Genomic DNA, 63,380 nt, shown 5'->3' with positions numbered 1-63,380 from the left:
TTATCTGGTCCATCTTTGACAACATTCTCCACTTCCTGGATCTCTCTGTCTCCATCTCAGGAGACAAGCTTTCCACTAACATGTATTACAAACCCACTAACTCCCAGAACTACCTCGACTACACTTCCTCACACCCTGTCTCTTGCAAGGATTCTATCCCCCTTCTCAATTTCTCCGTCTCTACCGCACGTTCCCAAGATGAGGCCTTCCAGTCCTGATCTTCCGAAATGTCTGCCTTCTTCCACAGACGTGGCTTTCCCTTCACCCACCATCAACTCAGCCCTCACCCGCATCTCCTCCATTTCCTGCTCATCTGCCCTGGCCCCCCTCTGTCCCCAACATAGAATCCCCCCTCACATACCACCGTACCAGCCTCCGCATCCAACACATTATCCTCCGGAATTTCTGGCAAATACAATAGGATACCTTTACCAGACACATCTTTTTCTCTCTCTCTGCCTTCTGTAGGGACCGCACCCTCCGTGACTCCCTCAAGCACTCCTCCCTCCCCACCAATCCCCCATGGCTGCAGGAGGTGCCACACTTGCACCCACACCTTCTCCCTCGTCATGGTCCAGGGCCACAAACAGGCCTTTCAAGTGAGGCAAGACCTTACTTGTGTATCCGCAGGGCTGATTTACTGCCACCGGTGCTCCCTTTGTGGCTGTCTCTATGCGGGAGAGACCAGGCGCAGATTGGGAGATTGCTTCCCTGAGCACCTTCGCACTGCAGTGACAGACCTCCCAGTTCTGTATCACACTCCCACACTCGCATATCTGTCCATGGCCTTGTGCACTATCCCACCCTGACCACCTGCAAAGTGGAGGAGCAACTTTTCTGCATTAACATCGACTTTTCTGGTTTCTGCCAACCTGCTGTCCTCTTCCCCCTACCCTCTTCCAGTTCTCCCTCCCTCCCTTCACCCAGCCATCCCTCCTCTATCGCTAGTGTCCCCTCCCTCCTTTCTCCATTTGCCTTTGCAACCACGCCTCCCACCCCACCACTCTTTTGTTTGGACGCCTCCCAGCAATTTTTCCATACCTTGATGAAGGGCCCAAGCTCGAAACGTCGGTTATTTATTTTTACCGTTGCTATTTAAAGGGCACTGCTTGACCTGATTGTGTTTTTCCAATCAATTAATCTTGATGCAGAGCTTTCTCTTTCTGCCCTCTCCTCTTTAAACTTGCCTTTTAAACCTTCCTCTGGCTAAGCCTTTAACCTCTGCCTTAATGGGTCCTCGCATTTTGCTTGGATCACGTTTTGTTTGGGTGAGACCTTTTCACTAGGCATTAATGTAACTGCAAGTTGATCCAGTCTGCGAATGGTTGGAGATTCCCTTCGCCACCAGGCGGAGCTGCTGCACTGCTACCATTGATGGGATCTGTCACCCAACCATGTCTCTAATCCTTCATTGGAAAGGTAATTGAATGCATGATATGTAATCCACAGGGTGGGTTGGAGAGACTTTGTGGTATCCATTCACAGATCCCTGGTGTTAGGACGGCTACGTGTTGCTGAGGTGGATACCTGAATTTAAGAGCTGTGTGTAGTCATTGCTAGAACTGTATAAAACATGTGACAGACTCAATGGGCTGAATAGCCTTGTTTCTCCTCCAATGTCAAATGGAGTTAGTCCCTGCTCAAGTTCATTGTCACATTATACCTGATACAGTGAGGTTTTTCCTTTTGAGGCCAGTCAACTCGTAATTTGCACGCAGTGGTGCAAGATAGAAGAGCGAGAGCACACGACTGTGTGGTGTGTGTGTTAAGGGGGCACGCGAGGGCAGCTCAGGAACATGGCTGTGCACTTTATTCAAAGAGTCACACGAAAGACTGCAGATGCTGTAATCTGGGGCAAATCGCTGTCTGCTGGGAAACCCAGCTGTGTCCGTTGGAGATTGAAAAAAGAAATTTCCGGCCGGAAGGGTTCTTGATGTGAGGTTTCTGAACTGAATAGCAAATGTTCTTTTTTTCCTCCCCACTGATGCTGCTCTCCCTCCAGCTGTGTGTTTTAAAATCTCTTTCAGGAACCTGGTGACTGTAGAGAAGAAATTGTCTACAGGAAGACTGAGTAACTCAGGGATGTGATCATTACTGAGAAGGTCCCCCATTTAGAAGCCAAATAGTCTGATTACATCCGAGATTGTCTGATCTCGGGATCTCAGCAGGCTCAGGCCTGTCAGTCTTGGAGGAGAGACCATCTAGGTTTCTGTGAGGAGCGCTGGACAAAGTGGCGACAAATGTTAAAAGAATTTCATGTATGTTACATTCTAAATGGAGTATTACGTGGCAATAATGGCATCTACTGCCCAGCCACAATTGTACTCTCCTGGAGTCACTGCAGCTCTGGCCAAGGTGCTTCTGGGAAGGTAATTCTGGTGTTAAACCCAGTGACAATGTAGGTCAGTGTGGTGTGCAGTGGTGGTATTCCCATCCATCTGTCCCAATGTCCAGGGCAGGTAATATCACAGGTTTGGGAAATAGCATTGAAGTAGCCTTGCATTTTGCAAGGATGTTGTCAGGTGTGGGTTGGTCGAGAAATTAGAATGCATGAAATTGTTAGTGTGGCAGATAGTTCTTATTCAAAATGCTGTGTAGGATTAGGGGTGCACAGTAATTTGGCAGATTGTTTAGATCTAGGACTAGTTGCTTGAAAGCAGATCTATATCTAGACTGGCCATTCTCAACAGGGTCCCTATGCTCCTCCCCCAATCCCATTCAGGGCTGTGGCTCATTTAAATGGTGGAATTTGTTGCCACACACACCTGTGGCGGCCAAATGAAGGAGATTGTTCGATGTCATTATCGGGGATATGGGGAAAGGGCCAGAATTTGAAACTCGTTGTGAGAACGGTTCAGCTCAGGATGGAGTTGCGGTGCGGACTTGATGGGTCAAATGGTCTGCTTCTGTTCCTTGATCTTGTGAAGTATGGCTCTTTTCACCTCGTGTAGATTAAAAAAAAATATTTTCATGGCTGGCAGAAGTTTGAAAGAAACCAAAACTTGACTGCTTCACAGGGAATGGGGCCCGTAAACTTAGGGTTGAGAATGCTCTAAACATTGGCAAAATAGCTCCATGATCAATTGAAGGATTGCCCAAGAGCTGCATAGAGAGACCACTGGTCTCTGGTCAACCCTTGGGCCAATAAGTATACTGTCTGGTGACCTTTGTGCAGACTAATAATGCACCCAAAGTTGCCCTCATTATCTGTGAGAAGCTTTGGACTAGGCTATATCCAAGTTTCACGTCGACATGTTCAGGACGATGAACGAAAGCAGTGAAGACACTAACAATAAACAAATGATTTTTTTTATTTCCCAGAACATACTTTAAAGAAAAACATTTAATTATGACATAACTGGTGGTTCTGAACATTCACAAGTCATGCCAGTTTGATCACAGATCAGATCCAGAAATACTAAAGGGCAGGCAAGGAAGATCCAGGCATAACTTCTGTCCATGGAAGTGGAAAATATTCCTATACGTAAGAGACTGACAGGTCAGTTGTGAAGGTGGATGGTGAGGTGAACACTGGCTGGCATTTGAGGCTTGTGATGAGTGATAACACCACCCTCCCCCCATGACTGCTGGCCCATCCTTTGCACCACTGAGCCTGCAAAAGAAACTCGAGGAGGTGAAACTAAAAATCTGCAGGTGCAGTGGTTGTAGTGAAAACACACAGACGCTGGAGGAGCTCAGCCGGCCTCGCGGTGTCCATAGGAGGTAAAGATATATTACTGACATTTTGGGCCTGAAGGAGGGCTCATCTTCACCTTCTGTGAGACTAGCCGAGTTCCTCCAGCATTTCTGAGTGCTTTTACTAAAAGAAACTCTATACAAGCCTATTAAACAAAAACCTTCAAAACTAATGAGAAACTTTCATTTTAATGCCCGCATGGTTTTTCGCTGGGGGTTTTGTTCTTTTGCGATCACTGATTAATGCTTGGATAATTCGTGGATGTTGATAACCAAGTCTTGTAGCACCATGGCAAGTTAAAAGGCTCACTGTTGGATGAATTGCAGCTTTGTACAATGTGTGCAGTTGAGGAACACCAGTGGTTAACAGTTAGCCCTGAGGCAGGAAACGGGATGCTTCTGCAATCAGTATTTGTGGCAAGTTCTGTAGAGTGTGGGGAGGGCAAGCTCGCAATATCTCAGCCACTCAACGCGATTCAAAGCAGAAAGCTTCTAGTTTTTTTTGTCGAAAGGAGAAATGAGACCAAGATCACAAAGTGGTGCTGAAAGCCAATTTCTGTTCCTAATCTCCATTTGTTTCCAGACACCCACACTCCATTTACAACACTGCATCATTATCTCGGAATAATTGGAGTCACCGGGCTTGATTTCTCCTCCACCTTCCCCGAACAGTGCGGCAACTGTAACTATTTACACCATCAATAACAAATCACCGCTGTGCCACTCGTGGGCTGGAATTTCCTCCGTAAAAGTCTTTGGGAATCCAGATGTTTATTTTGTTCTCCCCTAACTCTTTTCTACTTCGTCCTCACTTTCCCACCTCTGTTGAAGAAACAGTGGCTCAAACTATTAACCTTATTTCTCCCTCCAGCGATGCAGTCTGACCCTCTGGGCCTTGGCAACATTTAAATTTGCTTTTAGTCAAAAGACTGCTATCTCATGTTAAAAGTTTTGACATTTTTTTTACTGCCTTGCTTAAAAAAGCAAGCTGTTACTATTTTTGAGAGGTGGGAGAGGTAATAGAAAATACCTGCTGGAAGCCTTTCCCCACAAATCATCAGTTTTGAGTGTTAACTCTTACCCTACAGTATTATGTTTCTAAGATTGCCAGTCGCTGCAGTATTTTAGTCTGAGGTAGTGAGGTAAATCTTGGATCACTAAATGCGGGCAGCAAGAACTCTGGAGATAATTTTGCAGGAGGTAAGGTGCGTGGAGTAGCAAAAGGATGTGTCGGTCGATTAAAGCAGGAGGAGGGCCATGGCTCATGGTGGTCACATGGTTTCCTCTCTACTACACTGGTAGTAGGAGAAATCTCAGCTGCTGTGGCAGTTGTGAGATCAAGACAGAGGGAGGTCCTCAGGAGACCTGGTTCAAGTTGATCAGTAACTCAGCTCCCTGGAGGGGGTGAGGGTCTGGTAGTGGAGCATCAACTCCATGGTCAGAAGGAACCAGGGGTGGGGCCTTGGACGCCTCTGTCCCAAGCAGGTGCATAGTCAGTACTGTGGAGAGAGAGAGAGAGAGAGAGAGAACAAAGTTAAATCCCTTTACATCTTCAGCTCAGTAGGCTGCATTTTGCCTCGTTGTCAGAGCATTCATGTGAAGATTGCTCGGGGAATCTGAGGTCACTGGAACACATCTGCTGTTGAATATAATCAACTGGATCGGAGGTCAATCCACAGGACCGTAAGAGTGAGAGAGGATCACCTCCCCCCTCCCCTCCCCCCCCAATTGAGGTGATCTAGCATGATCATTTTCTGAAGAGGACGCGCAAAATCATTGAGAACCTCTTCCACGTCGCAGACAGGACCTTTCAGCGGCTCCCGTTGGGAAAGAGATCCAGGAGGATCAGAGCCAGCACCGCCAGGCTGAGGAACCGCTGCTTCCCACGACAGTGAAAATGCTCACACTAGACTTTCATATTCACAAAACAATATTTATATGTATGAATACGTGTCCTGCATGTTCTTCTCTTTGTGCCTTATGTCTGCATGTTTTGCTCCAAGGACTGGAAAATGCTGTTTCGTTAGGGTTGTACTGATGTCTTCTTTCTTTGGCTTGGCTTCGCGGACGAAGATTTATGGAGGGGGTAAATGTCCACGTCAGCTGCAGGCTCGTTTGTGGCTGACAAGTCCGATGCGGGACAGGCAGACACGGTTGCAGCGGAAAATTGGATGGTTGGGGTTGGGTTTTTCCTCCTTTGCCTTTTGCCAGTGAGGTGGGCTCTGCGGTCTTCTTCAAAGGAGGTTGCTGCCCGCCGAACTGTGAGGCGCCAAGATGCACGGTTGGAGGCGAGATCAGCCCACTGGCGGTGGTCAATGGGGCAGACACCAAGAGATTTCTTTAGGCAGTCCTTGTACCTTTTCTTTGGTGCACCTCTGTCACGGTGGCCAGTGGAGATGTGATCAGATGATAAATAACTTGAACTAACCCATCCCCCAATTAACAGATCATCAGTCATGTTGATGGGCATTGGCTGACAAAGTCTCCAGCACCTTTGAGTTGCAGCTTACGAAGAGAGCATTGTCCTTCATGGTAATGCTTGACGAACCAGATGGTTCAGTACTGGAACCAGAGACCACAGGACAGCTGTGGTGCTTTGTTCCCTGTCTTGGGTCAATTCTACTCCCTCCCACTAAAGGCTGGCTCACTGTAATCATTTCAACAACTTGCCTCTGGAGTCTGAACAGATCCCTCTTCTGCAAATCAATGATCACAAAACCACTCAAACATCGTGTTTTCTCTGGAAAGCTGCACTCCACCCGAATCCAGAGAGAATAAAGTCAAACCGCGTCCTTTATGTAGCAACGGTAAAGATACATAACCGATGTTTCGGTCTTGAGCCCTTCCTCAAAGTATTAAAAAATGCCAGCAGGCATCCATACAAAAAGGAGGGGGAGAGGGATGGCTGGGTGGTTGGAAGAACTGAAAAGACAAGGAAGGGGAGGAGGGAAAAGTAAAGGCGAGCAGGTTCTGTGGAAAGCAATAGTCACTGTTAATGCCATCTGGCTGGAAAGTGCCCAGATGGAAAATAAAGTGTTGTTCCCTCTGCCCACACCTTAATAGGTTCCGCGCATACCGCGATACTGAACTCTTCTTCCATCATCTCCGCCCCAGTCCCCTCCAACCCAAGACCCTTCTTCCTGGATACCTCATCCTGGCCAGCTGCCTACTCGACCTTTTTAATTCCAATTGCTGCCAAGACATCAACCAACTCAACTTTACTACTCCCTCCACCGTCTCTGCAACATCCCAACCTCAATATCAAACCTGCAGACGAGGGTGGTGCAGTTGTAGTCTACCTTGCCGAGGCCAGTCAACAGCTCTCAGACACCAGTTCATATCTTCCCCTCCTATAGGACCCCACCACTACACATCAAGCCATTGTCTCCAACATCAACCTCATCCCCTCTAGAGCTACCAACCTCATTCTCTCCAACACCTGCACTGCAAGTTTCTACCTTCTACCAAAGATACACAAACCCAACCATCCAGACAGACCCATTGTTTCTGCCTGCTCCAGCCCCATCGAATTAGCTTCATCTTACCTTGACTATCTTTTCTCTCTGGTCCAATCCTTCCCCACCTATATCCGCGACACCTCATATAACCTCAATGACTTCAGATTCCCCGAGCAATCTTCACAATGGATGTCCAATCCCTTTATTACCTCTAACCCCCACCTAGAAGGTCTGAAAGCATTTTGCTTTTTCCAGGACCAGTCATCCTCTACCACCACCCTCCTCCACCTGGCAGAACTTGTCCTCACTCTAAATAACGTCTCCTTTAACTCATCCCATTTCCTCCAAATCAAAGGAGTAGCCGTGGGTACCTGCTACACCTGCCTCTTTGAGGGCTTTGTGGAGTAATCCATGTTGCAATCCTGCACAGGCAAGACCCCTCAACTCTTCCTCCGATATATCGACAACTACATTGGGGCTGTCTCATGCACCCATGATGAGCTTGTCACCTTCATCCACTTTGCGGCCAACTTCCACCCGATCTCAAACTCACCTGGTCCATCTCTGACAACACTCTTCCCTTCCTGGATCTCTGCCTCCTTCTCGGGAGACAAGCTTTCCACTGACATGTACTATAAACCCTCCAACTCCCACAACTACTTGGGCTACACCTCCTCACACCCTGTACCCCTGAAAGGATTCCATCCCCTTCTCTCAATTTCTCAGTTTCCGCTGCATCTGCTCCCAAGATTAGGTCTTCCAGTCCAGATTTTCCAAAATTTCTGCCTTTTTCCACAAACATGGCTTCCGCTCCACCACTATCAACAGCCCTCACCCACAACTCCCCCATTTCCCGCTCATCTGCCCTGGCCCCCTCTGCCCCCAGCCGCAACAAACATAGAATCCCCCTCATCCTCACCTACCACCCAACACATCCACTGCATCCAACACATCATCTGCTGGAATTTCTGGCACTTGCTACAGGATCCCACCACCAGACACATTTCCTTCTCCTCCCCTCTCGGCCTTCCACGGGGACCTCTTCCTCAATTCTCTTGTGCACCCATCCCTCCCCACCCATTGCACCACCAGCACCTTCCCTTGCGCACAGAACTTGCAACACTTCCACCCACACATCCCTCCTCACCAGTCTGGGACTGGTGACACCTCACTTGTACATCCAGAAGACTTGGTTATTGCATCCGGTGCACCCTTTGTGGCATTCTCTACATCAGAGACTGGTTGCAGATTGGGATATCGTTTTGCTCAGTACCATCTCTCTGTTCACACCCACAACGACCTCCCAGTGGCCAACCATATCAATCCCAAGTCACACTCTTGTGCTAATGTCTGTCCTTGGCCTTGTGTACTATCCCAGATTGGAGGAACAACACCTTATTTTCTGTCTGGGCACCCTCCAGCCAGATGGCATTAACATTTACTCCTTTCCACAAAACCTGATCACCTTTTCTTTCCCTCCTCCCCTTCTAGCTTTCCAGTTCTTCCACCCCTCATCGCTGCTGCCCCCCCCCCCCCCCCCCACCCCACTCTTGTTCGGCTGCCTGCCAGCATTTTCTCATACTTTGATGAGGGGCTCACGCCCAAATCGTCGGTTCTGTATCTTTACCTTTGCTACATAAAGGACGCTGTTGGACCCGCTGAGCTTCTCCTGCATTTTACTTCGACCATGGTGTCTACAGATTTTTGTAATAAGAACTAAAGAATGATCTTACTTATTGGAGGAGTTGGAGTGAAAGCAGTGGCCAAAACACCGGTTCCAATATCCTTCAGTCGCTTTGCAGCGACACCGAGAATATCTGCAACTTCAAAACTATCCAACTCCTGTGGAGCAAAAAGTTTAAATTCAAAATGAAAGTTATTGTATTTATCCAGCCCACGCACACAAGCTGACTATAATTCAGTAAACCAGATCCCCAAACAGCTCAGCACCCAACTACTGCCAACCCATCCATGTACAGATATGTCCACCGAAGCTTATTGGAGCCAAACACCTAGCTGAATAATAGAAGATGCTGGAGGAACTCAGTGATCAACCAGCATCCGTGGAAGGCCAAATGATGGTCATTTCAGGCCAAAAATCCATGCATCAGCACTGGGTCAGAAGGCAGAAGTCAACGTACAATGAAATCCTGGCTGATCCGATGGTGGGCTCATCTCCACCCACCTGCCTTTCCCCCCAGATCCCTTACTATGTTAAAAAAATCTATCCAACCTTGTCTTAAATATATTTATTGAGGTTGTCTCCATCCACCGCTTCAATGGGCAGCGAATTCCATAGATTCACTGCCCTCTGGGTAAAGCAGTTCCTCGTCATCTCCGTCCTAAATCTACTAACTTGAATCTTGAGATATGTTTCCTAGTTCTAGTCTGCCCCCATCCATGGAAATAGCTCATCTATCTTCGTCTTTCATAATTTTATGTTTCTCATTTTCTAAATTCCAGCACGTACAGTCCCAGACGACTCAATCTCTCCTCGAAGGCTAACCCCTTCATCTCTGGAATCAACCCCTCTGCACCACCTCCAAAACCCGTACTTCCTTCCTCAAGTAAGGAAACCAGAACTGTGCAGGCAGGGGATGGGGAAAGATGGTGGGTGGTGCAAGGAGGAAATGGGAATAAGTCAGGAGGTGATAGGAGGAAGAGACAACAGGAAAGGTTTCAACAGGTCTGTGACCCAGCTAGATCTGAAATAGGGTGGCAGGCCTGAGACAGGCAAGTCAGGCATTGCAGACACTGCCTGACATGCTGAGTCTTTACCGCATTCTCCCATTTTGTTTCAGACTTCCAGCATTTGCAGTTTTTTTTAAAATTAATTCTCTGATCAACTAGCTGGGACCTGAACTGGCCAATGGACTAGACATCTGATAAACCATCCTACCACTACTATTCACCCAGACTGGTGACCAGGGACAGTGACCAGGAGCTGCTCTGAGAGAATTCCGCCCATACCAATGTGTTCCCGTGCTTCTGGCTGTGTTTGCGCTTCAGGTTACGAAGATTCAATGTCTGAAGCTGCTGCTGGTCTCCCTCGAAAGCCTTCTCACCAAGCGACCTGCAGGAGTGCAGAAACAGTGGACGAAGTTACTTGCTGGGTAGTACAGCGATTTAAACCTGTGTCCCAAGAACATGCCCAGTTATTTTCTGAAGAGCTAAGTAGATTCCATCAACGTCGAATCCATAGTCTCCTACATGGGGAGGTGACCTGGGGCTGCATCATATCACTTCCACCCTTTAACCTCTTGCTTAGGCATCTGTGATGTGCAATGGAGTACAGTTCAAGGCGTACTGACCCTCTGAGGTAGAGTGGTTTCTGTAATGACCCTTCTTCAGACCCCCACAGCCTATTTAGCCTCTCATCATAGTCATAACACTCAAATTCCTGGGTGTAAACATCTCTGAGGATCTGTCCTAGAGCCTTTATTTCAATGCGACCATGAAGAAAGCTGCCAACAGTGATACTTTGTGAGGAGATTCGGTATGTCACCAAAGACTCAAACTTCTACAAATGTACCGTGGAGACCACTCTGATTGGTTGCATCATTTGCATGGAGAGGACCAGACAAATCTCTGGAGGCCTGTTAACTTGGCCTGCAACATCACAGGCACCAATCTTCACTCCATCGAAGACATCTACAAGAGGTGGTGTCTTAAGAAAGCAGCCTCTATCCTCAAGGCCATGCCCTCTTCACTCTACCATTGGGGAGAAAGTGAAGACGAGCCCTCAGCGACATAAAGACTGCTTCTTCCCCTCCGCCTGAATGATCAATGAACCACAGATACTATCTAACTTTTGCTTTTTTCTTTTGCACTATTTTTATTTATTTTGAAACGTGGTTTAATAGACGTTTGCACCGTGACGCTGCTGCAAAACAACACATTTTGTGACATGTTCATGACAATAAATTCTGAACTTGAACATCTTTTCCTCACCATTTAGATTCTCTCCACTTGCTTATAACTTTTGGACGAAACGGATGCAGGGTTAATTTTGAAACACAAACCAGTACCTGTCTTTGGATGGTGGGCATTGGCTGGTTTCACTCTCAGTGGCTCCAGTAGCCAATCGGTCAGTGGGTTCCAGCATCGCTTCAGCCTTTGATGCAGCTGCCTCCTGACCAGTGCTGGGAGAAACACAAACTTCAGGTGATCCCCCGGGGTCCTGCGACTGGAATATCTCTCGCAGAACTTTCTCCACCTTTTCAGTGAAAGCTGGTCCTCCAAACACAAGTGGGTGGTTCCTGGGGCTTTCTGCCTCCACCGCATTCTGTTTGACACCACTGCTGGAGGATGGCGAGACAACGGGGTCTCCCAAAAGATGAGAGACGTCGGCCTGGCCCTCAGCGGCCTGGGTTGCGAGGGGGCTGCCGAGAGCGGCAGGTTGCGTGGTCTTGGAGTCTGTCAGCATTCTCCCCAGTCCCCGCACGTCACTCCACTTGTTGATTCGCTTGGTTGGCTCTGTGTCTGGGTGTTTGTGCCCCTCCACTCCTTGAGGTAAGGAGTCAAAGCTGCTCAGCTGAAAGTCTTCCTCCATGGAGATGTACGGTGCTAACATCTCCAAGTCCAGTTTCTGGGGCTCCTGCAAACAGCAGAACATTCTCACTTATCAGAAATAGCAGCCCCAATCACACCTGGTAATTAAGAGCACACCCCCCCCCCCCCCCACCATTGTCCACAAATTCTGACCCACTATTGACCTCCACAACACATCCTTGCCTATGCCAATTCCAAATTATTTTCGGCTGGCCAGCCTTTTTGTTACTCCGTAAACGACATCAAAACTACCCCATGCACTCTTCACCCCTCAGTTCACCAGTCTGAGCTAGACTATTAGTGAAGAATGCATCACCGGCATCAAGGTCTGGACCAGCCTGTGCTGGACTCTGGTTAAGGGAAAACCAAAGGTGTACAATCCAGTGGGGAGAATCAGGTGGAGAGGGTGAGCAAATTTCAGTTCCTAGGAGTCGCTCGGAGGATCTTTCCTGGACCCAACACACTAATGGCATCATGAAGAAAGCACGTTGGTGCCTCTACTTGCTCAGGAATTTCCAGAGATTTAGTATGTCATCGGAAATCCTGGCAAATGTGGTTCCGCTGTACAAGAAAGGTGGAAAACTATAGACCTAAAAGTCTGACGTTGGTAGTTGGGAAGATATTAGAGTCAATCATCAAGGATGATTTATGAAATACCTGGAAATACTTGGGCAGGATAGGTCCTAGTCAGCATATTTTTTAAAAAAGGATAGATCCTGCCTGACCAACCTATTAGAGTTTTTTTTTAAGAAATCTCAGGTAGGACAGACAAAGGGGAGGCTGTGGATGTTATGTTACGAGCCCAAAGGACCCCAAAACCCAGCAATAAACATTCACCAAGACAAGTAGTTACTTAAAAATTAAACATGAAAACAGAATCAAACTTTAACTTAACTCTATTTACTTAACTAACCCAACTTAACCCCCTTCTAATTCTAAGCTCATGTGTATGTAATGTGCGTGTAAATTCAAGAAAAGTTCTTTGGTTCACAGTTCAATCTCACTTCTCATTCTTCCAAGTTCACTGGTTGCAGGCAATTCTTATACTGTGCACAGAATGCAACATGTATAAAGTTCACCAGGCTTTGGTGCTCGAAAGGTAAATGTTTACCGCTCAGGAAAGTTCTTTGTAGTTTTGCAGAGAGAGATGTGTTGTTCCAGAATTTCCACAATTGAGGTAGCACCATTAGTCGCCTCAATGTCTTGCTGGTGAAACTTGCCCCATCAGGATTCTCCAGATGATAACCTCTTTCTTTCAGGCAATCAGAGAGTTCCTTCATGTTCCTATTATTCCAAGAGAAACATCAGACAGATAGCACTTCCAGCCATTCGCCACTCTGGAGCTTTTGGTTCATTTTCAACAAGCTTCTCCTGCTTGTTTCAGCTGTGACTGTTGTCGCTCTCTCTCGCTTGCAAAAACCCCCTCCTTCTCCAGCAAACAATAGGAGTTAGTCTTCTGCTCGCATCTGTTGTTTTTAGGTAAACAAGAACCCAGGAGTGACCTTTGAATGAGCATTTTCAGAAAGGTCAGAAGTCTTGTAAAAATGTTCAACACAGACCCCCTGACTCCTTGAAGACAATGGTCTATTCATTTCAGTGACATAATTTCAATTAGCACCTACTTGTGAAATGTGCATAGCAATCTCCATAGTTTCTGTAAAGTCAGTGAATATGAATTCAGTATTTCAAATGTTTTAAAGTGTGTATGTATGTATGTAACCTCTATTACCAATTTATCTCCCAAATACATCTACAAATATTAGATATATCAGTTATATATTTGGATTTTCAAAAGGCTTTTGATAAGGTGCCACATGTTAGGCTAATTAAGATGAGAGCCCATGGAATTACAGGGTCACTATTAGAATGGATAGAAAATTGGCTGATAGGCAGAAAGCAAAGGGTTGAAATTAAGGGATCCCATTCAGGAAGGCTGCCTGTAACAAGTGGTGTTCCGTAGGGGTCAGTCTTGGGACCACTGCTGTTTACAATTTATATTAACAATTTGGATTGTGGAATAAATGGTTTTGTAGCCAAATTTGCAGATGACACCAAGATAGGTGGCAGAGCAGGAAGGGTTGAAGAAACTGTAAAATTGCAGTGATATGGACAGATTGGGCAAAAATATGGCAGGTGAAGTACAATGTTGAGAAGTGTTCAGTTCTACATTTTGGCAGTGGAAATAAACAGGCAGAATACTATTTGGATGGGGAGAAAATTCAATCCTCGGAGGTGCAGAGACCTGGGCTTCCTTGTGCAGAGAAATCTAAATGTTAATGCCCAGGTGGGATTGGTAATGAAGAAGGCGAATGCTATGCTTGCGTTCATTTCAAGAGGAATAGTGTATAAGAATAGAGAGGTGATAATGGGACTCTATGGGGGACTGGTGTACAGTTTTGGGCCCCCTATCTTAGAAAGGATGTGATGTTGTTGGAGAGGGTGCAGAGGAGATTTACTAGGATAATTCCCAGAATGCAAGGGCAGCTCTTGGGTTGTATTCATTGGAGTAAAGGAGAATGAGGGGGGGGGGATCTCAGAGACATTTCAAATCTTGAAAGGGTTTGACAGAGTGAATGTGGAAAAGATGTTTCCCTTGATGGGTGAATAGAAGAGGTCAGTCTTAAAATAAATCTTTGTCCGCGAAGCCAAGCCAAAGAAGAAGAATTAGAAGTTATCCAATTAAAACAGGGAAGAGGAAGAACTTCTTTAGTCAAGAGGGTCGTGGATCTGTGGAACTCACTGTCGCACAAAGCAGTGGAGGCCAGATCACTGGGAGTATTTAAACAGAAATGGATAAGTATCTCATTAGTCAGGGTATCAAGGGATATGGGGAAAGGCTGGAAACTGAACAGTTTAGTGTAAAGTCACGGAACAGACTCAATGGGCCTAGGGGATTGCTTCTGTTCCTTGATCTTGTGAAATTTCTGAGCAAAAAGCCCTGCAAAAGGTAGTGGATGCAGGCCGGCCAGGACATCACAGGTAAAACCCTCCCCATGATCGAGAACATCTACAGGGAACGCTGCCATCGGAGAGGAGCAATCATCCAGAATCCATGCCACCCAGAACACGCTCGGTTCGCGCTGTAACCATCAGGAAAGAGGTGTAGGTGCCACAATACTTGCACTACCAGGTTCAGGATCAGCTGCTATCCCTCCACCATCAGATTCCTCAACGACAAACTCAATCAGGGACTTCCCCACCTCTGCCGAAGACTCTACTTTTGTACTTTACTGATTTTTTTCTCAGTTCTGCAGTCAGCTTGATTACATTTATTTATTTGTGTGCGAAGACTGGGCATTTCTCAGATTCCTACCACAGTCAATAGGTTGTGACCTCAATGATGAATTAACCCCCCCCCCCCAACTCCCACCATGACCACATACTTACTGCCTTTGAGCTCGAGCTGCCATTTGGGGTGGCAGCTGCAGCATCTGATGCAACAACAGCCTCATCACCGTCTGCTCCTTCCTCTTTGCTCTGCGTCTCTGGCTCCGCCTCTTGGCCCTTGTTGGCACTCCATTCCTCCCGGTGGTCAAAGATGGGCGAGAGTAATTTGCAGAGTGCGGGACTACAGAAGTCCTCGGGTAGCAGGGACTCCTCGCTGTCTTCTGCGAGTTTCCTGGTGAAGTGGAATGCCATCGAATCCAATCTGTCTAGAGGTGCAAAAAAACAGTGCGCTGGTGATGAGGATGCAGGGTATTGTCCTCCATTAGCCCAGATGTTCAACTCAATGGTGGTTAGAGCATGGGATCAGTCCCTTCAGCCCACTAGGTCTGTGCTGACCAGCAAGCTGTACCCAATTAAATAATCCTCTTTACCAGCACTTAGTTCCTAGGCTATTGTGCATTGGTTATATTCTTCATGATGACTACAGAATCTCTGTCTCTATCACCACACTCCCCCACCAAGTTCTCATTATCCTTTGGGTAAAAGGATCTTCCTTGGATCCTCAACCTACACCCTCTGGACTTGGACACTTTTTTAAAAAATTTTTTAAAATTTTTCACACTATGAACCATATTGCCCAAAATAAACAAACATTTCCCTCTTGAATATACGCAGTGTCATTTTCTCCCCTTCCCCCCCTCCTTCCCACCCCCCCCTCCCCACCCACTCAACGTTCAACAAATATGATACATTAAACCCATTAAATAATGTTATCACACAATGAAAATAAACAAGAAATTTGTGTCCTCTACTTTTACAATCTGGGTCAGTTCATTTCGTCTTCTTCTCCTTCTGTCATTTTAGGGGGTGGAGGCCCGCAGTAGGACTCTCTGTTGTGTTCCATGTACGGTTCCCAAATTTGTTCGAATACTGTGATGTTACTTCTTAAATTATATGTTATTTTTTCCAATGGAATACATTTATTCATTTCCATGTACCATTGCTGTATTCTCAGGCTCTCTTCTAATTTCCAGGTTGACATATACATTTTTTTTGCTACAGCTAAGGCTATCATAATAAATCTTTTTGGTGCTTCATCCAAATCGAGTCCAAGTTCTTTACTTCTTATATTACTTCAAAGAAAGATCTCTGGATTTTTTGTTATGTTGTTTTATGTGATTTTATTTAATACCTGATTTAGATCTTCCCAAAACTTTTTCACTTTCTCACATGCCCAAATTGCATGTACTGTTGTTCCCGTTTCCTTCTTACAGTGAAAACATCTATCCGATACTGTTGGGTCCCACTTATTTAACTTTTGGGGCGTGATTTATAGCCTGTGTAACCAATTATATTGTATCATGCGTAACTTCGTGTTTATTGTATTTCTCATAGTTCCGGAGCATAGCTTTTCCCATGTTTCATTCTTTATCTTTATGTTTAGATCTTGTTCCCACTTTTGTTTGGGTTTACAGCTTGTTTCCTCGTTCTCTTTCTCTTTCAGTTTGATGTACATGTTTGTTATAAATCTTTTAATTATCATTGTGTCTGTAATCACATATTCAAAATTGCTTCCTTCTGGTAACCTCAGCCTGCTTCCCAATTTGTCCTTCAAGTAGGTTTTCAGTTGGTGGTATGCAAACATTGTACCGTGAGTTATACCACATTTGTCCTTCATTTGTTCAAAAGATAATAATTTATTTCCCGAAAAACAATTTTCTATTCTTTTGATCCCTTTTCTCTCCCATTCTCTAAAGGTCATTTATTCTGAAAGGGATTAGTTGATTTTGCGTCAATATTCATTTTGGCAGTTGATAATTTGCTTTTTTCCTTTCTACGTGAATCTTCTTCCAAACGTTGAGCAGATGGTGCAGTACTGGTGACTTGGACACCTCTTCCACGGGGAAAAGTTTCTCACCATCTATCCCAATGCTACTCCCAGTCCGACAAGACAGGCACAAAAGGTTAGGCCTCTGGGCGGTCTCACGAGGGTGATGCATTAGAACATAGAATATGACAGTCCCTATTGTTCCAGCCTCCACCACCACCCCGGCAATGCATTCCAGGCACTCACAACTCTCTGGGTAAAAAAAAACTTACCCCTGATGTCTCCCCTAAACTTTCCTCCCTTCACTTTGTACAGATGTCCTCTGGTGTTTGCAACTCCTGTACTAACCATAGTGGTGGCCAAACTATGGCCCCCCCAGGCCAACTGCGGTCCGTTGCCCATTTCTAAGTGGCCCATTAGGACATGGTTTCTCACAATAAATTGCACCGGATGCACGTACTTTGCACTTCTTAGTTTCAACACTAGATGTCGCTGTCATTTTGAACAACTACAAGACTAATGTAACTCATTGATTAAAACATTCACCTCAGTTAAAAAAAATACCCCAGCTGATTAAACCTGGTGGAACTGAAAAGATGGAAAATAGCAAAGGGGTGCCAACAATTTTAGGCATGGTGTGAAAATGAGTAATTTTTTGCAGAAATGGAAGTGTGTTTATTTGATCTGTTAACTGTTAAGAAATCTGTTAACTTTAATGGCCTATCTACAGATTTACACATCGCTGCATAAATCAAGGTGGACACGTAGAGCCATGAACTATATTCTCTGAGAGTTGTGGAATGTCCTTTCTTAATTTTTCCTTCTGTTCTTATTTCGCACCCAGCTTTTTATTTTGCTCTTTGAATGAGTTGTAAACTTTTGTATTCATTTCAAGAGCAGCAGATACAGAAATGCCTACTGGAATATGTGAGCAAATCCATAAACTACAGTTACACATGACAATGAGAGGCCATTTTGGCCCATGAGCTCGTGCTGCCCATTTACACCTACCTGGCACATTTCGAACAGTGGGAGGAAATCGTAGTCCGTGGGGGAAACCCACGCAGACACGGAGAATGTTCAAACTCTCTCCGGACAGAACCCCTGTCCTGATCATTGGTGCTTTAATGACATTGTGTTAACCGCTACGCCAACCATCTCATCCCCAAAACTGTTAAGTAGTATCAGTTATTTTGATAGAAAATGAATTTTCGATGGCGTAGTGGTTTTGTTCAAAATACCAATTTCTTGCAGCGTAACTGGTTGAAAATTGTTGGGCTTAATTAATATTGTTTGGTCCGTGACTGCTTATATTTTACTCTATGTGGCCCACAACCACAAACTGTTTGGCCATCCCTGGTCTACCTTATCTATGCCTCAAGTGTTGGAATATCGTCGCAGTCATTTTCCAAAGATTCAAAAAACCAAGGCTTTTCTGAATGGGGTGCAGGAGAGAGAAGAAATTTAAAAGAACTCAAACAATATACCAAAGAAGAGCTGCTGGGTTGGTGGGTATTTCGTGTCTCCTGGGTCAACATTTACCCATTAACCCATCTGCAATCTGCCTAGGTTCTAAGATGTCCTACCATTGTTAAAGGTGCTATACAGGACCTTTCTCTTTCTGTCAGGAGTTGGTACGTTCTCACCATGTCTACATGGGTTTTCCCTGGGGACTCCAGTTTCCTCCCATCTTTCAAACCTACCGGGGGTGCAGGTTAATTGGGTGAAAATTGGGCGGAACAGACTCATGGGCCAAAATGGCCTGTTATTGTGAAAGAGGATTCTTCCCTCTGAATCCAGTTTAAATTTACTCTGTGGTGGCCTGACCAAAAGTCCCTGCTGAATAATACATTTCTTCACTTTTTATTTCTTGTCCTTCTGCTAGTCTCTTCATTGGGGGTCCATGAAAATCTTAGTGTTTCAGGAGGGGTCTGAGGCAGTCACCCAAGTGATCAAGGATCTTGGTTTGACTTTGAGGGTCCCCAAGCCCCACAATACCTTTGAAATCCAAGGAGATGATGACATCCACACAGCTTAGTGCCTGCTCTTCCACTTTGGTGGGATTCTCATTCGACTGGGTGCAGAGGTCCTGGGCTTTCCCAGGATCACCAGCAGACTCCTGGAGAGACTTACTCTGGTCCAGGGAGAGGATGAGTGTGTCATCTACCACAGCACTGTGCAGAGTGAAGCATAGCCGTCATTAACAGGGAAGATTTAAAGGAACACAAACTCACTGTAAATCCTCACAGAGGTGAGCTGCACAAGGCTAGAACAATAATTGACAAGCACAGACCACGCTGAGGGTCCTATTTAGCACAGCAGGTTGTAATGTATCAGACGATCAAAAGGATGTGAAGAGGCAGAAAGGGAAAGCTAATTCCTTGAAGAGGAAGCATCCAGAACAAGGGGCAGACAGCCAGTCAGGTCACAGGCTGGTCGGGAGGAACCCTAATCCTACACACAAAAGGGAGGCCAAACAGGTCAGTTGGGAATTTAAAAGCTCGAGGTTGATAGATGCTGGAAAATTATGCTGAGAGTTCACAGAAGCAACAGAACCAGCACAAGGAGGACAATTGGGGCAAATCCAACAGCACGAAGAGGCAAGCTAGAGAGGATTTAAGTTGCAAGGTGGCGGGGGTTAGATTGGGGGTGACATCTGACAGTCTACTGCGAATGATAGGTAATCAAAGGAAGTCCTGGGACATGATGGGGAGGATTACATGACCTGGGGACTTAAAGTTGGGGAAATAAGACAAAGGAGGAGTCCAAACTTAGAGTGGAGACATTTTACATCCCGCCACATTTCCCAACTGCATATACTGCCAGGTGGCCCCATCTCTCTAGCCACAGCTTGCCGTAGCTGGTCCAAGATACCGTGCGTGACTGCTGGCAACTTACCTGAGCACAAAGTTAATGCAGACGATGCTTTGAGGTTTCACGTTGTCACCACTGTAGATGGCTGTGGCTTGCGTCTCCAACCAAACGTACCCTCCACCCTTGGCCAGAAAGCGGTACTGTCCTGAGATGACCTGACCTTTACTCAGCACTGCAGGAGAAAGGACAAGGAACATTTCACATTGGCACTTATCTCTGGCCACAAATGATGCACATGGCAAAGCTCAAACAAATTTAGTGCCTATTCTGGCAAATCCCACCCAGAGGTGCAAGCTTGCTGCAAGACTCAATAGGCTGGAAGGAATGGCCTGTGCACAAGGCCAAAGGGTTGAACCAGAAATGTTGAAGACTTTATGAGTATCATAGCTGAGCAAGATTCACTTGCTGCTCAAGTGTCTCCATCTCATGGAGTCCAGAGCCAGGAACCTCTACTGTTCCCATTTATTTAACTTTTGAGGTGTAATGTATAGCCTGTGTATCCAGTTATATTGTATCATACGTAACCTCGTGTTTATTGTATTTCTCATCGTTCCTGAGCATAACTTCTCCCATGTTTCATTCTTTATCTTTATGTTTAGATCTTGTTCCCATTTTTGTTTAGTTTTACCATTTGTTTCCTCATTCTCCTTTTCTTGTAGTTTAATATAGATATTTGTTATAAATCTTTTGATTATCATTGCGTCTGTAATCACATATTCAAAATTACTTCCCTCTGGTAACCTCAGACTGCCTCCCAATTTGTCCTTCAAGTTGGATTTCAGTTGGTAGTATGCCAACACTGTATCTTGAGTTATATTATATTTATCCTTCATTTGTTCAAAGGATAATAATTTATTTCCCGAAAAACAATTTTCTATTCTTTTGATCCCTTATTTCTCCCATTCTCTAAAGGAAAGGTTATCTATTGTAAAAGGGATTAGCTGATTTTGCGTCAGTATTAGTTTTGGTAGTTGGTAATTTGTTTTATTCCTTTCTACATGAATCTTCTTCCAAATGTTGAGCAGATGATGTAATACTGGAGAATTCCTACATTGTACCAATTTTTCATCCCATTTATATAATATATGTTCAGGTATCTTCTCCCCTATTTTATCTAGTTCTAATCTAGTCCAATCTGGCTTTTGGCCAGTAATTCTTATGGGAATTTTCCCCACCACATCCCTAATGGGAGAAAAATCATGAAAAGCCTGGTATTGGTCAGTGGGACCCTACTGTGGAATCTGTTAGGGTCTCCAAAAGATGAGATCTGCAGAACAGCCAGACTGGTAATCACACAAACGTGTTGGAAGATACAAGACTGGGGCAGCCAAATACTGAAGGACCCATCACACCCCAGAGACATCTCCCCCCTGCCATTGGGGAGGGAGCATAAAGACATTTTCTTTTCCGCAGCCCTCAGGCTCCTGAATAAACCCCACAAAAGTGGTCTCGTGCTGCTCTTGATCAGTGCTAACTGATCTTCATTTTCATTGCAAAATACTAAACTCTGCAGTGGTGCTCTTTTCCACAACTGAATGAATATTGGAGATAATTCGCTTGCAGAAGATCCCTTCTCACCATATTGGGTGTAATGATAAATAGATTATTTGGAAATTGTATGGGTTGGTGCAAGCTCAAAGGATTGGTCAAGGAGATTGAAGGCAGCGTGTGATAATCACGTATGGTGGCTAAAGGAATAGACAACTGGCGGATGGTGCAGCATGGGATGGGAAGCAGAGGGATAAACGGGTTGCAGCAAGGAAGGGATGAGGCAGGAGGATACAGCAACACTGCCACATGGATCTGACAGGGTGGCGTCAGAGATGGAACATCAGCTCCCTGTGGCTTTCACCCGGCTAATCAGCAGAGTGATTTGCATAAATGATTTAACAACAAAACCACATATTCTTCCCCCACCTCCCCAAAAAAATCTTTCTCCAATTCCCACTTAAGTATTTACTTTTTTAAAAAAAAATAGAATGGAGGCAGCGTTTCAATACCTGCCCCGCGAGCTCTACAACTTCCTCCCCGTCTCTCTCCTCCCAACTTCTTTCCCGTATGCCTAATCATGTCACGAGCCCTGGACTGAAGGCGGTGTGGCTGGGGGAGTGCTGTATGTGGACAGCCAGTGACTCCTGAGGGATTCTACTTCGCTCCTATTCCTCTGGCTGTAAGGGGTCTGGTCCGTTTCTGCTCATAGCGCATCTTTGCCTGCTTTCTGGTAGACTCAGGAAATTTTGTGTAATATCACATTTTCTGCTTCACATTACATGACAATAAAATAATCTTGAAATCTTAAATGCTCCAGTTTCTGTTCGATGACTCTCCTACTAGGCACCTGGATGTTTTGGCATGTTAAAGACCACCATGTGAATGCAGATTCTTCTTGTTTGTGTCACTAGGTGTATTGGAGGATTTAAACCATCTATTTTGCTCCTGCAAGGCTGAGAATCAGTAACCTGCTTGAGACTCAGCAGACATAAGCTAAATTCCACCATGGGGCCCAGAGATGCAGTTATCTGACAAAAAGACATCTGTGTACCAAGAACATTAATCTTCCTGCTTGTTTTGGTCAGAGTCTTTCAGGCAGAGACCTAACCTTGACGCAAAATAAACCACTGTATTCAAAGTAATAAGTTGAAAGTTGTGTTATTCGATAGAAGCCTAACATGCTAGCTTGCTCACTTCGCTTCTTTTTGTGCTGGGAATAGGTGCTTGGGTAAGCAGTTTTTGGGTAATATAAGCCATGGTCCCGCTGCTGAAGTTTGAGACTCTCCGAGAGGTGGCAACAACTCTCAGCAAGAACTTCTAGAGTCCAGCCAACGTCCCGGTCAGGGGAGGTGGAGAAGCTGCTACCGGCGCCCCGACAACCTACTACAAGTGTGCGGTCGTTGCCTCGCTTCGGCAGTTGGGACCAGTCCAGGCGTTGATAAGTATAATTGAGAAGGGCTTGCATATTGTAGTTTGATATCAGCTTTAGAATTTGTAATAAAGATTTGTATAAACTGAAGTGCTACACTGTGACCAATCTAAAACGAACAAAGTGAGAGGTAAAAGTTTACCCAGGACACTGGGTGGAATTGAACTGTACTTTTAGTGTTAGGGGTATACAAAAACTTTGAACACTTGCATAAATGTGCCTTCAGAGTTCCAACCCTCCTGGCCACATTCCAAAGCAAACTTGTTTTCACAGCAGGCAGAGTCCACGAGTGCCTCCAGCAAGTTTCAGACAGTGAAATGGAAAAAAACAAGTGTGTCGTGCCCCTCCCAGCAGCCAGGGCCTGGCACAGAGGCAGAGAGCACCTTAGACTACACAGGAACAGCCACCAGAGCAAGCAGGGCTGAGGAAGCATGGGATGAGAAGAGGGCCAATGAAGAGAGAGAGCACAGCTGTTGGGTTTCCTGGTTTGATAAAGAAGGAAGAGTACAGGGTTGGATACTTAACAGCGTGGAGGAATAGAGGGTCTGATGGGCACTACCAGTTGCCCCAATAACCACAAGGACAAAGACTGAGGGGAACGATAGGCTTTATTGTACAGAAGACTTGAGCTGGACCGGATCCAAGCTAGGGAAGTGCAGGGAAGGGAAGAGGTGGCTCGACCCTTATGGCCTAGGCCACAGGGGAGAGTGTCATCAGGGGGCGGGCCAGCCCGTGCCTTTACCAGCTAATGACTATGTACAATTCATATCATTACAGGGTCCTTTGGGTCCAAATCTATAGATCTCTCAAGATTGCCATGCAAGTTGACAGAATAGTTAAGAAGGCCCATGGAATGCTGGAGGGGTCATGTCGCAACTCTACAAATCTCTGGTGAGGCCTCACTTAGGATATTGTGTTCGGTTCTGGAAAGTGAAGGTTGTTCAGCCTTGATAATCAGCTTCTCTGTGGAACTCTGACCTTAACTTCCTTCCACCAGCAGTTTGGACAAATTTCTCCTCATTACTACTAGACCTGTCAACTCCCAAGATTAGTTTACTTGTGACTTTCATGGAACGTGGGCAGCAGGACAGTCGAGTTAGACAACCCACAGCAATATATCAGGGATTCCTGCACAATCTGCCACAGATAAGAGATCAGCTCCCTGAACAATATCCTGTCACGCACCCCCAGGCAGGGCCAAGACAGGGTTAGACACGTGCAGCTCCTTCTACACGACTTCAGGTTCTCGGAGATCATTGCAAAACAGAAATACTTACAGATTTGGTGCGTCTTGGTCATGTGGTCAGAATCCAATGAATGGTAGAATTCATAGGTGGTGTGTCCAAGCAATGCATTTGGGTGATAGCCAGTCAGCTCAGTGACTCTACAGAGAGAAAGGCAGAATAAAAGTGTGCAACAAAAACCTGGTGCTCAACTATCTCGCCAGATATGGTTGTCAAGTTTATTGTCACCTGATTGTACAACCCGCTGAAACAGTGTTCTCCGGTCCTCAGTGAAAAACATACAGACAAACAATACATATGCAGGACATATATTCATATCGACAAATATTGTTTTGTGAATACAAGCATCTCAGATGGTTAGTGCGAACAGTTCCTTTGGTCGTTCAGCATTCTCACTGTCCATGGGAAGAAGCTGCTCCTCAGCCTGGTGGTGCTGGCTTTAATACTCCTGTATCTCTTTCCTGACAGGAGCAGCTGAAAGATGCTGTGTGGGGGTGGGGGGGAGATTTTGTATGCCCTCTTCAGACAATGATCCCAATAGATCACGTCGATGGGGAGGGGAGACTCCAGTGATCCTTCCTGTCACACTTCTGGTCCTGTGAATTGACCTCTGATTCATTTCTCTGCAGCAACCGTACCACATTCTGATGCAGGCAGCCAAAATGCTCTCAATAAAGCTCCTTTAGTAGGTTGACATAATAGAAGCTGGTAGCCTGACCGCTTCAGTCTTCTCAAGAAGTTCAGTCGCTGTTGTGCCTTCTTGACAAATGAGGGCTGTTGAATGTCTATGATGGGTCACAGGCTAAGTGAACTCCAAGGTGAGACCGCACCTGGAGTACTGTGTCCAGTTCTGGTCACCATATTTGAGGAAGGATATTTGGAGATGGTCCAGAGGAGGTTTACTAGGTTGATCCCTGGGATGAAGGGGGTTGACTTATGATGAAAGACTAAATCATCTAGGATTGTATTCGCTCGAGTTCAGAAGAATGAGAGATCTTATAGAAACATATAGGATTATGAAGGGTATGGATAGGATAGATGTAGGAAGGTTTTTTGAGCTGGCCGGGGAAACTAAAACGAGAGGACACAGTCTCAAGATTCGGGGGGGAGTAGATTAGGACAGAGATGAGGAAAAATAGTTTTTCCCAGAGAGTAGTGAATGTTTGGAATTCTCTAACCAGGGAAGTGGTTGAGGCTGCCTCATTAAACATATTTAAAATTCGGTTAGATAAATTTCTACATGATAGAGGAATTAGGGGATATGGGGAGAAGGCAGGTAGGTGGAGTTAGGTCATAAATTAGATCAGCCATGATCGTATTGAATGGCGGAGCAGGCTCGATGGGCCTTTTTTGGCCTACTCCTGTTCCTGCTTCCTATGTAACTTGGTGCTCTCCAATAGAGAATTGTTGACATGTTGTGGAGGGTGGTCAGTCCTGAGGTTCACAATCATCTCCTTCATTTTGCTCACACTGAAACTTGCGTTGTTACTCTTGGACTATTTCATACTGTCATTTCATCTGTGTGGCCCTCCCCGTTCCAAATTCTAGCCCTTCTCCATCTACCTGCTGCCACAAACCCGACTGTGCCCAAGAAACCCCAGATCAATATTTCTGCTCCCTCCTATCCAGCCTTCCTCATTCCGCTCTGTGGAAAATTGAGGCAACCTATGAAGGTAAGGCAGTGGTTCCCAACCTTTTTTATGCCCCACACCCCTAAAAAAAGGTTAATATGTTCTCGCACCCCTTAAAGTAATAATTTATTTAAGAATAAAGGTGAAGGTGACCGAAACAAATTGGTCTAATCAATTTTTAATAATATATAAATAAAAATGAAACATATGGAAAATAAAAAATATTACAACAAATTAAAACTTGCATAAACCCTACAAAAATATTAAATTTCATCCAATGCATGAAAAAAAATGAAAGAACTAATGTTCAAATGTTCATAAGCCAATTTAAATTCAATGAGTCTTTTCTTCCTGTTTATTGCTTAAGAGTTTTTCAAAACGTGGCACTTTGTTGCTGACAGCGACCCGCGCATCTGCCTATCCACCCAAGCGATTTCTAGATTTTGTCTTGAGGGCTCTAAATCCCGACTCGCACTAGTACGTCGTCACGAAGGGGACAGAGTCTTGGAAACATGTCCATGGTTGAACACCAATATTGTTCCAAAGTTTTGCTTTCAAACTGCATTTCAAGAACACGATTATGCGCAGTTCAATAAGATCTTCCTTCAGCTCTTCATCATCCGACATATTATCCAAATTGAAGGAGTATTTAAAAAACTGAAATGTATTCTTGCAGCCCCCTGGAATGCTATCTCGCACCCCCAGTTGGGAAGCCCTAATGTAGGGTATAGGCTGGTGCAGTATAACTTCTTGCATCAGCTATACCTCACTCCACAAAAGTTACGTAAATTCAGAATCGGAAATATGAGACCAACGTTTTCGATGTGGTCAAGAAATAGATACTTTCTTGCATTCAACCTGGTCATACTTTAAAGTGAGGCCCTTCTGGGTAATCTGGAAAAAATTCCTGGAATTCGATACCCTCAGACACCCGAATTATTTTTATTGGGGGGATTCAGAAGACATAAAATGAAAAAATTCTTCAAAGTGCTTTATCACTACCCAAGAAATGCATAGCTGTGACTTGGAAATCTAAGTTTAGTCCACTGGAAGATAGAAACGCATCACTGTGTTCTCCTGGAGAAGATCACCTAGAACCTCAGAAACAGGTAGGATGTATTTTTAAGAATATGGAATTCATACCCAAGGTACATCGGGGTAAATCTTTAACGATTCCACCCTCCTGTCTCTTCCCCCCTCACAGCGCCGAGTCAGGTTATTTGTCCCTTGATGGGAGAGGGATTTATTGGAGGTGAAGTCAATCTTTTATTTTTTTTTCTTCTTGAGGTTTCTTGGGGTGGGGGGTGGTGTGTGAGGATTCCTCTTATTTTGTTCTTCTTCCTCTGTTATCTTTCTGTTATATTTTTTTCACCCTTTGGTTCAACATGGACATTGAATTTGCATTTTTGTAGTATTATTGTAATTTTTCTTTCTCTATAATAATTCGATCACATGTTGACTTCTCTTTCTCACTTTCTTTAATATTGACATGCGGATCGATACTTGTATTAATTTGTTAATATTATGGATATTTTTTTTATTATTTTTCATTTTGACTGCATGTTGATTGAAAATTCTCAAAATAAAATATTTCCAAAAAAAAATCCTGTGTCCTAGCTCACAACCAATCCCATTTACCCTTCACACCGGCTCCCGGGCAAGAACACAATTTGAAATTTGTTTCCAAATTCCTCAACATCTCCATTTTCCTGTAATCTTCTTCTGCCCACCTCCAGTTCCAGCCTCAAACAACGCCAGATAAACCCACATCTCAGCAGGCCACCACACAAACTAACTGCCCACATCTCCCCACCACCCTTACCTTGGGAAAGCTGCTCACATATTAAAAGACCCATCCCAGTTGTACTCTTCCCCCACCCATGCTTTCCATTGCGCTGAAGACGCATTTGCTTGAAACCATAGATATGCGTTTTCAAGATTTCTCACTGGTGAAAGATGCCTCGCTGCTAACTGTACCTTTCCCTAACTATATCACCACTCCCGACATTTGGTTTATTTACTGATCATTTGCATTGCAAGTTGACTTGTCTGGATAGCACAGTCAAAGCTTTTTATTTCATCCCAGTACACTACTGACAACCGTGCCTTCAGGCCCAGAACTCAGAACTTTCTCCTCTTTCCCTACATCACTTTGTCTCTCCTTTAAATCCAACCCCGTCAATGAAGTTTTCGGCATCCAATCCTGATGGAGATCAGCACAAAACATTATCAGGCACTACCTCAGGAAGTTTTATGATGTTTGCAGTCTTATACAAATGCAAGTTGTCATTGTTGCCTCTTTCCAGTTTGTTAATGTCCTGTGTGTTTTTTTTAAAATAGTCTCTTTCCCAAGCTTGAGTGAGGGCACACACAGCCTATGTACAATTGTGTTGTAATGTTGGCAAGTCTAATGTCGAAGATAATTTGTGCTGGCACAATACCACATACCAGGCCAATGTCCCCAGTAACCAGATTCTGATTACCCTCCGCCAACTACACAGAGAAGGCAATCATTCACGCCACAAACACAAGGACGCTTCCCCCAGAAATAGAACCCGCTCTATCCTGAACTCGAGTCAGACGTGTCCAAAGACTCCTTGAAGAAATCCAACATTGCCAACTCCTGGGAACCTCTGGCCCACAAGCATCAAATATCCAAACAGTCACTGGGAGTGGGAGCACACAAAAACCCACCTCCCCTCCCGTTTGTGAGAGTTCTGCGGTCTCAAATCCCAAGGACTGCCCAAGAACCCGATATGCAGTACAAAGTCCCCCAGTTGCGTTCAGCTCAGAAAACTGCTGCCAGGTCATGGACTTTTGCTGAAAGAAAACATCCTTCTATTTTCAGCCTGAAGCTTGGCACTTTGCCAGTGAACAAACAGTTCCAATGCGCAGAGAAAGCACCAGACTGGGATTTAACCCCGCGGAAAAGTTCCGACTTTGTTCACGTATCCTAGACACGTCAAGAGAAAGAAACACAGTTACTGCAGTTTGTGTTGCTTCTTCCCCAGTCTCTGCTTCTCTCCTACCCCCTCAGAGGGTGCTAAACCAAGGCCCCTGTGATGTACTGGAGATAACAATGAAGAATACCATGGAGTTTTAGTCAAAACTTCATCACTGGCTTATTTCTGCTTGTGGAATCTTATAAGCTGCTATGTAGCCTGTATTAAAAGGGGCCACTCTACATTTGAGGCCAAGCCTCTGAGGCACCCTGTACATGATTTCTTCTATTTCCATCTTGGACAGGACGCAGGCTGTTTCAACCCATGGAGGCTACAATGACTCACACACATCTTTTTCTCGCACACAGTTCCCTGCAACCTATTTGTCCCTCTTTCCCCATCAACCCTCAAGATTGTGCAACACCCCTGAAGGGGCCAATTAATCTACCGATCCACACATTTGGGGATGCGAGAGGAGAATGGAGCACCCAGTGGAAGCCCACGTGGTCACAAGGAAAGCCTGTGAACTCACATAAACAGCAGTAGAGTCGGCAGAGAACCCGGATCACTGCTGCTGCGAGGCAGAAGCTCGGTCAGCTGTGCCACTGTCCAAGAGAAACAACCCATTCAGAGACTGATCAATCGTGGCTTCCTGCAGCCCCCGACTCAACGGAGACTCTCGCAATCACTCTCACCACAAGCAACGGAAGTTCAGCTGAGGACTCGTGACTGAAATCCACAGCGAGTCTCAAGAGTCCCTCATCTGCCATTCTCCTACCGTGGATCGCAGTAGGTGAACTTCATGTCCATGTTATGCTGACTCAGGAAGGATTTGCTGTCCAACAGAACCTCAATGTTGGCAGGGTCAGGGATGGGCTCACAGATCATCAGGAGGAAGGACAGAGACAGCTCTGGAAACTTGCAGCCCCCAGAAGTCTTCTTGTTCACCTTGCACCTTTTCAGATGTCCCGTGCAGTGCAACACCTGGACAGAGTGAAGAGATAAGAAACACAGTGAATGGGATCTGTTCACTGAACCCTTGTGATCCTCCATGGCACACCCATCCAGGATGACACAACAGAAGCTCCATCTCCAAATCACTTCTACTTCAGTGTGCACCAGCTACAAATTGCACCAACCTCTTGAAAAGAAGCGCCCAAACCCATCATTACCAGAAAGGACAAAGGCCTCAGGGGCATGGCTTGCAGCATCCACAAGTATCACACCACCCTGATTTCAAAATATTCACCACCTTCATTGCCATTGGGTCACCATCCCGGGAATCCCAGCCCCAAACCTGGACTCACGTTCACCAGAAGGAATGCAGAAGTAGCCCACTGCTCTACTCACTCCTCACCCTTGGCTTGTGTATGAGCACAATTTAAATGCTATCTGTAAACTTGCCGACAACACCAGCCATACTTCGCGAGGATTTTGAGATGATTCAGTATGTCACCAAAGACTCTGAAAACCTTCACTGGTGTACTGTGGAGAACATTCTGTCTAGTTACATCACTGTCTGGTATGAAGGTGCCAACACTCAGGACAGGAAAAAAACCTGCAAAGGGTTTTGTAACCCGACCTGCGACATTGTGGACATCAGTGTTCACTCCACTGAGGACATCTACAAGAGGCGGAGTCTTAAGAAAGCAGCCTCTCTCCTCAATGACACCCCCCCCCCCTTCCACAACCCAGGCCATGCCCTCTTCACACTGCTAACATTGGGAAAAAGGTACAGGAGTCTGAAGACGAGCACTCAGTGGCGCAAGAACAGCTTCTTTCCCTCTGCCATCAGATTTCTAAATGAACAACGGACCACAGGCACGGTTTTATTTATTTTGAAATGTGGTTTATAGAAATATTTGCACTGATTACTGCCGCAAAACAGTGAATAAATTCTGATTCTCAATTCTGGTTGAAGAAGGTGCCTCACTCGCTATTCTTGCACAGGTCAATGCCCTGAGATAGAAAGGTTCACCGTGGGACTTGGTACACCTAGGGCACTGACTGCATTGTACTTTACTCACTCTCCATGTTGCTGATTTGATGGCGACAGTGCGTTTCCTGTTGACCAGCGTAGACTTCATCCTCATGAAGAAGGCTGTACGAGCCTCAGCTTCCTGTCTCGGTGGCAGCCCTTGGACCAATGAATTATCAAGTGGATAAATTAACGAACTGGTCAGCCGATGGAACACTTAATTCAAGAGGTTAGCAAATTGATTTTGACATTAAATCAGTGTATGCCACTCCCTCCTGATCTATTAGCCTAGATACCCTATATCCACTAATACTGGTAATCCTTCCGATATTACAGATCTGAATTTTGCCCATGACATCACAGGCAAAACCTTCCCCACATCAAGAACATCTATGGGAGCTGTCATTGGAGAGCAGCAGCGATCATCAAGGATTCACATCCACAAGCGCACGCTCTGTTCTCGCTGCTGCCATCTGGAAAGAGGCGTCAGTGCCACAAGACTCCCACCATCAGGTCCAGCTGCTCCCTCTCCACCGTCATACTCCTCAAACTCAATCAGGGACCCATTTAAAGACTCGTGCACTTCATTGACCTTTTTCTCGGTATTATGCAGTCAGGTTGGTTACTTTTCTTAATTTGTTTACCTGTATAGGCAGTTTCTTGAGCATAGTTTGTTGCCCTATGAACAAGTGGTAATTCTGCCTCACCCGTAGGAAAAAGGTTCAAGATGGGATGTGATGTCATGATTTTACTCTGACAAGAAATCTGTACTTTGACTTTTGAACTTTATTGGAGGACCCCACATTACATTAACCTCATACAATCCCCTCAATACAGTTAACACAACTATTACAGAGCCAGTGACCCGGGTTTGAATATGATTCTGTCGATAAAGAGTTTTTAAGTTCCTCGTGTCTGTGTGGGTTCCGTCTGAGTGCTCCAGTTTCTACCCACCCTTCAAAAATGTACTGGGGTTGTAGGTTAATTGGTGTATTGGGGGGGGGGGGGAAATGAGCTCAAAGCTGGGACTGTAACACTGCTGAGTCTCCCAATTTTACAACCATATCCCCAATTTTGCAGTGATTAGCTTACAAAATATGAGAGTGTACATGTGCATTTGATGTGGATTTAAGATCTTCTCTCAGTCAAACCAACCAACACACATTGTGCTCTCCTCCCTGGGTTCTGAAGCCAAACACCCCCAACTCACACTGTCGCCACACTCCCACTCTTGTCTGCCCTCCTCCCCCACCCCTGATAGTTAGGGAGGCTGTGCATAGGATGGGGGGTGCTCACTTTGTCGTGCCATCAGCAGATCCTTCACCTCTTCCTCGTCATATGGATGGATGAACTCGAAGATGCTGTGTCCGATCAGAGCAAGCTGTGGAATCAGAGAACAAAACATCAGCTACGGGTCAGGCTGATTAATCACCTGAGGACATCTAGTGCTTCCCAGCTGTACAATAGTGTCTCCCATGGCCCTACATACCCAGGGTAGTGAGGCAAGCTTTGGCCCCACAGCTCTGTATACCCACTGTTAATCCAAATCCCTAATGCAGCTCTCGGACATCCCATATTACAATCCCAAAATGAATAATTTTGCAGTCAAAGGACATACTAAGAAAATCAAAATCTTAAAATCTAGAGACCTTCAATGTTCAAATCCCAAAACCTGCAATGAAACAGTCACAGATCTTCAGTATTACACCCCCAGCCCTCAATACCATAATCCGAAAACCTCCAATGCAATAAGAAAGAACAGAGAACATTCCATTATAGTACAGGCCCTTTGGCCCACGATGTTGTGCTTACCTATAAATACCTACTCCCACAAAAAAATATACACCTTCCCTAACTCAAAACACTCTATTTTTCATTCATCCATGTGCCTGTCTAAAAGTCTCTTAAATGCCCCTATTGTTTCAGCCTCCATCACCATCCCTGGGAATGCATTCCAGGCTCCCTTGTATAAAAACTTTGCCCCGGTGTCTTCCCTAAACTTTTCTCTTCTTCACTTTGGACAGATGACCTCTGGAGTTTGCTGGAAAAAAAGTGCCTTTCATAAATTTTGTGGACCTCTAATACGTCATTGTTCATCCTTCACTCGAAAGAGCAAAGCCCTAGCTCTGCTAACCTTGCTTCATGAAGCATACAGTAAAAGACCTAAAAACCAGGCTGCTCAGGGATTGGGTCGGTCCAGATTCTCAGGCAGTACTTTTAAAATTCAAATTTAAGGAGATGATCAGGTAAATTTTGATAGTTTAATCCTTAGCAAAATGAGCAGTTTTAAAGAAAAATAAAGTCAACACTTGTCAAAAATGTAAACATACATTTTTTCACTACAAAAAAGAGCGAGTAATGCTTAAAATTATGTTTAAAAATGAACAATGTTTTTAAAAAAAGTATACAAATGAATTTCTTTGCGATAAGATTACCAGTATTAAGCACGCTCGCTTGTGCATCTGTGGCGCTTACACACGCACACAAAAGCCGGCTAAATTTAAAATGTTTGACTGTCCAGATTCTCAGGTGGTCCACATTTCTGGCATCCAGACTTTTGGATTTTAACTGTATTTTCCAATCCAGGCAATGTCCTGTAAATCTCCTCTGCACCCTCTCTAAAGTTTTCACATCCTTCCTGTAATGAGGTGACTAGAACTGAACACAACATTCTAAGTGCGGTCTCACAAGAGATTTAAAGAGCAGCACTTTATAAATATTGACATTGCAGCCTGCGGCTCCCTAGCCATATTAATTTGTGCTTCTGCTTACCTGGGTCAGCCCAAGATATTTGCTGACATTCTCCGACAAGTAAACAATGTCTCCTTCGTCCGTCAATACCATGAAGAAGCCATTCAGGGCTCGGAGATAAAGGGCATTCAGGTGCATGGCCAAATCACTCTCTGCTGGCACTGTGTGACAGAATGACAGCAGATCAGCTTTACTGATCTAGTAAAGATCAGCTCATTTCAGATGGAGCTCTGGTCTCAGCCCCCTCCTCACAATTAGGAAAAAAGGTCACTATACAACCTGGGTTCACAAAACTCAGGTGTGGCACATTCCACTGACTACAAGCACCCAAGATGGTGGAGGAAATGATGAGTAGAAAACGAACAACCCTGACGAGGTGCTTCATCGAAGAGATTGCCCATTCCAGATGGAAACGGAACATCTCAAGATACAATTTATTGTCATGTAATAAAGCCAGGACAATGTCACACAGAACTTGTTTTCATCTGCCGTAAGGCAGATTTGCCATTGGACTTAATTGCCTGAAGCACCCCTTACAGTCAGAGAAAGAGTCGGCCCTTTGGGACGGTGACTGCCACAGAGGCCCAGCAAGGGGAGGTCGGCACGGAGGTCAGCGAGCGGCGAGGGAAAGGTGGCACGGAGGTCAATGAGCATGGTGAAAGGGAGCAGGAAGAGGGGCCGAATGGCAGCAGGAAGGGGGGCCGAATGGCAGCAGGAAGGGGGGCCGAATGGCAGCAGGAAGGGGGGCCGAATGGCAGCAGGAAGGGGGGCCGAATGGCAGCAGGAAGGGGGGCCGAATGGCAGCAGGAAGGGGGGCCGAATGGCAGCAGGAAGGGGGGCCGAATGGCAGCAGGAAGGGGGGCCGAATGGCAGCAGGAAGGGGGGCCGAATGGCAGCAGGAAGGGGGGCCGAATGGCAGCAGGAAGGGGGGCCGAATGGCAGCAGGAAGGGGGGCCGAATGGCAGCAGGAAGGGGGGCCGAATGGCAGCAGGAAGGGGGGCCGAATGGCAGCAGGAAGGGGGGCCGAATGGCAGCAGGAAGGGGGGCCGAATGGCAGCAGGAAGGGGGGCCGAATGGCAGCAGGAAGAGGGGCCGAATGGCAGCAGGAAGAGGGGCCGAATGGCAGCAGGAAGGGGGGCCGAATGGCCTCCCAGCTTGTACGGTGGAGAGACAGCCACGTTGGCAGCAAGGTACCAAGATCGCTCTGCCCCACTCTCCGCTGCTATCCCCTCATCGGCGAGGCGCGAGGAGGGCGCGGAACGGCCGCTTACCGGGGCGCAGCAGCGCTCGGAGCCGCAGGTAGCTGAGGGCCACCCGCACGACGGAGGCCTTGTCCAGGCGGCCGGCGGCGCCGTGCGGCAGCTGCTGGGCCAGCTCGTACATCACCTCGGTCTCCCGGCCCCGGCGGCTGCGGGCCGCGTCGCGGGAGCGCTCCCTGCGCTGCTGGCCCAGGCCCGGGGCCGCGTCCCCCATCCTCGGCTCAGCCTCCCTCCTCCTCAGCGGTCGCCTCGGCTCTGCGCTGAGCGCGGGATCGAGGGTCACGTGCTGCTCGTGCCCGCTCGGCATCCAACCACCTTCCCGCACGCTTCCAGCCCCACCCCCACCACCGGCCCGCTGGCTCCGCCCCTCATTGTTCGTCTCGAACCCACAACGCTGGCCCCGCCCCCACACAGTTCGTCCCGCCCCCATGCCGCTGGCTCCACCCTTCATTGTTCGTCTCGAACCCACACCGCTGGCCCCGCCCCCACACGGTTCGTTCCGCCCCTCATTGTTCGTCCCGAACCCCCACCGCTGGCTCCGCCCCCACACGGCTCGTCCCGCCCCCATGCCGCTGGCTCCACCCTTCATTTTTCGTCTCGAACCCCCACCGCTGGCCCCGCCCCCACACGGTTCGTCCCGCCCGCATGCCGCTGGCTCCGCCCCTCATTGTTCGTCTCGAACCCACAACGCTGGCCCCGCCCCCACACAGTTCGTCCCGCCCCCATGCCGCTGGCTCCACCCTTCATTGTTCGTCCCGCCCCCATACCGCTGGCTCCGCCCCTCATTGTTCGTACCGAACCCCCACCGCTGGACCCGCCCCCACACAGTTCGTCCCGCCCGCATGCCGCTGGCTCCGCCCCTCATTGTTCGTCCCGAACCCACACCGCTGGCTCCGCCCCCACACGGCTCGTCCCGCCCCCATGCCGCTGGCTCCACCCTTCATTTTTCGTCTCGAACCCCCACCGCTGGCCCCGCCCCCACACGGTTCGTCCCGCCCGCATGCCGCTGGCTTCGCCCCTCATTGTTCGTCCCGAACCCCCCACCGCTGGCCCCGCCCCCACACGGCTCGTCCCGCCCCCATGCCGCTGGCTCCGCCCCTCATTGTTCGTCCCGCTTCAGTTCGCTGGCCCCGCCCACTGCTTGCTGGTCCTGCCCCCAGCTCACTGGCCCCGCCCACTCTCAATTGGGCCCGCCCAACCCTAGACGGTCCCGCCCACTGGAATATGGCCCCGCCCACTGCTTGATGGTCCCACCCACATCTCACTGGTCCCGCCCACTGTGAAATGGTCCAGGCCACTGCTCACTGGCCCTGCCCCCAGCACTCTCACCCACCCTCGCCTTCCCCTTCCCCATCTCGTCGGCCCAGCCCCCCCCCAGTTTGCTAGCCCCATCCCCAGTTCATCCCGCCCCCCCAGATCACCGTGCCCGTCCCTGCCCTCCCACCCTGGCCCCAGATTGCCTTGGCCCCACCACCATCTGAGTTGTGCACACCCTGCGGATTTCCCAGCCCATCTCAAATCACCTCTGGGTCAGCGGGTCTGAGGGCTAGGATTTGATCGCGAAGTGCAAAGTGTAGGGACAGGGGAAATTGGGAGAGATGTTGCCTGGCATAGACTTAATGGGCTGAATGGCCTCCCCATGGTCAGTGCCTTCCTGAGAACTCTCCACTTTTCTCCCTTCTCACCTAAGAAACCAACTATTTTAAGTGAGACTATTGGTACAAAATATGTTGTGAACGGTTTCATCTTCCACAGATGCTGCCCGACCTTCTGGGTGTTTTTAGTCTTTTTTTTGTTTTTATTTCAAATTTATTTTGGCAACTCTCAAACCCCTTGGGACAATTTACATTTTTAAAGGCACCGAATTGTCTTCTTAAAGCAACTAACAGGATTAAGGCCTTGGTGGCAAGTTCAGCATTTATTGTCCATTTCTAATTACCCCATGAGAAGTTTGTTCTTTCTTCCTTTTTAAAGTTTAATTTTAAATTTATGCACACAGCTCAATTACAGGCCTTTCTGGCCCATGAGCAGTGCCGCCCAATTGACCTACAACCCCTGTACGTTTTGAAGGGTGGAAACACCAGGAGGGAACACAAGGAAAATGGGTGGATTCGATTCTGGGTTGCCGGCGCTTCCACTACGCTAACTGATCATCCAGGTCTCTCTCTCTCCACCCTGTCCCACCAGCCCTTCCCTCTTATCTCGCCTTACTCTTACCTCCCTCTACTCTCCGACCGAACACGGGGTCACGATCCGAAAAGCCTGCCACAGACTTCATCCAGCAGTTTGTTTCCCGCACAGGTTTCCAGCACATTCACCGTCTCCTCTAGCCTCCTTGCTCCGCTGCAATCCTTTTAGTGAATTGGTAGGGAGTTCTAGAATTTAGACTTAGTGGTGTTGCAAGAACTGGTTGCAATAGTGTACACCGTGGTTTCCAGCCTTTGGCACATTAAATAATTGGAACAGAGCACAAAGGGTTAAAGCCCAATGGCCTTCTCTCCCATAAAACCAAAGAGCTGTCTTCCTCCTGACCAGCTGGGACCAGTTCTGTGTGGAATATTGCATGAATGGATTGGAATATTTAATCCAGACATTCAGCACATTCTTGTACTGACACCTCAAATCGACATAAACAAGCATTACCTCATTTCCCCTCCTGGCCAGAAAGAACATATTTTCTCCTTGCCTTTTCAGAAGTTGTTTACCTTCTGTGTGAACCAGCATAAGTAAAAACACAAGGCTGGAGAAACTCAGCATGTACTTTACACAATGTACTTTATCTTTGGCTTGGCTTCGCGGACGAAGATTTATGGAGGGGTAAATGTCCACGTCAGCTGCAGGCTCGTTGGTGGCTGACAAGTCCGATGCGGGACAGGCAGACACGGTGGGGTTGCAGAGGAAAATTGGTGGGTTGGGGTTGGGGTTGGGTGTTGAGTTTTTCCTCCTTTTTCTTTTGTCAGTGAGGTGGGCTCTGTGGTCTTCTTCAAAGGAGGTTGCTGCCCGCCGAACTGTGAGGCACCAAGATGCACGGTTTGAGGCGAGATCAGCCCACTGGCGGTGGTCAATGTGACAGGCACCAAGAGATTTCTTTAGGCAGTCCTTGTACCTCTTTTATATAGCAAAGATAAAGATACAGAACCAGTGTTTCAGGCTTGAGCCTTTAATCAAGGCCAAATACCATGGCTTCATGCACTGCCAAACCAAGACCAACCGTAAATTGGAAACAACTTACCTACCTCGATCTTAATTTTATATGTTTCTATAAGATCCCCTCTCATTCTTCTAAATTCCTAGAGAGTACAATCCCAGACCACTCAATCTATCCTCAGTCTAACCTCCTCATCTCTGGAATCAACCTGGTGGACCTCTTCTGCTCTACCTCCAAATAGGCTATTCAGCCCATTGAGCCTGTCCACCATTCAATCATGAGCTGATCCATTTTCCCACAGCCACACTGCCCAGCCTTCTCCCCATAAACCTTTGATGCCCAGGCTAATCAAGAATTTATCAATCTCTGCCTCAAAGGCACCCAATGACATGGCCTCCACAATCGCCTGTGGCAACAAATTCCACAGATTCACCACCAACTGGCTGAAGGAATTCCCCTCCGCATCTCTGTTCTAAGTAGTCGCCCCTCAATCCTGAAGTTGTGCCCCCTTGTCCCAGACTCCCACCGTGGGAAACAAACTTTCTACATCTACCCTGTCCACGCCTTTCAAGATTCAAAATGTTTCAATGAGATCCCTCCCCATTCTTCTTACAGAAGAACGGAATCTGTTTTGTTCATTGAGATTTAGAAGTTTCAATTAGATCATCTCCGATTATATAAATTTATTAAAAAATTTGGATAAATGAGGATATCCGAAACAATCAGTAATCCTCATTTATCTGAAAATTTTTCAGAGCTGAAGTGACCTCACAGGTTAAAAAAAAATCACCCGCCAGGAAATGAGAACGACGATTGTCCTCATTGCAGGTAATTCCCTCCCCACCTATTGACTTTTCTCTCCAACTCTCCCTCTCAAACTGCGCGCCACCACCTCCCACATCAAGCGGTCAGAAGAATCCCTTGTCCCGGCGTCATCAAGGGAGAGTGGACTCCCAGGCAGGACCGGGGACCTCGGGCTGCCAGGCAGGTGCGGGACCTCGGCTCAGGCATTCCCTCTCCTTTCCATCCCTCCTATCCCTTTCCCTTCCTCCCTCCTCGGCACACCGGAGCTCCTGACGCCGACTCCGAACCCTCCCCTCAGCCTACTACCACGCACGCTCACCAGACTCCATTAGGCCTAGGGGAGGATTTGGAGTCGGGAGTTTGGTGACTGGGGAGACAGGAGGCCTCTAACTAGCCAGTGAGTGTTCCATCAGCCTGAATCTGCAGCAGTGGTGGGGACATGTTAATTGGGATATTATGAGAAAAGGTGAGAATTGATTTTTGGCTCTATGAAACAGACAAAGGGAAAAGGGAAGGGAGTGTGTGTGTTAGAGAAAGAGAGTGAAAACTATAGGGAAGGAGATGAGGGGGATTTAATGGAAAGTGGTGGTCGATGTTAATGCCATCTAGTTGGAGGGTGCCCAGATGGAAAATGAGGTGTTGTTCCTCCAATTAGTGGGTGGTCTTAGTCTGGCAGTGCATGAGACCATGGACAGACATGGCAGTGAGGGAATGGGATGGGGAATTGAAATGGGCGGCCACGGGGAGATCCCTTGTATTGCGGTGGGCAAAGCCGAGGTGCTCGACTAAGTGACTTCCCAGTGACGTGCAGGCTGAGACGGAGTCATTGATCGACAGGCCTTTATTCACAATCGACTAGGATCTCATCCTGTGCCATGACCCAGGCTTTCTGGGGAAGGGTCAAAGTCTTAGAGGCTTTACACAAGGTCAAAATCACAGATACAGTCACAGCCAGCTAATCAGGAATACAGCAGTTCACCAAAACATATAACATATAACAATTTACAGTACAGAAACAGGCCATATCGGCCCTTCTAGTCCACACCTATTTACGTTAACTCCACTAGTTCCACTTACCCACTCCTTTACCCTTAACCCTCCAACCCCCTCACATCCATGTACTCAACCAACCTCCTCTAAAATGACAGAATTGACCCTGCCCCAACCACCTCTTCTGGAAGATCATTCCACTCAGCCCCCACTCTCTGAGTGAAGAAGCATCCTCTTATACTACTCCTAAAGTTTTCCCCCTGCCCCTTAACTTATGACCCCTTGTTCCAATCTCCCCTACCTTCAGGGGAAAGGGCCTATTCACATCTACTCTATCTATTCCCTTCATAATTTTAAATACCTCCATCAAATCCCCTCTCAACCTTCTACGTTTCATTGAATAAAGTCCCAGTCTACTCATTCTTTCTCCGTATTACATTCACCCCTTGTTTTTTTTTATTGTCCGGTGGGGTGACATGGGGCACAAAGTCTTAAAGGTTAAGCCAGTCTTCTGTACTGACGGGAGGAGTGCCAGTTGTGAGGTTGCGGCCGGAGCCACTCTCTTGTCCCGGACCTCCAGGGCTGCGTTGACCTGCAGGGGGCCTGATGGCTCGGCCAGAGGGTCTGGCGTGGAGGGAGGGTGCAGTGGTACGCAATGTGTGACTGCGGAAGTGGGGGGAGGTTCTGCTCCTCGGGGCTCCCCAGACAAAGTCTCCTTGTGCCCATCCAAGTATTGGGGGTTTGCGTGGAGGAGCTGAACTTTTTCGACCAGAGGGTCGGTTTTATGGCCCCTCATGAGTTTTTCGCAGCAGGACCGGCCCCAGAGATGTAGTCAAGAGGGTAGGGTGGTCCCTGACATGGACTTCATGGGGAAGGAGAAAATTCTTTTGTGAGGGGTAGCGTTAATGGCAGTACATAGCAGAGATCGAGTGGCGTGGAGCACCTCTGGAAGGACCTCCTGTCAGTTAGAGACAGACAGTCCCCTGGAATTTAAGGCAAAGAGGATGGCCTTCCACATGGTGCTGTTTTCTCTCTCTCGCTCTCTCTCTCTCTCTCTCTCTTTCTCTCTCTCTCTCGCTCTCTCTCGCTCTCACTCTCTCTCTCTCTCTCTCTCTCTCTCTCTCTCTCTCTTCTCTCTCTCTCTCTCTCTCTCTCTCTACCTGACCATTTATAACTTGTGGGCCTGCTGGTGGTGATACCCCTACCAGCAGGAATTGGTGCAGCTCATCACTCATAAACGATGACCCCCCCCTCCCCCCGGTTGCTGTGGATGTACGATGGGTACCAACCAGGGTGAACAAGTTGCGCAGGGCCCCATTGACTGTGATACTGGTCATGTCTGGGCAGGGGATGGCAAAGGTGGGGTGCAGGTTATTTTAGTCTCTCTTTTTTTTCTTCTTCTCTCTTTGGCTTGGCTTCGCGGACGAAGATTTATGGAGGGGGTAAAAAGTCCACGTCAGCTGCAGATTCGTTTGTGGCTGACAAGTCCGATGCGGGACAGGCAGACACGATTGCAGCGGTTGCAGGGGAAAATTGGTGGGTTGGGGTTGGGTGTTGGGTTTTTCCTCCTTTGCCTTTTGTCAGTGAGGTAGGCTCTGCGGTCTTCTTCAAAGGAGGTTGCTGCCCGCCAAACTGTGAGGCGCCAAGATGCACGGTTTGAGGCGATATCAGCCCACTGGCGGTGGTCAATGTGGCAGGCACCAAGAGATTTCTTTAGGCAGTCCTTGTACCTTTTCTTTGGTGCACCTCTGTCACGGTGGCCAGTGGAGAGCTCGCCATATAATACGATCTTGGGAAGGCGATGGTCCTCCATTCTGGAGACGTGACCCATCCAGCGCAGCTGGATCTTCAGCAGCGTGGACTCGATGCTGTCGACCTCTGCCATCTCGAGTACCTCGACGTTAGGGGTGTGAGCGCTCCAATGGATGTTGAGGATGGAGCGGAGACAACGCTGGTGGAAGCGTTCTAGGAGCCGTAGGTGGTGCCGGTAGAGGACCCATGATTCGGAGCCGAACAGGAGTGTGGGTATGACAACGGCTCTGTATACGCTTATCTTTGTGAGGTTTTTCAGTTGGTTGTTTTTCCAGACTCTTTTGTGTAGTCTTCCAAAGGCGCTATTTGCCTTGGCACCGAAGGGGAGCCTGAAGAAGTGGTAGAGGCGGTCATCCACCTTGAAAGCTGTGTACTGGTGATCCTCAGGGCAGATGGTGGTAGGCGGATTTTAGGTCTAGCGTGGATACTGGGCGATTTGGTTAACCATATCCGCGATGCAAGGGAGGGGGTACGTATCCAGCTGGTTTGACTATAGTCGATCACCATTCTGCGTTTATCCCCACCCTTGACAACCACTACCTGAGGTCTTCAGGGACTGGTGCTGGAGGGCTATGATCTCCTCATCCAGGAGTCGTCGTACCTCCGCCTTTATAAACACCCTGTTCTCCTCACATGGCCTGCTCTTCGAAGTGACTGGCTTACAGTTGGGGGTGAGGTTGGCGAACAGTGGTGGCGGGGGGTTGATGCGGAGACTGGAGAGACCGCGCATCAGTTGGGGCAGCAGGGGAGGGGCGGGGACAGAGCGGCCAGTTAAGGAACTCCAGGTTGCCAACTGTGAGGGGTGGGAAAGGGCAGTCATATTGCATCGTGACACTCTTTACGTGGAACTGGAAGTCTAGCCCCAATAGTACCGACGCGCAGAGCTGCAGCATAACGAGGAGCTTAAAGTCTCTATATGTCGAGCCCTGCATGGTTAGTGTCACTGTAGTGTAGCTGTGGATTTCTGCGGAGTGAGACTGAGGCTCGGGCGACTTTGTAGGCGACCGGTCAAAGGAGTAACTTTGGACAGTGTCTGGGTGAATAAAGTTCTTGATTCTCCTGCTATCAAAAAGGCATTTAGTCACCTGATTTGAGTCCAGAAGTACAGAGATATAGGGCCTTGGTGACCACACCTGGAGTACTGCATGGTCTCCTTATCTGAGGAAGGACATCCTCGGCATGGAGGGGGTGCAGAGAAGATTCACTAGAATGATACCAGGGATGGAAGGACTTGCATATGGTTGGATAGACTAAGCTTGTATTCTCTGGAATTTAGAAGATTGAGGGAGGATCTTATAGAAACATATAAAATTCTTAAGAGGTCAGACAGACTAGATGCAGGTAAATTGTTTCCAATGCTGGGAAAAACCAGAACCCGGGGTCACAGTTGAAGGATATGGGGGCAGTTTTTTAGGACTGAGATGAGGAAAAATTTCTTCTCTCAGAGGATGGTGGATCTGTGGAATTCTTTGCCACAGGAAGTAGTTGAGGCCGGTTCCTTGTCAATATTTAAGAGTAGGTTAGATTTGGCCCTTGTGGCTAAGGGGATCAAGGGGTATGGGGAGAAGGCAGGAACCGGGTACTGATCAGCCATGAGCATATTGAATGGCAGTGTCGGCTTGAAGGGCCAAATAGCCGACTCCTGCACCTATTTTCTATCTTTCTATGTTTATCATGGGGCGGGCAAGTTGATGAGGGCTGTTCTGGTCCAGCGCCACTGAGGCCAGGGTCGGTCCGTGGTCCGACCCGTGCTGAGTTTCCATCAAAGGGCATGATGGCAGCGCCCACACAGCGGTGTGGGTCTCCCTGGAAGTTGGCGGCATCCAAGATGGCGACCCCCATGTCATGGCATGGTCATCTCTGGAAAATGTCAGCGTCCAAGATGCCAGCCCCTATGTCGCGGCGTGGTTACCCCCAGAAGATACCGGCTGCCATGCCGTACCCGCGGCGGTGCTGGGGCTGGAGGGCTGTGATCGGCATTCTCTTGCGCAGCGGCCATTCTTCCTGCACTTGGAGCATGTCGCATCTCCCACCAGGCAGCGTTATCGGGGGTGTTTTGCCTGGCCACAGAAGTAACACTTCGGGTGCTCCTGGGAGACAGCAGCTGTGGTGGGCTTGTTAATCGGGTGCGGTAGCCTGTAAATCCGCGTCCAAGGATGGTGACTCATGTGTGGGCCCATTTGCAGAGTACACCTCTGCATTGTGGAGGGTGATGGCAAGATCGATCGCCCCTTTTAAGTCTATTCGATGTCTTTTACTCTGCTCGATACTGCCTGGAAGTTGCACACCTGTGCGAGTCCCCGCAGGTCCCGGAGGAACTCATCGCTCAATTCGCCCAGTCACTGTTTGCGGGTGGTGTATACCTCGTTAACTTTCTCCCTGTATTGCCCCTTGAGTATATCCATTGCTTCCACATACGTGGTGGTGTCCCTGATCATTGGGAACACTCGGGCTCTGACCCGGGAGAGGAAAAGATGAAGTCTGTTTGCGTCGGTGGCCACGATGCCAGCTGAACTTTGATGGAAGACCTTAAAACAGCGTAGCCAGAGTTTGAAGCTGTCTCAGGCATTCGGGGACCATAGATCGATCTCCAGCCTGTAGGGTTTCAGGAGTTGGGCAATTATTAGAGATAAAAACAAAAAGATTGTGAATAAAATTGTCGCACAGTAAATAACAGAAGTGGCTGTAACGGAGTCACCGATCAACAGGCTTTTATTTCCAATGGACAAGGACCTCATCCTGTGCCGTGACCCGGGCTTTTTGGGGAAGGGACAGGGTGATGGAGGCTTTATAGAAGGTCAAAAGAGGGAGGGGCCACAGGTACAGCCACAGGACGGGGCAGAGCCAGGTAAACAGGTGGAATGCAGTTCAGCAACTCACCCTCCCAGTCTGCACCCAGTCTCTCCGATGCAGAGGAGACCACGATGGGGGCAGCAGACGGCCCCTGCAGATTTATGAGTGAAGTGTTGCTTCACTTGGAAAAACTGTTTGGGGCCCTGAATGGTGGTGAGGGAGGAGGTGTAGGTGCAAGTGGAGCATCTCCTGCAATCACGGGGTAGGTACCAAGGGGACAAATGGCGAGTAGACGGTGGGGGGGGGGGGCATGGAGGGAACGGTCCCTGCGGAAGGTGGAGAGGGGAATACGTGCCTAGTGGTGGCAGAAATGGCAGAGCGGGATGTGTTGGACGGAGGCTGGTGGGGTGGTAATTGAGGACAAGGGAGTTGTGTGTGGGGGGGGGCAGAGGGGGCCAGGGAAGATATGTGGGTAGTGGAGGATATGCGAGTGAGGACCGAGTTGGTGGTGGCAGAGGGAAAGCCAGGTTATTTGAAGGAAGATGCGCAAGTTGTCTGCCTTCAGATGTGGAGTGCCCCTGCCACCTGCTGGAGACCTGAGGGAGTGAACTAACCTGGGACCCTGTGCATCTTGTGTATCTCCCACTCTCTCCCTAGGAATGGATAAGCATGGTGAGGGGATAGAGGGAATAAGAGAAGTCTGGTTGAGTAAAGTTACAAAGGGTTAAGAACCAGTACAAGGTGAAGAATAAGTTCTATCCTATGGAAATGGATCTGGTGTTCACAGGGAGAGGGCCATGGCCTCTGGATCTCCCTCCCACACCACTGAGGGAAGCTCCGTCACACCCTCCCCCTCCCCCCGGGTTGCCTGAAGGTCAGAGTAAAAGGAAGTTTGGGAGTTGCTCCTCCACCTTGAGGTGCTGCCTTTCCAGGGAGCCAGTCACCAGGGAGGGAACCATTACTGCCCAGAACACCTGGAGCCAAAGCTGGAAATCTGGAGAGGGAGAGAGAGAGGAAGGAAGAGGGGGAGGGAAGGACGGAAAGAGAGAGAGTGAGAGGGAGAGATCAGCTGCAAGCCATTGGCCTATCGTTCGACAATCCCAATGATTCAGCAACTGCTCTGTTCCCTGCGATAGAAGATGCCATGTCTCAATGTAACGTCTGAAAAGTGTGTAGGTGTATCCTCCGAGACCGCCACCTTCCTCCTCTCTGGCTCTGTACCAGACCGTGGAGTTATGACCCTTCTGAACCCGCTGTACGACAGAAAAAGACACGGCGGAGTTCCTGACAAAGTGGATCCCAGATACACTGGGGGAGGGAACAAATTGGAAATAATCTTCGAATAGAATGGGCTCACTGGTCTCTCGGCCCCCCCCCCTCCCCCACCTGAGGTAAAAAAAAAGACCACGTTCCATCCTGGTGAGACTCCTTTGCTACCAGGATAGAGAGAAGATTTTACGGACGGCAGCGGTTGGTGCGAAGGCAAGGGGGGGTGAGTCGGTGGAATATGAAGGGGAGAAGGTTCTATTCTACCCGGACATAAGCATGGCGCTATGGAAGCGCAGGATGGAATTTGACCCAGTCAAAAGGAGTTTACCCTCCTTCACCCGGCAACTCTGAAGATAGTAAGGGCGGGAGGGGAAAGAAAGTGCTTTAGGGATTGAAGGTAGAGCCAATGGGCTTTGTAAGAACCCTGCCACTGCTTCAAGATTAAATGTAAATGTAAATATGGGGGAAAGAGGAAACCGGGGGTGGGTGGCGGAATTGATGGACTGTAAATATATAATTGTGATATCTACGACCAGATTTTTTCATAATGTTATTGTTTAATGTATATTTCAAGTAAAGAGCTCAGGTTTAGGGTGGGAAGACTAAGCAGTAGATGGGTGCAATGGGCACTTTTCAAAATGGCGGGGTAGTTGGCGCCAATAGCTTGGCTATCGGTGCTGGCATGGGTAAAGGTGAACCAGGATGGGGGGGGGGGGGGTTGGGGGTATTTAATATTTTTTTTTAATTGTTGGTTTCAGGTTTTTTTTTAGTTAACTGAAGTTTTGTCCGTCTGCGCCAGGAGTCGGCCAGAAAACAAAAGGGACGAATGATACGTGTCAAAGGACAAGAAGGAAGGTGGGGGGAAGGATATTGGGAAAACCCTGAGGTAAAAAAACGAATAAGGTAATGCCCCGTCACGATAAGACAGGGAGTGTGAATACAGAACTTGTGCAGATGACGCACTTCTCTTGTCTTTTCAGGTTTCTGGTTCTTTTTTCAGGTGCATTCGTCATTATTTCTTTTTCTTTTTTGGGGTTTTGGTCAGGGTCATAGGCCCCAGGATGACTGGTACTGAGATAAACTTTTCAAGTGTATTTGTAGTGATGGGCAGTGGTGGGGGGGGGGGGGAATGTGAGGGATAAATACAAACTGTGTGTGTGTGTGTGTGTGTGTGTGTGTGTGTGTGTGTGTGTGTGTGTGTGTGTGTGTGTGTGTGTTTGTGTGTGGGTGTGTATGTGTGTATATATGTGTGTGTGTGGGTGTGTATATAGGTATGGGTGTGCATGTGGATATGTATGTGTGTGTGTATAGGTGTGTGTGTATAGGTGTGTGTATGTGTGTGTGTATGTGTGTATAGGTGAGTGTGGGTGTCTGTATGTGTGTGTGTGTATAGATGTGTGTGTGGGTTTAGGTGTGTGTGCATGTGTGTGTGTGTAGGTGTATGCGTGTGTGTAGGTGTGTGTGTATGTGTGTGTGCGTGTGTGTGTGTATGTGTATGTGTGTTTGTGTGTGTGTGGGTGTGTATGTACGTGTGTGTGTTTGTGTGTGTGTGGGAATCTGGAGAGGGAGAGAGAGAGGAAGGAAGAGGGGGAGGGAAGGACGGAAAGAGAGAGAGTGAGAGGGAGAGATCAGCTGCAAGCCATTGGCCTATCGTTCGATAGGCCAATGTGTATGTTTGTGTGTATGTGTGTATAGGTGAGTGTGGGTGTCTGTATGTGTGTGTGTGTGTATAGATGTGTGTGTGGGTTTAGGTGTGTGTGCATGTGTGTGTGTGTAGGTGTATGCGTGTGTGTAGGTGTGTGTGTATGTGTGTGTGCGTGTGTGTGTGTATGTGTATGTGTGTTTGTGTGTGTGTGGGTGTGTATGTACGTGTGTGTGTTTGTGTGTGTGTGGGTGTATATGTGCATGTGTATAGGTGTGTGTGTATAGGTGTGTGTATGTGTGTGTGTATGTGTGTATAGGTGAGTGTGGGTGTCTGTATGTGTGTGTGTGTATAGATGTGTGTGTGGGTTTAGGTGTGTGTGCATGTGTGTGTGTGTAGGTGTATGCGTGTGTGTAGGTGTGTGTGTATGTGTGTGTGCGTGTGTGTGTGTATGTGTATGTGTGTTTGTGTGTGTGTGGGTGTGTATGTACGTGTGTGTGTTTGTGTGTGTGTGGGTGTATATGTGCATGTGTGTAGGTGTGTGTGTATGTGTGTGTATAGGTGTGTGTGTGTATGTGTGTGTGTGCGTGTGTATGTGCGTGTGGGAGTGTATGTGTGTGTGTGTTTGTGTGTGTGTGGGTGTGTATGTGTGTGTATATGTGTGCATGTGTGTGTGTATGTGTGTATAGGTGAGTGTGGGTGTGTGTATGTGTGTGTGGATGTGTGTGGGAAGCATTGAACTGTTTATTGAATTCTGTGAGTCTATAAAAATCAAAAATAAAATGGTCAAAAAAAATTCTTGGGAGTCACTATCCCGAAGGATCGTTCCTCAACCCTACACATGTCAGCACCTCTACTTCCTCAGGAGTTTACGGAGGTTTGGTACGACACCAGAAACCCTGGCAAATGTCTACAGAGGTGTGGTGGAAAGTGTGCTGATTGGCTGCACCACGGTCTTGTATGGGAAGACAGTACCTCTGAGCATAAAACCCTGCAAACAGTAGCCAGGACATCATGGGTAAAACCCTCCCTACCGTTGAGAACGAGCGGCAGCGATCATCAAGGATCCACACCACCCAGCACACGCTCTGTTCTCGCTGCTACATCAGGAAAGAGGTCTCGGGGCCACAAGACTCGCACCACCAGGTTCAGAAATGGCTGCTCCCCCTCCACCATCAGACTCCTCAACGATAAACTGAATCAAGGGCTCTGACTGTAATGCAGTCAGTTTGTCTACATTTCTTTATTGTACTACCAAAAAGTAGTATTCTGCCTCACCCACAGGAAAAAAAAAACTCAGGGTTGTATGTGATGTAATGTATGTCCTCTTGATGAGGCAGGGTGTCAAATGCTTTGGGGAGAAGGCTGGGCAGAGGGGCTGCGTGGGGAAATGGATCAGCTCACGATTGACTTGTGGGGCAGACGTGATGGGCTGAATAGCCTATTTGTGCTTAAACCCTGAAGACTGAGCTCCAGTGAGCTTAAGGGAGCACAGGAGAGAGAAAGGCACAAAAGGGGGATGGGGACAACAGTGAGTGGGAAGGGATAGGGCAAAAGGCATCTCATGAGCCAGACGCTGGATTGCTGGGCGTTCCGAATTATTGGATCGCGGATTATCGGAGTTTATCAGTACTTGGGTGATAAACTGGAGCAGCCAGCAAGGTTTGCCTTAGAGAGGTTGCCATGACAACCAATTCTTCCACCCATAGAATTGTGCTGTGCACAGGTAATTATATCTGAACAATTCTGACCTGCATTGAAAAGGGGGAAATCTGAGCAGGGTGTTTGTGTTTGCATTTTGGTCTGTTTGGAACTGCAAGTTGATATAGCAACCAGAATCGAATCCCAGCCGATTACTTGCCCCTCTCTTCCCTTGATCACCCTGTGGACCGTGGCGGGGACTGGTGTGGGGGGTGAGCGGGGTTGCAGAGGGAGGGAAACAATCCCCTTTCCCATGGCAATTTTAACATCACCGAATGTTCCCGGGGAACAGCAGGAGCTGGCGGGGCAGGGGACCAAATGAGGGAGAGAGCGAGGCGGGAAGGGAAGTCCAGGGCTCGGACCCAGCGATGGAGGGGAGTCCAGAATGGGGGGAGCACGGGGTGGTCAGAGGGTTGTGGGGCAGGAGATTGGAGGGGGGGGTCAACCACAGAGGGAAGGAGTCAATAAACACTCATTGGGTCACGCAGTGTCCACGGAGAGAAACAGTCAGCTTAACAAGCTTTCATTAGGTCGTCCAGACGTTGGGTCATGAGCCTGGAGAAGTCCTGTTTCCAGGGGGAATAACACCATGAATTTAAACCTTGCACATTTATTTCCAATCCTTCCAAACCCAATCGCCTTGCTTATAGTCACTGGCATCACTAGGGAGTGAATACCGCATCGGGTGACACCAAAATGAATAATGTGGTTTTGCCTGCATGCACTATATGCACTTATGTTTGGTATGCCACCCCCCCCCCCCTCCGCCCCCCCTACTCCCCCCCGATGACACACACCTCCTTGTCGCTATTTATGTAACAGATTGGCCACCCCTGTGAGTACTATTTTCCATAGATACCTCCCTGGGGATGACACCAACCTTAATAATGCCATTACTTATACCCCTAACCTCCTCTCACTTTTACACCCCCTTCCAGTTACCCCCAGCCCCAACACCCCTCCCTGTTTCTGTAATCCCCTCATGTCCCCTGCAATCTTCCCTGTCTCTGGCCTCCTCTGGCCCTATACATCTCTCCCTGTCTGGGCAACCCCCTCTGTAACCCCTCTAGTCCCCTACACCCCTCCCTCTCTCCATTATCCCCAACCCCATTCCCTGTCTCTGTAACCCCCTCCAGTCCCCAAGGCTACAACCCTCCCTGTCTCTGTAACTCCTCTGGTCCCCTACACTCCTCCCTCTCTCCATAACCCCCTCTATCCTCAACTCCCCTCCCTATCTCTGACCCCTCTGGTCCTCTACATCCCTCCATGTCTCTCTAATCTACTCCAGTCCCCTAGGCTACACCCCTCCCTGTCTCTGTAACTCCTCTGGTCCCCTTCATCCCTCCCTGTCTCTGTAACTCCTCTGGTCCCCTTCACCCCTCCCTGTCTCTGTAACTCCTCTGGTCCCCTTCACCCCTCCCTCTCTCTCTATAACCCCTTCTATCCCCAACACCCCTCCCTGTCTCTGACCCCTCTGGTCCTCTACATCCCTCCATGTCTCTGTAACCTACTCCAGATGTTACACCCCTCCCTGTCTCTGTAGCTCCTTCCAGTCCCATACACTCCTTGTTAACTCTGTTACCCCATCCAGACCCCGACAACCACTCCATATCTTTGTATCCCCTCTGGCCTATTACACCCTTCCCTGGCCCTGTAACTCCCCCAGCCCCCCCTCCAGTCACGAACACCCCACCCTATCCAGACACTGACAACCCTCCCTATCTCTGGCCCCTACAACCTTCCCTGTCCCCGTAACCACCCCCACAGTCCCTGTACATTCCTGTAATTCTGACCTTCTGATAATCAATGATTTTATCTGATTTTTTGGCTAATGTTGAGGTCCTGAAATCTGGAATAACTTCCCACCCAAAACCCCCCTCCCTGTGATCCGCGTCTCCTGACACCCCTCGGTTTTGCCTGGTAACCCCTGCTGCAGAGCTCTTTAAGGAGTTGTGGCTACACAAATGCAAGTTGGTGTTACTGCCTACCCTGGCAAGCTCTATTCGACAATTGGATCTGCCTTGGGATGTGGATCGAGTTTCTGTTACTGATACAATCTCTCTGGTGAATCACTGAAGAAAATTTGATCCGGCTCCCTCCTTGAATTGAGCGTTGGGGCAGCCAATGGGAGCCGAGGCTGTGTATTGTAAGCGAACAGGGTTCAGGTGAAGGTTTCAGACAGAGCGAGCCCCCCCCCCCAACCCGGAGCAGCTGCGGTCCTCGTCCTTCGCCATGTCCATGCTGAGTTCCTTTGGGTTCTCGGAGGAGCAGGTGGCTTGTGTTTGCGAGGTGCTGCAGCAGGGAGGGAGCATCGAGAGGCTGGGCCGATTCCTCTGGTCCCTGCCGGCCTGTGACCGCCTGCAGAAGAACGAGAGCGTGCTGAAAGCCAAGGCCATGGTGGCCTTCCACAGGGGCAACTTCCGCGAGCTCTACAAGATCCTGGAGAGCTGCCACTTCTCGGTGCGGAGCCACCCCAAGCTGCAGCAGCTCTGGCTCAAGGCACACTACACGGAAGCCGAGAAGCTGCGGGGGCGGCCCCTGGGGGCGGTGGGAAAGTACCGGGTCCGCAGGAAGTTCCCGCTGCCCCGGACCATCTGGGATGGAGAAGAAACCAGCTATTGCTTCAAGGTGAGGCTTGATGATGGGCGTTGAGAGCCGGCTTGTGCTTTGGGCTGGGATCCAGACTGCGTCGGGTCACTGTTTACATTTTTAAAAAAAATTTAAACATGCAGCACTATAACGGGCCCTTTCGGCCCACAAGCCCTTACCGTCCAGTTACCCCTAGTTAACCCTCAACATCCCAGTACATTTTGGAGGGAGGGAGGAAACCCACGAAGGCACGAGGAGACTGCGCAAACTCCTTACAGATGGCGCCAGATTTGAACCCCAGTTGCCGGTGCTGTAACAGTGTTGTGCTCACTGCCTCGCTAACCGTTTGGTGGCGTGTTTGTGGAGGAGGGGCCATTGGTGGCGGTGGGGGTGGGGGGTGGTCGTAGTTTGCGACAACATCTAACCCTTTGGACCCCATGGCCCTGTTTTCAGGGACTGGTTTTATACCCAACCACTAGCTTGTCCGGACTGGTGTTCCTATCTGTGGTGAAATGTTTCCTACATTGTATATAGTTATTATTGTCGCTTGTATATATGGAGTTGGCCCACTCAGGGATGACTCATACCCCTGTGGTATCGGGCCATAAAGGTCGAGCCACCTTTCCCTTGCCGCCAATTTTATCCTGGGATCTGGGCCAGCAAGGTTCTTCTGTGTATTAAAGCTTATCGTTCCCTCAGCTTGTCTCTGTGGTTACTGGTAGTGCCCTACACTACTGTATACCTGTGAACCCAGTCCGGAGTACACATTATGAAAGGTAAAATGTGGCTGGAGACCAAAGGTTTAGGGTAGGTGTTATGTATTGGGGCGGTCTAGAGGCTCATTTATGGTGGTTTGGGTTTAGGTGGGGTGGGGGGGAGGGGGGATTAAGACCAACTGATGCCCTGAGCACAGCCCAACCATGGTTTCCCCTTGACCCTTCCATTGTCTGACTGACAAGACATTAAGGCTCAATAAGTGCTGAATGTGAAATAATAGATTAAAAATTCCATTTTCTTCCAGGCCGGAGATGATATTAAATAGAATGTGTTTTAAAATTTTATTTATTTAACACTAAATAGCAGTAGGCAATATAAGCAAATTTAAACTAGGGCAATAGGAAATTGTGGGGCCCCCTTTTTATAGTTGAGCTACACTGTAGTAAATCTGGCTCTGGACAAACCTCTATGGTGCTCCCCCCCCCCCCCACCGACTTTCCCTTGGTGCCCTAAGCACATGCTTATTTTGCCTGGGCTCAATGCTCCTGTTGGTTATAATGGACGAAGGGTCGGTTTGAGGTGGGGTTCAGGGATTCCCATCTGGGCTGGAGGTTACCGGGGTGGGGGGGGGGGAGAAGCTGATTTTAGGCGGGTCCTTATCTTAATCAAAAGTGAGAACACACACCCCAACGCTGGAGCAACGCAGTGGGTCTTTTCAGCGTCTGTAAAAGTCACAGAAAGATTTCCAACGTAACGGGCCCGAGCCCTTCTTCAAGTTCAGTTGAATCACAGCATCTGCAGACTTCCATGTTTCTCCTTTATCATGATCGTTGGTTGACGATAATCCACCCCACCCCCCGCCAAAACTTCCTCACAAACCTCAGGAGAGGAAGGGATGCCTCAAAACAACAACTAGAAGAGCTTGTTTACTCGAAAGCTCTGTGTTGGACGATATCGACATCACTCTCTGGGCTGTGTCCGCACAGGACACTTGCCGTCCCTTCCTCACCCTTTTTGTCCCAGTGTCCAATCTCTCAGTCCGGATCTAGAGCCTCTGTTCCCTTTTACCAGTCTCGCAATCATTTGCCTCTCCTCTCTCACTCTCTGCATCAGTGGCAGACAGAGGTGCCCCCCACCTCTCACAAGCTCTCTCCCACACAACCTCACTGATGCTATGTTCCAGTGATAGATTACAGCATAGATTGTATAGATTTGCTTTATGATGCACCATCAATAATCACAAAGAGCTGTCATTTATCAGGCTTTTCTTAACTAAAAACTGGAATAACCATCAACCTCATTGACTGATCAAAGCAAAGAGAAAGGGGAACATGCAAGGGGCTATGGGTAGGATCGGTCTCTGGAGGTGTGACCAGCCAATCATGGCACAACAGTGGTTTACCACACTATTTGCTTCTTTCCTTTCTATAAATTTCAGTAGCAAGGAAAGGGTTAAAAAGAATATTTTTAAATTAAATTGTTTTCGTTTAGTAGCACAATTGCAAGACTCAAGGATCAAGGCCGTACTGTTCTCAAAAACTCATGCTAGGTGTTTTTCTGAAGCCTGCAGATTACAGATCATGGGAATAGTTGATTGTAATAAAGAGACTTGGGTTATTTTAAAACAACTACACTTTATTAACTATAGAATAGACCATGTGGGGGTGCGCATCTTGAATCATCGAGCTGCAACAAACTAGTCTCCAACTCCCTCTAGTGGTCAGGTGGATCACTAGTACTCTATCACTACCTCCCCCTTTCCTTGAGATGTTTAATCTAACAACGGGACACAATAATACAGTATTCATTTCATTTTTAAAGTTCAACACAAATGTAAACACATCAGCAGCAAGACCTTTTTAAGTGTGCAGTTCTTTTTATTTGAGAGATTCAGTCTGTCAGGTGCTTTGGTAACATATGTGGATCTTCTTAACACGGGCGTGTGTGTCGGCTCTGCTAGTTCATTACTGTCTAGTGCTGGTGGTGTTTCCTCTGTGGTTGAGCAGGCTGGATTTTCTGCATTTGTCTGTTCCTGCAGTGTCACTTGTGTTTGCAGCAGGCTCTTTCGATTCTTCCTCAGTATTTGACTATCCTCTGTTCTGACAATGTAGAATCTTGGACTGACTTCCTCTGGAGCAGCTAATCATATCAAAAGGCTTATGCCTATCTGCAGAAAGACCCTGATGTAGGTTACAAATGTCTTCTCGTGTAACAGAGCTTCTGGTTTGCAAAACTAATAAAATTGTGTAGTACTTGCATTAATTGCCATACACCTCGCAGTTAACACCAGAAGAATCAGAATCATAATCAGAATTTATTGCCATGAACATGCCACAAATTTTGTTGTTTTGCGGCAGCCTCACAGGGCAAACATTTGAATAAACCACCTTACAAAATAAATAAAAATAGTGCATTAAAAAGTCAAAGTGGAAGGGTCTGTGGTTCGTTGATTATTCAGGAATCTGACGGCAGAGGGGATGAAGCTGTCCTTGTGCTCATCTTCAGGCTCCTGTACCATTCTTCCGATGGTAGCAGAGTGAAGAGGGCATGGCCTGGGTGGTGGGGGTCCTTGAGGATAGAGGCTGCTTTCTTAAGACACCGCCTCTCGTAGATGTCCTCGATGGAGTGAAGACTGATGATGTCGTAAGTCGAGTTAACAATCTCCCGGAGATTTTTCTTGTCCTGAGCGTGGTTCCTCTGTACCAGACAGTGATGCAACCAGCCAGAATGCTCTCCACGGTACACCTGTAGAAGTTTTTGAGAGTTTTCGATGACATACCAAATCTCTTAAAACTCTTCACTAAATATAGCCGCTGGCAAGCCTTTTTTGTGATTGCATTGGCATGGAGGATCCAGGACAGATCTTCGGAGATGTTGACACCCATGGAATTTGATGTTCTTGACCCTTTCCACTATTGACCCCTCGATGAGGACTGGGTTGTGTTCCCCTGATTTCCTCCACAGTCGTCTCCTTGGATTTGCTAACGTTGAGCGCAAGATTGAGACACCTCTTCAATTAACTGATTCCAGTTCCTGATATACATTAGTATCTGAATTTGCACTTCAAATCCAGTAGAATTACAGCATGAGGATCAATTTAATACTAATTCTGTGCTGTCTTTGGCATTGTGGTGCTGTTCTCAGTTGAAGGAAACATTAATTTCCTTTTCTTGCCTGTCCGAGTGCAGGAGAAATCTCGAGGAGTTTTGCGGGACTGGTACCTGCACAATCCATACCCCTCTCCTCGGGAGAAGCGGGAACTGGCAGAGGCGACGGGACTGACCACCACACAGGTCAGCAACTGGTTCAAGAACCGAAGGCAGAGGGACCGAGCGGCAGAGACCAAGGACAGGTAGGACCGGCAGAGCACAGCCTAGGGAGTGATCCAGGAGTAGGGATGGATGGGACAGGGAGTGATCTAGGAGTCAGGATGGATGAGACAGGGAATGATCCTGGAGTGGGGTTGGATGGGAGAGGGAGTGATCCAGGAGTGGGCTCAGATGGGACAGGGAGTGATCCTGGAGTGGGGTTCGATGGGAGAGGGAGTGACCCAGGCGTGGGGTCATTTGGAAGAGGGAGTGATCCAGGAATGGGGATGGATGGGAAAGGGAGTGATCTAGGATTCGGGATGGATGAGACAGGGAGTGATCTAGGAGTCGGGATGGATGAGACAGGGAGTGATCTAGGAGTCGGGATGGATGAGACAGGGAATGATCCTGGAGTGGGGTTGGATGAGAGAGGGAGTGATCCAGGAGTGGGATCAGATGGGACAAGGAGTGATCCTGGAGTGGGGTTCGATGGAAGAGGGAGTGACCCAGGAATGGGGATGGATGGGAAAGGGAGTGATCCAGGAATGGGCTCAGAAGGGACAGGGAGTGATCCAGGAGTGGGGTCAGAAGGGATAGGGAGTGATTCAGGAGTGGGATCGGAAGATACAGGGAATGATCCAGGAGTGGGAACAGGCAGGAGAGGGAGTGATCCAGGAGTGGAGACAGACAGGACACCGGGTAGGTGGAGGAGCAGGTAGTGTTGAGGAAACAGGGAGGCCGCAGAAGTCTAAGATAGACTGAACCTAATGAGGATAGGCAGAGAAGTGAGAAATTAAAAACAATGTCGGAAAATGTACGATCATATACTTTGGACATAAAATAAATGGGCAGACTATTTTCTAAATGAGGCAAAAATTGAAAATTCCCAGAGGCAAAGGGACCTGGGAATCTTCATGCAGGCTAGTCTGAAGGTAAACGTGTAGGATGGTGATGAAGACAAATGTGATGCTGGTCTTCATTTCAAGAGGAAAAGTATATAAGAGCAGGGATGTGATGTTGAGGTTTTGTAAGGCCCTGGTGAGACCTAACGTGGAGGATTGTGTGCTGACGTTGGAGAGGGTTCAGAAGAGGTTCACGAGGATGATTCCAGGGGTATCTTATGAAGAACATTTGATGAATCTTGGCCTGTGCTCATTGGAATTTAGGAGAATGAAGGGATCTCATCGAAAGATTTCGAACATTGAAAGGCTTGGATGGAATAGATGTAAAAAGGTTGTGTCCTACAGTGGGAGAGTCTAGGACACCAGGGCAAAATTTAAGGACTGGAGGCGGAGGAATTTCTTCAGCCAGAGGGTGGTGAATCTTTGGAGTTTGTTGCCACAGGTGGTTGTGGAGGCTGGGTCATTGGGTGTATTTAAGGCAGATATTGATAGGTTCTTGATAAGCCAGGGCATCAAAGGGAGAAGGCCGGGCAGTGGGGCTGTGGGAAAATGGATCCGTACATGATGGATTGGTGGGGCAGACTCAATGGGCTAAATGGTCTATTTCTTTATCTGTGTCTTATGATCCATGAGTCGTGTGGGGGAGGGGGTTGGATATGGCAGGGAATGATCTAGGAGTGGGGATGGACAGGGCAAGGAATGATCGAGGATGGGACAGGGAGAGATCCAGGAGTGGAGAGGGGACAGGGAATGACTAAAAGGAGAGACTTGGGATTACCATTGAACGTAAACTGATATTGGTGCTTGTTTGGGAGGGGATGGGTGCAGCCGAACCGATGAGATCTACATCCGCTGATGGCTCCTCCCTCCTCAACAGGGAGAACACCGAGAATTCCAACCCTCAGGGCAGCCAGCCCCACCAACAGGTCCACGGCACAGGTCTGGCACTGAGCAGTTCAGATGAAGAGGAGGTGCTGCCGGAACTGAGCCCTGATCCACGGGCTGGGGCCCCCGGCCTTCTGTACCCAGGTGGTCTACACCCGCAGTCCCTGAACTCGGTCCTGCCCCTGGGGAGTCCCGGCTTCCAGCACTCTCGTCTCCTGCAGGACTCCATCTTGGGGCCCCTCACCTCTAGCCTAGTGGACCTGGGATCCTGAGGGGTGCTGGGATTCGGGAGGGTGGGGGGAGGGAGGGGGTCATTGGGGATCTGGAATCACAATAACTGGGAATCTAATAGAAAACTCACATCGTTAATTAATTTACAACTTTAGTTAAATCTAATGGCAGGGTTTCACTGAGTCTTCAGGTGGGGGAGGGCTGAGACCATCAAGGACTCGAATGCCCGGAGGTTGGGTAGCAATGCGCTGGGAGATTCCCAGGGTGAGGCAGGGTCTGGTTATCCTGGTGCAGGAGATGTCTCATCTGCAGGGGCCGTCTACCGCATCCAGCACTCCCATTGTGGTCTGCTCTACATCAGAGAGTTGGGGCGCAGACTGAGAGATCACTACATTGAGCACCTCAGCTCTATCTGCCTCCCATTTCAATTCCTCACCCCATCCCCTTGCCGGCACGTCTGTCCATGGTCTCATGCACTGCCAGACTGAGACCATGGGCATCCTCCAACTGGATGGTATTATCATCAACTTCTCCAGTTTCCGTTAAACCCATCCCCACCTTTCGTCTTCCCCCTGTTGCCTTCCCCCCAGCTCTGTCTCTGTCTGTCTCTCTCTATCTTCCCTTTTCCCTCTGTCTCCTATCACAGAGCCAAAATCAATCTCACCTTTCCTCTTATCAGATCCTATCCATCTTTTATTGGACTAGACTCTTCCCCCAGCCAGTCTTCAGTCTTTATTCTGATGCCTTCATGTTCTTTGCTTTCACCTCGAAGGGCTCATGCCTCAAACGTCGGTAACAAATCTTTACTTCCTATGGACACGGCGGCTGAGTTCTCGCTGTGCTTTTTTATTACAACATTTACAGTGTTTTACTCACCTTTACTGACTGATTACAGGAAACACACAAGAGCATTTGGTCAAATAAAGTCACATGATCACCGAGAGGGCTCATTGTGTTTGTGGATGACTAGGGACAAGCGAGGTGGGAGGAGTGGGCAAACTGGGGTGGGTGGATGTGGGCAGCGAGGTGTTGCGTCAGAAGGGAAGGTAGAAATGAAGCAGACTGAGGATATTGGACATTAAATTTTTTTCAAAAGTTTTGCTTCCTGGGGAAAAAAATGGGAGTTACGATAGACAACCTCAAGCTGAACACAAAGATAGTTTCAGATTTGCTGTATCATGTAGGAAGTTGGATAAACATTCAAAATAACTTCTATTAAATTTAGCACATGTAATCGCATAATGATGCTGACACATTGCGTTAGTTCGACTGACCTAAAAATGTTTCGCCGTTGATTTTCGTTTGTACTCAGCATCTGATGCCTCTAGTGTCAGTGCCCAACAACAGTCAGCCGGCATGGATGGATTCCAGTTTCCCCTGATACCTCTTTTCTACGGTCGCCATGTCCTGGGTGACACCGTTCACCATGTTCGTCACCGACAGCACCGAGATCGGCCGGGAAGGAGTCCAAGTGCGAATGTAGAAAAGGACTTTTCAATGACATGTCGCACTTCATGGTTTTGTCTGCTTGAAGTAGACTTAAAATTTGACAGGAAATCACAAAAACAAGTTATATCTAAAAAAGGGTACGTGATAAGAAAATTTTAAGATGATTTTCGTGATCAGCAGCCCGAAATCCATAAAACGCATCTAAAAGTGGAATTTTCATTGTCAGGTGTATTTTCCCCATTAACACCTGTTACACACTATAAATATACCTTTATTAATGGTCCTCTGTTTCCTGTGTGTGGCCCTATCGATCAGTCCCATTAGACTGAGAGTTGTGATTAGTAGGCTTTAATCACCATAAGACATCAGCACATCTCACATGTTGCTGGCCCGGTTTCAAGACAGGTACTGAGGGAGGGGTTTGGGCGTAACAGCCTTTATGGGAATTCTGGGGGCAGGAGTCACAGGTATGGGGCGGGCCAGCCCATACTGTACATTCGTACAGACAGCTATACACTGTTTCCACGATTCTTCCCTCTCCCATCGCCACGTTATCTGCTTCAGCCCCAACAGCCGAAGAAACTGGCCTCTCTAACATCGAGAACTTGCCTCCCTGAATCTTGTAAGCAGTGTCCTATCGTCAAAGCATCATTCCATCGTCCCACGTTTATGATCATTGTTCAGCCTCAGCTGCTTCGTTAAATTTTAGAATTAGAGCACAGTAACAGCCCCTTCCAGCCCACAAGCCCGAGCTGCCAAAATAGACCCTAATGAACCTACAACCCCAGTAGATTTCGGAGCGTGAGAGGAAACTGTAAGCCCATGCCATCATGGGGAAAACGGTCAAACTCCTTGCCGACGGTGCCGGATTCGAATACGGCTCGCTGGCGCTGTAACAGCGTTGCACTGACCGCTGTTTTATTGTGGCCATTTCTAAGACCCTTTGCTCTCAGGGAGTAAATCAAGGCCTTACAGGGGATGTGAAGGTAGTTTAGATGAAGTGACCCCTGGGTTTCCATTCTATTGGGGGAGGGGGGGTTTACCGTTCTCGCAGCAGAGTTGTGAGGAGATTTAATAGCCCCGTCCAAAGTTATGGAAGGTTTTGAGACATTTTGACACTGATTAAAAGTGAACAGCAAAAGACACAGGAATGTGCCGAATGCTTCTTTGTAAACCAATTTGTTGTGATCTGAAAAAAAAATAGCTTCCCTCTATTCATTTCCCTGACCCCCCCCCCCAACCCCATCCCTCCTCCAAAGTCTGAGATTTTGGGGACCAGCACTTTGGAACGGCTCAGTGAATCAACATCCGCACAGGAATCAAGATGGTCGCGCCCACCCCACGGACCCCGGGACGCCGACTAACAAGGTAAGTAAGCAATTCCGACATATGTCCATTTTGAGGCGCGACTGATCCTTTGTCCGAATTACGGTTGCAAGTCAGGGAATACCTGTAGTGCAAGAAATGTTTAAAAAAACACAAAGGTTTCATTGATTATTCAGGAATCTGATGGCGGAGGGGAAGAAGCTGTCCTTGTGCCGCTGGGTGCTCGTCTTCAGGCTCCTGGACCTTTTTCCCTGATGGTAGCAGAGTGAAGAGGACATGGCCTGGGAGGTGGGGGTCCTTGAGGATAGAGGCTGCTTCGCAGGAAATATGAAAGTTAGAGCAGAACAAGTATTCGGGGAAGGTCATTAGGATCAAAAGCAGACCTTTCAAAGATGAAATCTTGGAAATGGTGTGACAAGTCATTCAAGGAATGTCGAGACCTTAATTGGGAGTACCGTGTCTGGAAATCCAGGGATTACTGGCTCACATCTGAATCCCTGGAACTCTGAAATTAAAGTGAACTACTACCTTCACCATAAAAGGAATCCCCCCCTCCCCCGTTCTTTACTGTAACCAGAACCACTGGCACTTCACCGTAATCAGAATCCCTGGTCCTTCACTGTATTCAGAATCCCCGGCACTTCTCGATGATTCATGACTCAATTCAATTCAATTTAAATTTATTGTCACAGTTAATGAAACAGTGTTATATTACGTGAAATTTCTTTTTGCCTGCTGCAAGGCAGACAGATTACAGATTCGCCGTCGGCAGAAATTGCCTGAAGTGCCTCTTATAGTCAGAGAAAGAGAAGCAAAAGAGAGATCCCCCACCCCCCCAGAGTCACCGAATCTGTAGTTTCGCCTCTCGTGTTTCTGCAGCTGCACAGAGTCCAAACCATTGGCGACCTGAGCTCCAGATCTGAACCTCCGACACGGCCGGGGGAGGCGGGTGGAGAGTCGCTAGCAACTTAGACGTGGGAGGGAGTGGGGTGGGGGGTGTGGGTCTGACGGCCAGTGATGGCTGCGGACATGGTGGGGGCACAGCACTTTGTTTGAGGGGCAATGCCCGCGGATTCCCCCCCTCAGCGCCGACCCTGGTGATGCATCCTTTGTCTCCACCCTAGTACCAACATTTCTTCCACAACTGTTTTCCAGTTCTGATGAAAGGTCTTTGACCTGAAATGTTCATTTTTTTTTATTTCCACATGTGCTATGTGATCTGCTGTGTTTTTACAGCATTCCCTGCTTTTATCCAGACTGCTCAGGGATTGGGTTGGTCCAGATTTTCTGGATTTTCGGGCGGTACTTTTAAAAATCAAATTTAAAGGGGAGTAAAGCAGAGATGAACTGGGAAATGTTGATAGTTTATTCACTGGGAGATACAGCGTGCTCCATCTATCAAAAACGAGAAGTTTTAAAGAAAAATTAAAGTCAACAAGCGCGATCGCTTGTCGCATCTGTGGCGCTTCCCCGCGCAACCACGCACACAAAAGCCCCCTATATTGAAAAAGTTTGAAAGTTTTCAAAAAACTCCAGATTCTCAGTTTGTCCGGATTTTTGGACTTCAACTGTATGAATCATCTAGGGAATTTACATCCATATACCTGTCAACCTTTCCTTGAATATTAACACCGATCTCGCTTCTACCTTTCATTTTCACCCTCTGCGTGAAGAAATGCCACCCCCCTCATGTTTCCCCTAAACTTCTCCCCTTTTACTCTCAATCCACGCGCTCTTGTTTGAATCTTTCCCACTCTCAATAATCCACATTGACTCTACTTTTCCCCCTTATAATTTTGAATATCAAATCACCCCTCAACCTTCTACGCTCCAGGGAATAAAATCCCAGCCTGCTCAACCTTTCCCTGTAACTCAAATCCTGAAACCCCAGCAACATTCTCGTAAACCTCCCCCTGCACCCTCTCTATACTGTTTATATCCTTCCTGTAATTTGGCGACCAAAGCTGCACACAGTACTCCAAATTTGGCCTCACCAAAGCCTTGTACAATTTCAACATAACATCCCCACTCCTGTATTCAATACGCTGATTTATGAAGGCCAACATAGACTAAATGCCTACTTTGAATGTTGCCTGACCTGTCCTTTCCAGTTTATTTCAATGAGCCTTTATTACCTCGATTACCTCGATTAGTAGTTCACTTTAATTTCAGAGTTCCAGGGATTCAGATTATTACCTTATTAACTCATTGGCATGGTTAACACAGCACTGTTACAGGGGTCTGTAAGGAGTTTGCACGATCTCTCCCGTGACCGCTTGGATTTCCTCTGGGTTTCCTCCCACCATTGAAACCGTACTGGGGGTTGTCGATTAATTGGGTGTAATGAGGGGGGGGTCCACAGGCTCATGGGTCGGAAGGACCGTTTGTCTAAATTTATATAATTGATATAAATTTTACCTGATCCTCATCAAAGTAGGACCCTTCTCTGCACCGCTTACATGTTACATTGAACATTAGAGCACAGTACAGGCCCTTTGGCCTGCGTTGTTGTGTTGACCAATGCTACGTTCCCACATTGCAACAGCGTTTGGACATCCTTTGTGGACCGTGGAATATCCTGGATGGGATGTGCTACAGAAATTCAAGATTTTATTCCAGCATCTAACATGGTTGATCCTGATCCAGCCACCAGGAGGTGTTGAGGGCTACTTTCAAAGACAAACCCAATGAATTTTGAGTGGTAGATTTTGCTGGTCTAAATTAATAGTTAATTTAGGAAAAATTGCCCTTTAATTCAATTGGATAAGGTCAGGTGAGAGCATTGAAGAAATCTGGGATTCTTACTATAACGGGGGTATGTAGATTTTGCCCTCTGGATGTGTAGGGTTCAAAGAACACAGTGTTCGACAGCAGACGCAGTGACCATAGTTACCTTTATAGAACCCAGTGCAAACTGGCAGGAAAATGAAGCTGGTGATCTACGGCAGCTACCCGAGCCAGATAGAATGACCTCCACGACGAACGCGTAATATCATGGAAGGGAAAACCACCGACACAGGTTTACACAACCACTGAAAGGGCAGGAACAGGCCAAGAAAGACAGAAAGCAGTAGTTCTGAGTGAACATCTATGACCTGAAACGATCACTTTGTGAGTCTCTGCAGAAGTGGGTTGTGTGGGTTCAGGAGTTACATCCTCCCGGATCAGGGACCTAGAGGGTGCTGTGACTAATTACTGAAAAAAAAGCAGAACAATTGATTCCAGTCCTGATGAATGTAGACCAGGGCTGGCTCACGGAAATATATTGGCTGAGAGGGGAATTATGTGAGCTGGT

The 63,380-nt window shown here is 47.8% G+C and overlaps 2 protein-coding genes across 4 annotated transcripts; one reads left to right on the top strand and one right to left on the bottom strand.

Annotated features, from left to right (window-relative positions):
* Nucleotides 1-3,293: 3,293 nt before the first annotated feature.
* On the bottom strand, nucleotides 3,294-36,927 carry LOC138748426 (hypoxia-inducible factor 1-alpha-like). 3 transcript variants are annotated; one of them, XM_069908628.1, is made up of 13 exons: nucleotides 36,737-36,927; nucleotides 33,282-33,421; nucleotides 31,806-31,890; nucleotides 30,559-30,668; nucleotides 29,310-29,515; nucleotides 23,992-24,098; nucleotides 19,819-19,966; nucleotides 18,919-19,094; nucleotides 15,093-15,358; nucleotides 11,183-11,751; nucleotides 10,125-10,227; nucleotides 8,888-8,996; nucleotides 3,294-5,195 (listed from the first exon to the last, which is right to left on the bottom strand). In XM_069908628.1, the coding sequence occupies exons 1-13, from the start codon at nucleotides 36,831-36,833 to the stop codon at nucleotides 5,053-5,055; spliced, it is 2,259 nt and encodes a 752-aa protein (XP_069764729.1). In that variant the 5' UTR covers nucleotides 36,834-36,927; the 3' UTR covers nucleotides 3,294-5,052. The 3 variants fall into 3 exon arrangements, with proteins under 3 accessions (XP_069764729.1, XP_069764728.1, XP_069764730.1); XM_069908627.1 differs by lacking the exon at nucleotides 36,737-36,927 and adding an exon at nucleotides 34,532-34,858; XM_069908629.1 differs by lacking the exons at nucleotides 8,888-8,996; nucleotides 10,125-10,227; nucleotides 36,737-36,927 and adding an exon at nucleotides 34,532-34,858.
* Nucleotides 36,928-50,818: 13,891 nt separating this feature from the next.
* LOC138748780 (homeobox protein six1-like) lies at nucleotides 50,819-57,351 on the top strand. The gene is made up of 3 exons (XM_069909499.1): nucleotides 50,819-51,306; nucleotides 55,173-55,336; nucleotides 57,072-57,351. Exons 1-3 carry the CDS (start codon nucleotides 50,911-50,913, stop codon nucleotides 57,349-57,351), a joined length of 840 nt encoding a protein of 279 aa, XP_069765600.1. The 5' UTR covers nucleotides 50,819-50,910.
* The last annotated feature ends 6,029 nt before the right edge of the window (nucleotides 57,352-63,380 follow it).

The sequence above is a fragment of the Narcine bancroftii genome, chromosome 13, assembly GCF_036971445.1.
Source record: "Narcine bancroftii isolate sNarBan1 chromosome 13, sNarBan1.hap1, whole genome shotgun sequence".
NCBI lineage: Eukaryota > Metazoa > Chordata > Chondrichthyes > Torpediniformes > Narcinidae > Narcine > Narcine bancroftii.
The sequence above is the reverse complement of the archived record's forward strand: the minus strand, read 5'-3'. Positions and strand labels throughout refer to the sequence as shown.

Coding starts and splice junctions, on each gene's coding strand:
- LOC138748426 (XM_069908627.1), bottom strand. CDS start 34,826: ATGCCGAGCGGGCACGAGCAGCACGTGACCCTCGATCCCGCGCTCAGC. Junction 24,099..29,309: donor TTCACCTACTGCGATCCACG/GTAGGAGAATGG, acceptor TTCTCTCTGTAG/AGTCACTGAGCTGACTGGCT. Junction 19,095..19,818: donor TGCATTAACTTTGTGCTCAG/GTAAGTTGCCAG, acceptor CACTCTGCACAG/TGCTGTGGTAGATGACACAC.
- LOC138748780 (XM_069909499.1), top strand. CDS start 50,911: ATGTCCATGCTGAGTTCCTTTGGGTTCTCGGAGGAGCAGGTGGCTTGT. Junction 51,307..55,172: donor AAACCAGCTATTGCTTCAAG/GTGAGGCTTGAT, acceptor GTCCGAGTGCAG/GAGAAATCTCGAGGAGTTTT. Junction 55,337..57,071: donor GCGGCAGAGACCAAGGACAG/GTAGGACCGGCA, acceptor CCTCCTCAACAG/GGAGAACACCGAGAATTCCA.